The 72,089-nt window shown below is 36.2% G+C and overlaps 5 protein-coding genes and 1 long non-coding RNA gene across 8 annotated transcripts in view; 5 read left to right on the forward strand and 1 right to left on the reverse strand.

Moving 5' to 3' along the window:
* The window catches only part of LOC127148919 (uncharacterized), a 7,752-nt gene extending 820 nt beyond the window's left edge, over positions 1 to 6,932 (reverse strand). The window contains exon 1 of the mRNA XM_051083348.1: positions 6,573 to 6,932. Within this exon, the coding sequence (XP_050939305.1) occupies positions 6,573 to 6,932 (360 nt within the window). The remainder of the gene's footprint in view (positions 1 to 6,572) is intronic.
* Positions 6,933 to 27,380: 20,448 nt separating this feature from the next.
* LOC127149002 (uncharacterized) lies at positions 27,381 to 28,287 on the forward strand. 2 transcript variants are annotated; one of them, XR_007820173.1, is made up of 3 exons: positions 27,381 to 27,477; positions 28,061 to 28,127; positions 28,225 to 28,287. It is a non-coding gene; the product is annotated as an uncharacterized LOC127149002 (long non-coding RNA). The 2 variants fall into 2 exon arrangements; XR_007820172.1 differs by lacking the exon at positions 27,381 to 27,477 and having other exon boundaries at positions 28,041 to 28,127.
* Positions 28,288 to 31,260: 2,973 nt separating this feature from the next.
* LOC127148876 (uncharacterized) lies at positions 31,261 to 32,603 on the forward strand. Its single transcript, XM_051083267.1, has 2 exons — positions 31,261 to 31,734; positions 31,822 to 32,603. Exons 1-2 carry the CDS (start codon positions 31,480 to 31,482, stop codon positions 32,350 to 32,352), a joined length of 786 nt encoding a protein of 261 aa, XP_050939224.1. The 5' UTR covers positions 31,261 to 31,479; the 3' UTR covers positions 32,353 to 32,603.
* A 6,653-nt stretch (positions 32,604 to 39,256) lies between these two features.
* Positions 39,257 to 48,811, forward strand: LOC103494988 (tRNA (guanine(37)-N1)-methyltransferase 1). Of its 2 annotated transcripts, none has more exons than XR_538753.3 (9): positions 39,257 to 40,501; positions 40,682 to 40,780; positions 41,690 to 41,809; positions 41,889 to 42,055; positions 42,471 to 42,541; positions 42,656 to 42,798; positions 43,142 to 43,501; positions 48,064 to 48,175; positions 48,379 to 48,416. XR_538753.3 is itself a non-coding variant. In XM_008456399.3 (9 exons), the coding sequence occupies exons 1-9, from the start codon at positions 39,596 to 39,598 to the stop codon at positions 48,756 to 48,758; spliced, it is 1,875 nt and encodes a 624-aa protein (XP_008454621.2). In that variant the 5' UTR covers positions 39,258 to 39,595; the 3' UTR covers positions 48,759 to 48,811. The 2 variants fall into 2 exon arrangements, 1 of the variants encoding a protein (XP_008454621.2); XM_008456399.3 differs by lacking the exon at positions 43,142 to 43,501 and adding an exon at positions 48,612 to 48,811 and having other exon boundaries at positions 39,258 to 40,501; positions 48,379 to 48,488.
* A 10,257-nt stretch (positions 48,812 to 59,068) lies between these two features.
* Positions 59,069 to 60,258, forward strand: LOC103494987 (uncharacterized). The gene is made up of 3 exons (XM_008456397.3): positions 59,069 to 59,592; positions 59,695 to 59,886; positions 59,983 to 60,258. The coding sequence occupies exons 1-3, from the start codon at positions 59,128 to 59,130 to the stop codon at positions 60,256 to 60,258; spliced, it is 933 nt and encodes a 310-aa protein (XP_008454619.2). The 5' UTR covers positions 59,069 to 59,127.
* A 4,952-nt stretch (positions 60,259 to 65,210) lies between these two features.
* On the forward strand, positions 65,211 to 66,299 carry LOC103494986 (universal stress protein PHOS32-like). The gene is given in 2 exon segments (XM_008456396.3): positions 65,211 to 65,329; positions 65,331 to 66,299. Coding segments are annotated over 2 exon segments (774 nt in total). The 3' UTR covers positions 65,986 to 66,299.
* Positions 66,300 to 72,089: the final 5,790 nt, after the last annotated feature.

Consider the following 72,089-nt stretch of genomic DNA (forward strand, 5'->3'; position numbering starts at 1 on the left):
CCTTTCCAGAACTTCGATGTGAAACGGGCGTCTCTGTCTGAAATGATGGATACGGGTACTCCATGTAGTCTCACAATCTCTGTCATATATAGCTGCCCCCACTTACTGGCAGTGTAAGTGGATTTCCCTGGCACGAAATGGGCCGACTTCGTGAGTCTGTCGACCACGACCCAGATCACCGTGTAGCCCCTTAGGGTCTTGGGCAGTCCCGTAATAAAATCCATCGACACACTCTCCCACTTCCACCCTGGCACACTCAAGGGTTGCAACAACCCTGCTGGATGCTGCCTAGGTGCCTTCACCTGCTGGCACACCAAGCATCTACTGACAAAGTCTGCCACATCCCTCTTCATGCCCCTCCACCAATAGACACTCCTTAAGTCCTGGTACATCTTCGTACTCCCAGGGTGCATGGTAAACGGGGAACTGTGAGCCTCAGTCAAAAGCTCCGTCTTAACTGCGCTGTCTTCCGGCACACAGAGGCGTCCTTCAAACATAAGGCCATCGTCAGAGGATATGGAGAAGCCTTCACCTTGCTCTGTCTCTACCACGCGACGCTTCTCTGCCAGATAAGGATCATTCAGCTGAGCCGCAATGATCTTTTGCCTCAAGGTTGGCTGGACTGTCAACTGAGCCAACTGTGCGGTAACCTCACCTACTGAGACTGCAATCTCTGCCCTCTCAAGGTCCCTGAGTAAGGGGGTCTGCTTGGTGATTAGCGCTGCTGAATGTGCAACTTTCCTACTTAGCGCATCAGCCACTACATTCGCTTTACCTGGGTGGTATAGGATCTCGCAGTCGTAGTCTTTCACCAACTCAAGCCACCTCCTCTGCCTCATGTTCAACTCCTTCTGGGTGAAGAAGTATTTCAGGCTCTTATGATCGGTGTAAATCTGAATCTTCTCACCGTACAGATAGTGCCTCCATATCTTCAGTGCAAAGACTACAGCTGCCAACTCCAAGTCATGGGTAGGGTAGTTCTGCTCATGGATCTTCAACTGGCGGGAGGCATAAGCAACTACCTTACCCTGCTGCATCAGGACACAACCTAGTCCCTTCTTGGAGGCGTCACTATAGATTACAAAGTTTCCCGAACCATCGGGCACTGTCAGGACCGGTGCAGTCACTAGCTTCTGTTTGAGCTCCTGAAAGCTCCTCTCGCAAGCTGGGCTCCAGACAAAAGGGGTTCCCTTCTTGGTCAACTGGGTCAACGGGCTGGCTATACGTGAGAAGTCTTCCACGAACCTCCTGTAGTAACCTGCCAAGCCCAGAAAACTTCGAATTTCACTAACCGTGGACGGTCGGGTCCAGTTGGTCACCGCTTCAATCTTTGCGGGATCTACTGAAACTCCCTCACTGGAAACCACGTGGCCAAGAAACGTCACCTTCCTTAACCAGAATTCACACTTGGAGAACTTGGCATACAACTTGTTGGCTCGAAGGGTCTCCAAAATCTGGTGTAGGTGCTCCTCGTGCTCAGCCTCAGTTTTTGAGTAAATGAGGATGTCGTCAATGAAGACTATGACGAACGAGTCTAGAAACTCCTTAAACACCCTGTTCATCAGATCCATGAATACTGCAGGAGCGTTAGTCAAGCCGAAAGACATCACAACGAATTCGTAATGTCCGTACCTCGATCGAAAGGCCGTCTTGGGGATGTCACCGTCCCTAATCCTCAACTGGTGATAGCCTGATCGCAGGTCGATCTTGGAGAAGACGGTGGCTCCCTGCAACTGATCGAACAGGTCATCAATCCTGGGCAAGGGGTAGCGGTTTTTGACTGTCACCTTGTTCAGCTCTCGGTAGTCAATACAAAGGCGCATTGACCCATCCTTCTTCTTCACGAACAATACTGGGGCTCCCCAAGGCGACACACTGGGCCGGATGAAGCCTTTGTCCAGCAACTCCTGTAACTGGACCTTCAACTCCTTTAGTTCGGCTGGAGCCATTCTGTAAGGGGCCCTCGAGATTGGGGCAGTGCCCGGCTCTAACTCGATAGCGAAGTCTACTTCTCTGGGAGGCGGAAGTCCTGGAAGTTCGTCTGGAAAAACGTCGGGGTACTCTCTTACCACTGGTTCGGAAGATAGGGAAACTTCCGGCTCTCTCACATCCACTACGCTTGCCAAAATACCCCAAGTACCCTGGCTGAGTAGTTTACTAGCCTTCATGGCTGAGATGACCTTGGGTATACATACCATGCCTGCCCCCCTGAATTTGAAACTAGCCTCGGAGGGAGGGTTGAAGACAACTTCCTTGCCATAACAGTCTATATTTGCATGGTTGGCTGATAGCCAGTCCATGCCTAGTATCACATCAAAATCCTGCATGTCTAACACTAGCAAGGTCACGTCTAACATACGATTCGCTATCTCTACCCGACATGCCTTTATTTGTTCTTTGGATAACAGGACCTCCCCAGATGGAGTAGAAACCGACAAAACACTACCCAAAGGCTCTACCTCTAAACCCACATGCTGAACGAAAACGGAGGATATAAACGAGTGGGATGACCCAGAGTCAAATAGCACAAAAGCATAGTGCCCCAAAATTGGGAGCGTACCTGTCACCACAGTGCCAGCTCGCTCGGCCTCCTGCCGGGTAGTGGCGAAAACTCTCCCCTGCTGGGCCGCAGAAGGCTGGGGCGGTGTCGTCTCAAAGGGTTTCCGAGGACACATATCAGCAGTGTGCCCCGGCTGTCTGCACCTAAAGCAGACTCCACTTCCAGCCAAGCAACGACCTCCGTGGACTCTCCCGCAGGTAGTACAAGCGGGTAGCTCTCTCAGAGTCCTCCCGGCTGCTGCAAGCTCCCGTCGGTGTCTCTGGAAGACACCTCCTGACCTCAGTGTTCGCTGCGGTGCTACGTCAGGCTGCGTCTCAACCTTTCTCTTCTGTCCCAAGGCTGACCCTCTGCCGGCAGCCTTAGACGCATCGGCTCTCTCAGGCAGGCTCAAATCCAGTGCTATACGTAGTGCATCAGCATGCGTGGCTGGGCGGAGGGCTCTGACAATGCCCTGAAGGTCTAGCCTGAGTCCTCTAACAAATTTCTCCGTCCTGGCAGCCTCATCTCTTACCATATCGGGAGCAAAGCGGGACAGCATATCGAACTCGGCGTCGTACTGCTCCACCGTCATGTCGCCTTGCTCCAAGTTTAGGAACTCTTGCAGCTTGGCGTGCTTCACATTGGCGGAGAAAAACTTAGCATAGAAGTTCTCCTTGAACTGCTCCCATGTTATTTTGCTTACATCGCCCCCTAGCATTCTCTCCGCGGTCTCCCACCAGGCGGTGCCCCTGTCCTCCAAGAAGAAGACTGCACACTGCACCTTCTGGTCTTCTGGGCACTTCATGTACCGGAAAATAGTCTCTATGGACGTCAACCACATTTGGGCCTTTGTGGGGTTGTCCATGGATCCGTCAAAGGTCTTGGGATTATACTTCCTGAAATCCCGTAAGTGTTTCGCCTCGGCCGACAGTTGAACTGGTACTGGTTGAGCTTCCTCAGGGGCTGGAGGAGCGACGGCCTGAGCCTGAACAGGGGCGGCCTGGTTCTGCTGGGCGGCAAGGAAAGGCGCCAAAGCAGCTTGCAGCATGTCCTGATAACGCTGCTCCATTGCGGCGAGATCCGCCTGGGTGACCGGTGCGTTTGGGTCGACTGCCGGTGCAACAGGTGGCGCCTCCGGCTGGCCACGACCGGCTCCTCTGCCTCCCCTACCACCTCCTCGGCGTGTACCTCTACGTGGCGGCATTCTCCCTAAAATTCACCAACAAACTTCTCACCACAAGAACTTAACACCCTATATCTAGGTCTTAGACTATTCAGGCAAAATTGTAATCTTAACATTAGCAAGGCTTTAGACATACCTGGCGAGTGCCGAAGGACCGTATAGCCATAGGGTGAAGTAAAACCAAAACAAAAAAAATGACTTACATCGTAGGTCAGTCTACAGAACCTAAAACACTGTGCTCTGATACCAACTGTAACGACCCAACTCCTTATGCTGAATCGAAGTCATTACTAAATATAGAACAAGTGGTTTAAGTCTAAAAATTTTATTAAAAGCATACGGTTCAAGAAATTCATTTATAAAAACATAAACAAGGTAGTCATGCAAAAATGTGTAAACGTTCTGAAATCCTACTCGGGCCCTATCTACATAAAAGATAGTGAAAAATAAAAAGTACTCAAACTCAAATGCTAAAATCTGAAATAAGAAATAAGCGGAAGCGGTAGTCCCTATGGCCCTCCTCGGTCTCACTTCGGGTCGCTCGCCAGCTTGCCCTTGCCCTTGCCCCGTCCTCTACCTGAAAACATGAAATGGAGAGAATGAGTATAAAAATACTCAGTAAGGGACCCACTACTAGTCCCACTAGGTGCCTGTTAACTTCCTGTTAGAGTCCTGATAACTGGTACCCAATCTCTGGCACGTTCCCGAACACGTGCAATCATGCGCTCCCGTAGGAACGTAACTCTGGTCTTCGGTGCCCGGGGACACCTAGGACAGTCGGGATGCGAGGACCCCGTCGAGTCACTCGAGTCATGTCTATATCATGCTAGACTGGCGTCCCGTCGGACCACACAGTCCTCAATAGGTGGTGATCCCGAAGGACACCCATGCAGGTACGACTCTAACAAAATCAAGCTAACAGGTACCCTAATTGCAGTAAACATACACATGGCATCAGCATATAACATGTCACATAAATCATTTCTACACTCTCCGTCCCGACATTCGTCGTAACCATAATAGATCTTGCCACGCATAACAGGCTATAGCTCAATTATATCGTCATTTGCATCATACTAACATTTATTTCAGGCATCATACTGTCAAATTCTCAATATGCAACATAGGGCATACACAGTCTCATACTTCAAACATGAAACTAGTAGTAGAATCTCTTACCTGGAGATTCACCCGACGAGTCCTAACCGCAAGACACGTGTGCTTTCCAAGCAACGGGATCCTAAATATTTAATAACGCCAAAGTCCGCAATTAGGTCACCAACGATTAACGGTTAAGGCTACGTTGAAATAACTTACCCCAGAGAAGGTTGCAGTGGATGAGTCCCTACTGAAGAGAGTCTCTCGTCGCACCGGTCACTCGGTCCAAGACGCCCTTAGGAAAAATAACTTAACTTAGTCCTAAAATAATTTAATTTACGTCCGGACCAGGGAGTTTTACTGGGAAAATGCCACAATAATTAATTAAGTTACCAAAATGTAGGTGGATGGAGCCAAATTGGTCTTGGCGGCTCGGCTGGAAGAGGACAGGGACTGGCTCGGCTTGGCGCAGGCGCGGCTCGGCTTTGACACAGGGGTTCACGCGTGCGGCTCGGCTTGCAACAGGGGGAGACGCGGCTCGGCTACGCAGAAGCGCGCGGCGCGGCTTCACACGCGAACGCGGCTCGCACGCGGACGCGGCTCGCACGCGGAATCGGCTTCGGGTTAGGGCGCGCGGATGCGGAGCGGCTCCGGGTTCGGGTTCGACGGCTGGCGGCGCGCGAGGCTTAGCTGCTGGATTCCCGTCGGCGCGGCGGCTGGCTGACGAACGATCCGGCTGCGCTGCGTCGGATCTCAGCGGTGCGGCGTGGCTGAGCTATCCTCCTCCGATCGAAGCGGCGCGGCGAGTTCCGGCTTCGGCTTTCAGAAGCGGCGCGGTACTACGGCTGGCTGAGGGAGACGGCTTCGGCTTTTCCGCTTCCCGGCAGACGAGCGGCACGGCTGCGGCTTCGACTCCCGACTGAGACGTCGCGGCTCGGGGCTTCGATTCGGCGAGGGCGTCGGCTTACGGCTGCGTGGCTTCGGTTTGCTCGGCGTGCGGCGGCTTGGCGTGACCCGACCCTCGACGGCTGGGAGACTGGCGCGGCGGCCTGGGGCGGACGACAGGCGGCGGCGGCGGCGTGGTTGGGAGTTAGGGTTTCCTCTCCTTCTCTTTTCTTCTCTCTTTTTTTTGAATTAAATTAGCACGGGTTCCAAGGCTCTTTAAATAAGAGAGAAACTAATTTCCTTTCTATTATTTTATTATTTATTTCCAAAAGTATCTCTCTTCTCTCTCTCTTCAATGAAACACCCTTGACCCTTTCCAAGCTTATAAATTAGTTGCTACTAATTAATTGATTAAATCCTCCTTTAATAAATAAAAAAAAATAGAATAAATTCCAACCTTAGTTTAATAAGGGTTTCCCCCTATTAATTCCAGCAAGACAAAAGAAATAAAAAAAATAAATAAAATAAAAGAAAAACGAAAAGAAAAGCTGGGCGTTACATAGTACTTTCAATATAGCAAAAGAAAGACATAATAATGTTCAAAGTTGTAATAAAAACTCTTGAAAATGAAATATTATCGCTTAATAACAGTAGTTTTTGAAATAGTCGTATTTGAAAATGACATTGTTCTGCAAAGAAACGACAATGGCAATAATGAACATTAAAAAAAACCAAAGAAAGACATAATAGGACTTTTACTTTACATACTTATGAATGTCAAGTGGTAACCCATGTGCCTTCACAGTCAGGTCTAGTGTATGTATCCCCACTTTCATCAATGTCACCTGTTGTAGTTCATTTTGAGACTGGAGGATAGTGCAACAACATATCTCCAAGGTCATCATTAGCATATTTGTAGGGAAAGTCTTTCTGTGGTGGCATTACAACAACAGACCCTCTTGCATCAACAGGATTTGAGACATAAAAAACTTGTTTCCCATGTGTGGTATTAATGAAGGAATTTGAAGAATCTCCGATTCGACTTAGGTCAACTAACGTGAAATGAAGATCGTCTTTTTGAACACCAGTCTTATTTTCAACCCAATTGCATTTGTAAATAACAATATTAAACATATTGTAACTGACTTCCCAAATCTCCTTAATCATCCCATAGAAAGACATGTCACCAATGACTGGATTTTTGTTCTTCGCACTAGAAACTTGCATTGTCGTTGCCACTAATATAATCCTACTGTTTTGAACAGTTCGATGGTCATCATGAGACTTTGTGTGGCACCAAGATCCATTAATTATATACCCCTCATACATCATTACACCAGGGAGGGGCCCATATGCAAGTTATCGTATTGTGTTCGAGACGACCTTTCCTTCATGTAATTCGCTCATCACTTATTAAAAACAACAGTCAGTCGTTAAGACTGGTAACCAATAAGAAGAAAATAGCAAGCAATTTGAAGTACTGATTGACCTGATTTTTTATCCATGCACCAAATGATTGATTATGTTCAACTTGTAGCCATTGTTCATTTTTTGCTCTTCTTGGATTTTCCATTTTCATATGGTTCATATGTCGTATATAAAAGAGGTCACAAATAAAAATTATGTGTTGTGAGGGGTAACTTAATGGTGGTGGTGTATGATCATAGGAATACTTACTCTATATAGGGATGTACTTCTTTAGTGTTCTGTAAAATGTGAAGATGTGCTTGCTTCAATTATTGTATATCGGGCCGGACATATATTTTCACTGATAGTGGTCTATCGCTTTGTCTGTCTTCCTTTGAATTGAGTGATCCAAGACCAATTGGATCTAATCCAGAAAGGAACTCCGAACAAAATTCAACAACCTTCTCACATATTTGTGCTTCTAATATTTGATGAATATCCTTTTGGAACTTTAATTTCAGACAAAGTCTTACAAAACCGATACTTCTCTTCTCTTGACAATGTATAGAATGCTACAGGTATGTAAGTTTTGTTACTTGTAACCATTGATGCCAATTCTGGTATAATATTCATCTCCACTTAGATCAAGTCTAGTATTCATCCCATCTTTACTTTTTCTTGGTATATCAAGCAATGTTCCTACTATATTCATGCATACATTCTTTTCAATATGCATTACGTCTAGACAATGTCGTACATGCAAGTTCTTTCAATATGGTAGTTTAAAGAAGTCTGATCTTCTTTTCCAATAGTCATTGCCACCTTCATTATTCAATGTCTTGCCACACTTCTTCCTACATGAAAATATCATTTCTTTGAGTTTCAAGTAGTTGACCTCCCTTGACTAGGGTAGAGGAGGATTTCTATGCTCTTGCTTACCATCAAAATTCTTTTTATGTATTCTTTATTGATGATGTCTCGAAAAATATTTCCTTTATCCCATGTATGCATTTTTTCCCACGTTTATAGCCTGATTCATGAAGTAGTCTCTTCTCCACATATTGGAAAAATCTTAAAACCTTTGACATTACATCCACATAAATTACCGTATGTACGAACATAATTGATAGTCCATAATAAGACAGCTCGCAAAGTGAAATATTCTTCTTTATAGACATCCCTATCTTTCCATAAAATTTTTAGGTCATCAATTAAGGGTGCTAAATAGGTGTTGATATCGTATCTCGGTTGCTTCGGACCTGATATTAACTTTGTCAACATCAAATGTTTCCTTCTCATACACAACCATGGTGGAAGGTTGTATATTGTAGTAATAACTGACCAACAACTATAGTTCGTTGATAAATCTCCAAATGGATTAATTTTATTAGTGGACAAACCCAAACGAAGGTTTCTTGATTTTGACCCAAATGTTGGCCAAATGTGATCTATCGACCTCCATGATAGAGTGTCAGTCTGGTGTCTCATAATACTATCGACTTTTCTATCGATCGCATGCCAATGCATGTTCTTATCATTCTCAAAGCTCTTCAACATTCTCATAAATCTTGGAACTATTGGAAAATACCACAAGCAGCCACTCCATTTTTTTCACTTGTTGAGTTTTTAGTGATCTTCCACCTTGACAAACCACACTTAGGACACTTTGTCATGTTTGCATATTTCTTTCTATACAAACAACAATCATTAGGCCATACATCAATTTTTTGTTAACTCAATCCTAAGGCACTTAGTGTTTTCTTCGCTTCATATAAGGAACTTGGTATTTCGTTGTTTTCAAGTAGGAGATCACTTATTATGGACAACAGTTCAGAGTAGCTAGTGGTACTCCGACTATATTTAACCTTTAAGTTGTACAATCTCATGAGAGCTGACAACTTCGTGAAATTCTTACATCCTAGGTATAAGGGTTTCTTTACATCATCAAACATAGTATCAAAGGTATTGGATGTATTAGAATATTGGTCATAAGCGGATTGAACCATATTCACAGTATTAAACAAATCACCGTGTTCATAGTTTTCATCCTGTATTTTCCATTCTACTGGTAACATTCTCTGAGTTTAAATTTTCACCATGCCAGAACCATACCTTGTAACTTTGATCAATTCCATTGGCGTACAAATGATACCAAACTATTGAGTCATCCTTAAGTAAATGATTTTCGCATTTCAAACATGGACATCTTATTGAATTAGAACCTTTAGCATGATACAAATCAATTTGTATAAACCTTTCGGCTCTTAAATCATATTCTCTAGACATCTTGTTTCCCATCGTTGATGATTTGTCCATTTTGTAGTTGTCACAAACTTGAATCTTCTATAATTGCCCTCCAAACAAACATGGTTACAAAAGAGAGGGATGACAACTAAAGGAAATTAATTAGTAACTACATCCTCTGATACACATATTTCATATAGAATCCACTAAACACTAGAAAAACACGCAAAAGATAAAGTACTTAAGTTCATATAGATTAGTAGGTAAACAATTTGGTATACCTTCACTAGGTTGGTTCATCTTTACCACCTATTCTCACAATACCCTGATACTTGTAAGTTGCGGTAATATTTAAAAGAAAGTTTAATATGTACAAAGAGAGCTACATATCAAATTCTAATTTTGAAAATTATAAGAAATTTCAAGTTCTCTTTGTTTAAACCCAACCTAACACATTGCCTGAAAATGAAGTTCATTAAAAATATAATATTATTTTTAAATCATCACAACAATAAGAAAGAAAGTTATAAATCAATAATAACAATAACAACTCTCTTTTTGGGTAGGAGGTACAATACAATATCAAAAGAATTAGAGAAAAAACAAAAAGATATAATAGCCACAACCAAAGCAAACCCTCTAAGAAGAAAATTCATGCTAAGTACCGTTAAACTAAACTCGCCAACTTAACTCGTACGACTAAAGCATTATACATCGATCGTAGGATCAAATGTACAAATCTCCTCCCTTAATATTATGTGATGCTTATAACACTCACATCTCCCCAAAAATTAGAATCTAAATATAATAGTTAATTCTTCCACCCACATTTTAACTTAAATTTTATCATTTTGTGTGATTTTTTTTAGAAATTTAAAAATTTTGGTGTAAATTCTCAGTTTCCTTCGATGAGGGTAGAAAAAGAAATTTAGGGTTATGAATTTCTTAAATTAATATTTGGTAAATTGATATCTTGATGATATGATATTAATTATATTATTATTATTATTATTTACTTTTATTATTATAATTTAATATTAATAATAATAATATTATTTAATATTATATTTATTATTTAATATTAATATTATTAATATTATTAATATTATATTTATTATTTAATATTAATATTATTAATATTATTAATATTATATTTATTATTTAATATTAATATTTATTATTATTATTATTAATATTATTTAGTATTAACATTATTATTATAAATTAATATTATTATTATTATTATTATTTTATATTATTACTATTTAAATATATATATATATAATAATAATTTTTTTAAAAAACCCTAAGAACGCGCGCGCGCCCCCCTTCCCCATCCGATTCTTTTTCTTCCTCTTCGCCTTCTTCTTCCTTCATCGTCCGCCGCCGCCTCGCACCCATTTTCTCTGTCGTTCAAGCACGCCTCTACCTCTATCCGCATCTCCTCGTTTTCTTTCCGTCGAGCCACGCCTCACGTTGAAACCTCACCTGCAGTCGGCGCCGTCGGTTGATCGTTGTCGTTGAGCCCTCGCGACAGCCAAACTTTTTTACAGCTCCTCTGTTCGACGCCAGATCTGCCTCTAACTCCAATCGCCGCCTCCGGCGCTTCCTTCTCCTCATCCCGTGTACTCGACGCAGCCCAAAACAATCAAGGTGAGCAACTCCGTTTCGTCGTCGTTCGTCCCTCATTCAGTCGTTGTCGGGTGGAACAAAGAGCCGTACCCGAGCCGCCGATCTAAACCAAGCCGAGTCGCGTGTTGAGCCGCAAGCCGCGAGCTACGCCAAGTCGAGCCGAGCTGAGGATCGAGTCGAGCCGCGAGCCATGATCTAAACCGAGCCGCGAGCCGAGTCAAGCCGAAGATCGAGCCAAGCTGCGAGCCGAGCCGCCAGCCGAGTCAAGCCGCGAGCCGAGCCGCCAGCCGAGTCAAGCTGAGTTGAGTCGTGAGCCGTAAGCCGCGAGCCGAGGGTGAGCCGAGCCGAGCCGAGGGTGAGCCAAGCCGAGCCGAGCCACCTAAGCCATATTTTTCTCCCTCCACTTCTGGTCACGGTGAGTCTTCGGTAAGGATCATTTTGGTAATTTACCCAATGTTGACATGACCGTTTCGAGTTTGAATATTGGAGTAAGACTGGGTCCTATCTTTCGTTCCTTGAAGGTAATAGGGGTTTGACGCTCAAGTTCTTGGGTCCCACGGCAAGTTCATTTGGGAATAGCTCCCTTTACTCGGGTAAGCCGATGTTGTTGTTTCGAATGATTTAAAAAGGTGACTTTTGCTGGTGTCATCGTTTAAACCCTTGTGTTTTCGTTTAGGTGGATCTGTTGAGCGTGGACTCGATCGAGGGGCATAACCAAGTATCAGGTAAGGGATTTTCTACTGCTGGACCTCAGATCGAGGCTGGAAATGTAGTAATCCACAGGGGTTTATACGTTAGTAACTGTACTAAATGAATTGATGCATGTTTGACTATTAAGTATCGTTGTTATGCTCTTGTCTGATGTAAAGGTAACGTGACCGCTAGTTGTAGCTTGTGTGCCATCGGGTGTAAGGAGTTGTTTACGGATAGACACCGATGCCCGGATGTTCTGTATATTGTAGTTATGTTAATGGGCTACGTTGTGGACTGGAATTGTATGCTGATGGACTTTACAATCTTAAGGTTAGGTGTGTGGTAGTCTATTGTCTGGATGTTGATCATGGAGTGTTATCGTGGAAGGACTATGAGTCCGATTCTGATTTGACTAGTTGACTGGATCTAAGGAATATCACAATGGTGTGTAAATTGGAAACGCATATAGCAACTGAGGATGTAGTTGTTTAAACCTATACTATCTGGCTAGCAAAGCCTATGGCGAATTTGTAATATGAATGTTATCGGAGTGTGACTGTTGTAGATGGTGTAGTATGGACTGAGGGGTAACGGTTAGCTTCATCTATGGGGTACTGTACCTTACGGATAGGTGTATCCTTCGGGATCACTGGACTGATACGTGCATCCTTTGGGATCATTAGACTGATACGTGCATCCTTCGGGATCACTAGACTGATACGTGCATCCTTCGGGATCACTAGACCGATATGTGCATCCTTCGGGATCACTAGACTGATATGTGTATCCCTCGGGATCACTAGACTGAAAGGTGTATCCTCCGGGATCACTAGACTGATACGTGCATCCTTCGGAATCACGGGACTGATGTATGCGTTCTATGGAACCACTAGACTGTTTACGTAGGGTACCCCTGCATAAGAAGTTAACTGTTGTTCCCTAACGGGCCCAGTAGTGGGTCCCTTACTGGGTATATTTTATACTCACCCTTTCTCTTCTTTAACTTTTCAGGTAAGGGTACAGCGAGGGGCAGACCGACGAGAGGCAGGAAGGATGCGTGAAGGCCATATGAACGCGTCTGGTTTTCTTTATGCTTCCGCTGATGTATTTTGTTAGAATATTTGGTTTTGTGATTTTAAGTTTGATGACTTGAGTATCGTATTTGAAACTCTCGTGACTGTGATTTAAAACAGGGCCCGGAACTGCTTTAGTAATATTTCTAACGTTTTTAATGAATCGTAACCAGTCTTTTATGAGTTTTTGTGTTTTGTGGTCGAGTCTTAGTACTGAGTAGTGACCTCAGCTTAGTCCGGAAAGTTGGGTCGTTACAAAATATGTCCCTTAATGAATCTATAAGCTCTTTAACCGTGGCTAAGGATTCATGTTTTTTTTTTTTGCCAAAACATCAGACGTGCTGGCAAGAATATAAACACGAGCCTTTCCATTGGCCTTAACCCATCGATCATATGTTTTTTAAACATTGCGGTTAGCATTTGAGGCTGGGGCTTGAGGACGTTCCTCAGTTAAGACAAATCATCTGCAACTAGTATTGTATTTAGGTTTGATTTCCAAATTGTATAGTTGTCGCCAATAAGTTTCTCAGAAGCTAAGAGTTGTACTATTGAGCTATTCATGCTGAAAAATAAAACATACTAATTTAGTGAAAAACTATAATCTTTTAAGACCAATTATTTTAGCAAGTATTAATAATCGATATAATGTACCCATTATTATTATATTTTACAACGATATTTCAAAGGTTCACAATAACCTCTACCAAAGGGTAGCCGATTACTCCTCCTTTGAACTAAGACAATCTTGACCAAATGCTAACTCCTGAATATCTCATATTCGCTTAGCACTTAGTTACCGCTAGTTTGGTCGAGAATATACTAACAACTTAGTAATTCTTGTAAGTGTAATCATCCATTTCCAGATCTCAGAGATAAGAATCATTATGCTCTCGAAAGTGGAAAGACAATATAAAAACTGATCTAAGAGACCCTATCCATGTATAGAGTTCGCGGTGTTCCAAGTCCTATAATATAGCCCTCCGAAGGGAACGTCGCTCTAGGACAGACAAGCAGGCGTATTATAGGAATCTCACAGTGCGAACCAATGGAAGAGACCGTAGGATGTGTTGTCACATATCCCTCACCCACTTACTATGAACTACTTTTGCTATTCACCTTGATATTGATCCATGAAAACACTCTCTGAAGGGAGTCCGCTCCTATACACGGCCCAAAGCCCTACATGGACCTCACGGTGTGAACTCATAGGGATGCTGGAGCTAAAAATATGCTACTTTTCTCTAGCTGAAGTGTTCTAAGACGGTTTTAAAGGGTACTAAAAAAATAGGGTCATATTTAGGCTAACTTAAACAAATCCTATGTCTAGATGAAACATCTAGCATAACCATTATACTAGATTTTAACCTACAATGTCTAGGTGATAAACCAATTTTATTACCTCATATCTCTCATGCATGCTCACAAAACTAGATTAACTAGGCTCAAGAACTAATTACGATCTCCAAGTAACAGGTGTTCCGTAAACCGTCAACTTAAGAACCTCTAACCTTAGTCATCTTATATTGACTTGTGAACAAGATCAAATCAGGTGAGCCTCTTGTAACTAGTTTTACAAGATATCGACCTAATCCTAAGAAATTTAGAAGCTATGTTTAACCTAGGTGAGCATGCATCTTATCTTTATTATAGATTTTAAACGTCTAATTCATTTTATAACACTTATAAAAAAAACTTAGACAAACCTATAACATTCATCTAATAATATATAACCATTATATAAACAAACTAATTAATATGGATTTTGGATTTATTTAACTTTTAATTAAATCATATTTAATTAAAATAAATAAATAAATTATTAATTATTTATTTAATTTAATTAAATCATATTTAATCAAAATTAACTTAATTAATTAAACAATTAATTAATCATATTAATTAATTAACATGCATACTATACATTATAACCATTATAACATACTTTCAGTGCATGAACATGTTAACCTATGGTGAGATTTTAAATCTATATGACATACTATATACACATACAACTTAAACATTAATTAAAACATACATCAAATGCATATTAATTAAAACACCTTAAAATGGACTGGTTTTGGCTCCTAAATTAAGCTAAAAACTAAATTATTACAGTAACAATTTGGTGGAGTATATAAACCGCTCCCGAACAACTCGAATCGGCTAGAAGTCCACTGAAAACTACTTGAACCGGCCCAAAAACCCCTTGAAGTTTATTATAGATAGTGCTATGATAATATGTGTTTGGGGAAAGTTTATTATAGATAGTGTTATGATAGTATGTATGCATTTGAGGGAAGGATTATGATAGGTAGTGTTATGATAATATTTGTTTGAGGGAATACTTATGATAGTAGTGTTATGATTTTTTTTTAAAATGTATATCCAATAAAAAATTTTAATATATTTATTTTAATAAATCATATGAGGAAGTAATTTCAGCCATAAAAAATCATTTAAAAAAATTTCTTCTAGGCCTGTAAGTTTTCTTGTGCTTAAAAAAATTAGCCTTCACTTGTAGCTTTATTTTTTCTAATTTTTTATAAAAATTATTTTTTATAATTTTTATAGTATTTATTAAATTTAATGCTTATTTTCACCCAATCTTTCAATGTTAAATAAAATTGAAATTTCTAGTTAAATTCTAATTCTAAAAATGAAAACAATCCTTTGATTTTTTTTTTTTTTTGGTAGTTTCTCAAACCTTGATTGAGTAAAACAATAGTAAAAAAGTAATAACAATATAAAAGCTTGTGTATGCAAATAATGTTTATCAACTTAATTTTAATTTTATCCATATAGGTTAAAACACGTATCAACAATAATTTACAAAAGAAGAAAGACAAAAGGGTGGGCGACAAGGTAGGACCCCCTGTCTGGCATCTTATCTCTTTAGAATCTTTCTTTTTGAAAAGAAAAGATTACGATAAGATTTGGGTGGGACAAGACCCCTACTTATTCTTATTACTAAAATACAAACCGAAAAAGCAAAAATTACAAACGGACAAAATACTATCATACCAAATAAACAAAAGTTGAAATGATATGTCTGTCAATGTCTTCAAGCCTCTTTTGGTAATTTCTTCTTTGAGAAAGATTACATCACCCAACTTTGTTTGAATGGCCGGGATTTGGTCTCACCGTGCGACAACTGTAGATCGTCCGGGATAGAATACATCTATGGACTTACTCTCGGCTTCTCTCCATCAATTGCCTAAGTATCCTTGTCTTGTTGAATCTGCTGGTCGCGATAAGAATTCCTGACCAAAAACAATCTTCGCTAAGTGCGCTGGCCTGCGATTGGTCATGCCACTTCGGTCACCTGTCATCTCCATCTCCTCCCCTTTTATCAGAGATTACTCAAATCGACGATTACACTTGCAGACTGGAAAAGTACAAGACAAAATTTTATTATTATTTTTTACAAAACTAATAACCTATTCTTCATCCCGATTGGGAATCCAAATAGGGATCGAAAATATCAAAATTGTAATAAGGACAATTTTCACATTCGATATCACTGACAGATGAATCTGAGAGATTTGTGATATCTTCAAGGTCATCTTGTTTGTTGTCGTCCAAAATATTGTTGACGACTGTTTCTATGACTGCCTGGAGGTTTGCTTCTGATTTTGCTCAAAAAATGGAGGTCATAATTGAGTTCTTTGCGAGAAGGAACTGAACTTCTTCTTCTTGAGAGAGATAAACATTTGTTTTAAACCATTTCGCTATTTGTTCTTCGTTCAGGTGCGAATAGTCATACTTATCCCACCATTTAACACGCAAAATCTTACCTAAGATTTTGAACTTCGCTCTGGATGAAAGCTGGTGACTCCAGTAGAAAATCCAGGCACTTGAAAATAAAGGAAGAATTTATACGTCGGCAAAAGTGCAGACAAATAGATGCTTATTAAGAAACGGTGGTAGACTCTTTGGACCTCAACGAGGAAAATTTATGGAGTTAGGCCAAAATAGCTCTACCATTTTTTAAACCAATTTGGAAAATTAGTTTTGTAAGATTTCTTACAAAATGTAATAAACCAAGAGTGGTTGTAGGGCTCATGCCAAAGTACTTTGTACCAAGCTTCCATGTAGTCTCGATATGTGTACGATTGAGGATTAAACGGCTTTAAAAATTTTCTTGGAACGAACATCCCTTGAGGCAAGTGGGATGGTGTCAAAACCCTAAAAATTAGTTTTAGCTAGGAATAAACAATTTTCTCCGGATTATTCTGGTTCGAAATGTGAGTGATTTCAGCAGAGACAATGTCCACCAAAATGAACTCGTAAAATTGTCTTGTTTTCTTGATGTCTTTCGAGAAGAAATTGAACCCATGTGGGTATACCTGGGAACAAATTTCTAAAACGAAAGATCTGTTGAATTCTGGCTCAATGACTACTTCATCCAGAATAGTTTTTGTTTGATACCCTGTTACCGGTGGCCTTGCCATAAACATCGCTGGTTTGACCATTCGGGCGTAGGATTGAGGCTTAGAGACTGGCTTGTTTTATGTTGCGGCGCTAGTTTGATGCAACAAAGTTGTTGAAGGATCTAGAGTTGATCCAATTGTTTAATTCCTTTATGAGAAACCTTGACGACGTTGGGATATCGTTTGAAAGCTCAGATCCATGGTGTAATTGTCTGCACACATTGGAGTGAGTGCAAATGCTTGAGATATAGGGCGTTTGCTCTTGGAAGAGCTTGCTCTAGAGGAGCTAGCTGGTTGAGGATTAGTCGGATTAGGCTAATTGGGAGGAAGAGGAGGCGGAGGGAGCTGTTTATACCTTTTATAGGCTCAATTGTGAAATCAAAGTAAGATAATATTGCTTGCCATCTTGCAAGAATTTTTTTTGACACAAGATTTTTTACATATTTTTCAAAGATGAATTTACTTGCTTTTGAATCTGTTATGACAAGAAAATCTTTGTTGATAAGATCTCATGGAATTTTTGAACGGAGAGTACTATTACTAGAACTTTTTTTTTACGGTGGAATAGTTTTGTGGGCACTATTCCAAACACCAGAATGGAAACAGACTAATGATTCTTTTTCGTTAATTTTCTGTTTGAGAATTCTGCTGTAACCTTTCTCAGATGCATCGGTTTCAACGATCATTTTGGCTTTTTCATCCACAAGCGATAAGCATGGAATGCCTTTAGCCAAGGATTTGATTGACTGGACTTCTCGAGAATGTCCAGCCGTCCACGGTTTTGGGTTCTTCTTTAGCCTGTCATAAAGTGGCAGACAGATTGTCCCAAGATATTTAATAAAGTCTCTAATATAATTGACACACCCAAGAAATCTCTGTAGTTGAGTTTTATCTTGGATTTCATTAGGAAACCTATCCACAAAGTCTAATGATCTTTAGATAAGTTTAATGATTCTTTGATCAATATCGAAACCAAGAAACCTTACCTTTGTTTGAAACAACTTAACCTTAGGTAAAGATACCACAAGGTCATTCGTTTTAATGAGATTGATGAACATATTTAAATGCTTAAAATGTTGATTAATAGTTTTAGAGAATATCAAAACATCATCAATGTAAACTATTGTGAAGTCTTGATGCTTATTGAAAATGTCATTCATGATCTTATGAAACTCCGATATAGCATTCTTAAGATCGAATGGCAAAACATTCCATTTGTATTGACCGAAAGGAACATCAAAAGCAGTTTTATATCTGTCTTTTGGGTTTATTTGAATTTTCCAAAATCCAGATTTCATATCAAACTTTGAGAAGATTTTTGCTTTTGGGATACGCTTAAGCAAGTCTTAGCGATTAGGTATTGGGTACCTAATCCATTTGAGCATTTTATTTAGAGGTTTGTAGTTAATAATCAGGCGAGGGACTCCTCGTTCTTTCTCTGTCTAATTATTAACATAAAAGACCCCACAAGACCATGGGCTTTTTTATGGGCTTATTAATCCCTTCTTTTGGAGATCAGATATCTCTTTGAAGCAAGTATCAACTAGGTCTTTGCTCATTTGAATGGGCCTAGCCTTTGTAGGAATTTTGGTCTCATTAAAATTATCTACGTAAGGAAGGTCTATTATATGCCTTTTTCTATCCCAAAAGGCATTGGGAAGATTGTAACAAATCTTAGAATCGATCCTTTCTAGGATGGGTTGGATTTTTATTTGAATCGAAGTTTTATTGATTTCTTCATTGATTTTTTGTCCTTTTCTATCGTGAAGAAATTTAATTTGCTCCTCTCTCTTTGAGATGAGATTAAGACTTTGCACAATCTCATTTTCGATTGAAGAAAGATACCTTTGAATAACTAGTTTACAAAATTCAAAGATAATAACTTTTCCAAATTTCTGAGAAGTTAAATCTTTGTCATAAACTGTAAATGGATAAATTTGGGTAAGAACTGGAGTACCCAAAATTACTTCCTTGGTAAGGCCCTTAACGAGGAGAAATGAATTCACTGGACACACTTCGTCGTTATAAACATATACCTTGGGTAGCTTGTAATTGATTTTTAAAGAATTATTACCAGCTCCTTTGAGACTTTCTCTGGTTATCTCAAAGTATTTAGATGGAATAATTCCTTCTTGAATCACATTTTGATCAGCACCTAAATCAATTAGTGTTGTTGCCTCAAACTTATAATCTTTAATCTTTAATGTAACCTTAGTTAGCCACTTTTGATTAAAGATTTTACTAATAACGTCGATCTCATTACTTGGTGTTTCAATGCTTTCTTTTGAAATTATCTGTTCTTGAATTCCAACGATTTCATTTTCAAGATAAGGTATTTGTTGTCTGTTTTCGTTGATTTCCATTTTTAGGACCTTGATTTCATGCTAGAGGTCTATGACTTTGACTAGCGTAGCATGTTCTTTTGACAACTGATTCATCACAGCTTGAAAGCTGAAATTCATCGGATCTTTGAACTTTTGATCGGAGTCTCTAGGTCCTCTCAAAGCCTCAAAAGTATCTTTTTTATAATTGCATCATCATCGACTTCTTCGATGATGTCCAAGAGACCTTTCTGGGTGCTTGTGAGAACATTAATGCAGCCAGAACAAGGAATTGCATCTTCGTTGCCTGTCTCATTTTCGAACGACGAAGGTTCCTCTGAAGATTCTTTAAGGAGTGCATTGAGTAGATCCTCCTCTTTCTCAGAGGAGAATTCCTCTTCCTCCGAAGATAATTCTTCAGCTTTGATAACCTTCCACAAAGATTTCTTTTCATTTTCATCAATCTCCATTTGGTTAATGTTTTTAAAAACGATGCATCAATTGAAATAATAACCATTTTTATTGCATTTGAAACAAGTGGTATTTTTTTTAGAAAATTTTTGCTTGTTCTTACTTTTGCCATGGTACTTTCTCTTGCGATTGGAGTACCCATATGATTCACTCGAGTTACTCATTCTAAGGACCTTCTTGGATCAAATCTTCTTCCTGGAAGGAGGAGTTATCAATTCCATATTGCTTGCAGAAGGATCTCAGTTCTCTTCGATAGTTTAAGTCTTTTGCAATCTTGGTAGCGTGCTTCTATTGTTAATAGATTTTCAGGCACACCTTTTGAATTGTGGAATTGATATCTCCGCCAGAGATGTCTTCCCAATCTATATTTGTTCCTCCATTATTAGTAACCATAGTGGAATAGAATCTTTCTCTAACATACTTATGTAGTCCTTCTACATATTCATGTTTCCAGACTACGTCTCTACATGTTGTAAGGTTATAAAGATATGACATAAAAGTGTCTTTATACCACTTGAAATTGCACATCTTGGGGCATTTCATTCCCAGAAGAGCTTCCATTGATTGATCACTGTATAGGGTGGTTCTTCCTACAAAGTGCTTGAAGGCCGCATAAACGAGGGTGTTTACTGAGTTTGGCTAGATGGTAACAACATCGGCATTAGGTCCTTGTTCTGTTTTCTCCAAAATAACTTCTTTTATGGCTTCTTTGTTTACATCAGTAAGATGATTGTGTCACCAACTTCTGAGGTTTTCTATAAACCCTGCAGTTAAAGCGTCAACAATCTCTCTTTGACTCATTCTCCTAAGATAGCTTGTTGCAACACAAATATTCCTTGAAAAATGATCATCATCTGTCCTTCAGAACATCCATCAATGTTCCAAGTTTCGATATTATTTCCATCAAATGATCGAAAATCTGGGAGCAAGTCATCCCATCCTAGATCTGGTAGTGATGGCCTTTTGTAATGATTCTTCATATCAATGTTGTAAACCTTGATAGGAAGAATTTTTGGAGAATCGTAGCTGATTGTATTGAAGCTTCCCATTCAAAAATTACTGATTTCTTTTTTGGAAGAGGTTCCTACGTGTTCCTTAGAAATGGATGTTACTGAAAGCTTCTGTTCTTCAAGAAGCCCATCAGTATTTGATCCCTTTAATTTGATATTTAGGGAGTTTGGTTGCACTATTGGTTGGTTGGGGTTAACCCTAGGTAATCATGGCCGCTTCAGAGGTGCTAGAGTTTTTCTCTGTTTGTCTGGTTTCATTCCTTCAATAGATCTTGATAAAGTACTCAAGACTTTATTAGAGTAATTAAGTTGCTGTTGGATGTTTTTTATTTTCCTAACATCAACTGTTTTGGTTTTCTCTTTATCGATAGTTTTATAAGGTGAAGAGACAATTGCGGCACTTGGCATTTTTGGGTGAGGAAAAGAAGCTTCCTCATCTGAAGGATATTCTAAGAGAATTTCTTTTCTAGTTATAGTTCTACAGGTGAGAGGTTTGTTGATAACACGAAAGTTAGCTTCTTTAGCCTTTTGATTGACCCTAGATATGAATTCGTTTTTTGATAGAAATTTGGGCTTGTCGTCCCAATCTTTCTAATTGATATACTAATCAACATATTTTTCATAATCTTGATCGTATAGAGCTTTGTCTTCGAGGGTTATTGTATTTATCTCTAGTTGTAAATATTTTTAGATTTTCTCTCCATGTCAGTTTGAGTGGGCAACAAAGACGCCTCAGATTTCTCATATTGAACATTTGGAATGGACTGTTCAAAATCCACTGACATTCTCATTAAATTAGACCTAGCAATAGATCTTTCCCTAGTAGTTGGACGACACTCAGAAACACTCGACCGTCCACTATAGATTTCTCTAATTGTGGGATGATGGGGTTATTCTTGAAATTGAACTTCAACGTGTCCATCATTGTATTTAGTTATCTGAGTCGTGTTGTTCTACCTAGTTCTAGGGGCAGTCGCGTGCTTGATAGACCAGATTGGATTGCAGGTTAGCTCGCTTCAGTGTAAAAGTTTGGAAACCGTCATGGAAGACCGTTCTAAATTGACTTCCATCAGCATGGTATAATTTTTTGGAGATACACCCAAAGCTTTAGGAGAAGCATTGGTATACATCATTTTGTAATATAAGACATACATGACTGAGAATGGGTATGTCCATTCTTCAGAGGTAGTCCTTTGGCTCAAATATCTAGGGATAAAACATCATAGATATTCTTATCTTGAAGCGCAACCGTGAATCTCCAAGCTTACAAGTGAAATAGATTGAACCATTGTCGAGGTTTGATTTAATGATTCGTAATAAAGAATTAGAAAAGTTTAGATGCCTTTTATCTCTCAGGCAATATAGATTGACACATCCAATTCTATCATAAAGAGTTGTTTTATGGCTACTTGGATGCATCCTATGTGCAGATATCTATAACTATGTATACGACATAGTTCAATGTTTTCATTTGCAAGAAGACGATATTCTCAAAAATCTTCACTTACCATAGTGTTGTCTCTGAAATTCTTAATACATCCTTTTCTTTAAAATTGAAGAAATGATGAGCATAAATTTCTTTGGGTTCAAGCCTTGCAATAGACCAATTTTGAAGTCTATTCTCAATGCGAGACAATTGATTTTCTACCCTACTATATTTTGATAGAGTTTCTTCCAAATTCTCAGAATTAAATTTGAAATTGTTTGAGCAGGAGGAAGAAGAAGTTTCGATTACGGGCAGATTAGGGGATAATTTCTTTTTTAGTTTAGACAACATAGGAAGAGAGGAAGAATCCAAGAATTCTAATAGTCTCCTTCTAATATAATTCCAAAAATTCTTTGACTAGGATAATCTTTTTCTTTTATCATGGCTCTGAATCATTTATACCAATCGATCTAATTTAACAAATCATAATCAAAATTACTTCCTTACATCCATGTTCATCTCATTCAAAATACGCAGGTTGACCAAGCCATACTTGTATCAAAAGAATGATATGAATATAAACATTAAGAAATCATAATGAAAATATTTCACAAATTAGAGAGATAACCATGATAAAGAATTTTGATATAGAAAGAGGTTAGAACTAGAGAAAGAACTAAAAGAATATTAATATAAATTAACTATCATCCTTTTCGGATTCAAAAGAGGAGTTTACTCCCTAGAGATAGAAAGGAAAAATAAAATTGCACATCTTTTTTAATCTTTACAAAATCTCACTAATTAAAAAATAATAGATTTGTGAAAATTTAAAAATAAAGACAAAAAAGGGTGTTATGGAAGGGGGTTATGGGAGGTTATAGGGGTTGAAATGGGATAAGGGGAATTAGAATAAACTCTAATCCGCCATAAACCCTCCCCCAAACTGGCCCGGAGTCATTAAACCAAAAGTGAACATTTTGACATTTTACCATTTTTATCCATTTTGACTAATTTTAACCTCCCGAGCATGAATCTGCTTTCATTTTCTCAAAATTCAAATCACATTTGAATATGAATATATAGCTAGTCAAAGTTTGACTTTTCATAGTCAAAAGTCAACCATTTGACCATTTTCATCAATTTCGAGCTTTTGAATATAATCTGTATTCATATTCTTGATATTTGAGTCAAATTTAAACATAAAGTTCTATCTTTAAACTTATAATCAACCACTATATCACATATGTTTGTCGGTTTCTCTCTCATTTCTTAAATTCGAACAATTTGAATCATTTCATCGTACTATTGTGAGTTTATTCCATATGAGTTAGCAGGGGAACCTAATAAACCTATAGATCATGGACTCCAACGATCTAAGATTAACTGGCTAAACTCTTTTAAACCGAGCTAATCAACATTTGTTAACTATTAGGTTATTCCATAAAAGTCTCGTAGTTGAACTTCCCTCACTATAGATATATTTGTGTCAATTTGATATAACCTTAGTTAGTAAATTAATCCTTCAAAGGTTGTTCGTAATCTCAGTTGGGTTAAAATTATTGTTTTACTCTAGAGATTACATCTTGTTTCTTAAATCCCACTAATCCTATAATAAACAGTTGGTTTAAGGTTCAATCTATAAATTGAATCCTTCTCGGTCTAATGAGAGAGTGAGGTCTCTTGTTCAAGACTTGTGGATTCAGTGCTTAAGAGGAGAATAACCTTTCTACTAACCCTATAATGGATAGGAGCAAATTCCATCTTGCACCCTGTGTCTCCAACTATCCACCTGGTCTTACCTTTGAAATGAGAGGTTTATTGGGCCAACTCGCTTATTAAGCCATCGCTAATGAGCTACTCTCACTTATGCAGATATAAGGATAATCCCGTATGATTAGAAGTTCATAGTTAGCTCAAGATTAAGATTAAATTACTTAGGTCATCAGTAAACGAAATAAACGTAAAGTGAAAATTTCATGGTTCTTGGTTCAGTCTTATGTAAACGTTTTATATAAGATGTCCCACTTTCATGTCTCCATATGAACTATTCAGAACCATATCATTTATACTAACTTCAAAGAAGACTGCATCCTTAGTATCCTTAGAATAAGATGCATGGGCACCCAACCTTATTCATATACTATAGACCGTTTAGGTTGTATACTCAAACTTATCCACGTTTATATCTCTACACAAAGTTATTCAAGATTATAGTATTCAACTTCACTAATAATTCCTCAATAATAACTTTATTTGAATAGAATAATATGATTTTAAGTTACAAAATTACGAATTATATGACATAAATTACAACAAAATTTTACACTTGGAATCACAGACTTTCTAACCATATTAACTTTTAGACTTTAAAACAACTTAGGGAGTAGTTGGACTTTTCAAGTTTATTAGTTATATCAACTAGTATCAAAATTTTCAATAAAGAAATATTTTAAAGTACCATGTATGCATTCCAAAATCAATTTAATTAGGTATAACAAGTGAACTATTACAAATTTGATCTTTCTTGATGCACGTAAAATTTGATTTCTTGATGGTCATGGCAAAGGACCATCAAGAAAAATATTTTTCTTGATACAATGTTTATCTTGACGGTCATGTACGTCAAGAAAAGTTCTCATATTTTGTTAAAGAAATACGAAAATTCGTAAAAAAATGTGGATTATTAATTTTCTTGATGGGCAAAGTTCCCTTAGTTTCGTTGATGGTCCGCAAACGTCAAGAAAACTATTTCTCGATAAACAATAAACATCATGGATAATATATTATAGGTTTTCTTGATGAATAAGATCCATCAAGGGATGAATTTTCTTGATTTGCAATGGCCATCATCGAAAAAGATTAATATATTTGTTTTGGATTTCTTCATAGGTTTAGAATTTTCTTGATGGGTCAGGTTTCTTGATGGACATAAAAGAAAACAATGGTCAAGGTCCATCAAGAAACATGATATATTGATGGGCAATGCCCATCAAGAAAAAGAATTATAATTTTGGGTTTGCGATAAGATCATGGGCAAGGCCCATCAAGAAAACGATAGCTTGATTGACAATGCCTATGAACAAAAAATATTTCCCACTAACCACAAAATTTGGGCCCTCATTAACGGACTAAAACACGATATTCATCATTTTTATCTCATTCACTCTATTCCCAAATTAAATTAACACTACTCTAATTTTATCATTTTTCTTATTAATTTCTAATTTTTTTTAAAGTAAAGTCAAATGGTTAGGTACATAACGAACAAATTTTTTTCTAATATTAAATTAATAAATCCATTTACATTTAAAATTTATTTAAGAAAATCCATTAAATACAAAAGACCAAATGGTGTAGTCATTAATTAAATTTAAAATTATTTAATTTATTGTTATATTTATGAGTTATTTAATCAATTAAAATAAAAATAAAAAGTGAAGGCATTGGTAGTAATAATTAATTTATTAAAATTCATTTGTTAAAAATTATTTTAATAAAACAATTTATTAAAATAAATTAATTTATAAAATTTCCCTCCTAACCCTAATTTTCATTTTCCCCCTTTCTCTTCCCTCCTTTCTCTTCCAAATCCATCTCAAGCCTCCTTCTCAATATCTCAAACCTCCATCTCAATATCTCAAGCCTCCATCCAATCTCACCACTGTTGCTGGACGCCGACCACCGTAACCCGCCGCCGTCATTGAAGCCGCAGCAGATAAAGAAAAGTTGTTTCACTTGTAGATCCTCGGAGCAAGAAAGATTGGTGAGTTAATTTGAATGATCTCTCACAGGTTATTTGATCTCTTTAATCTCTAGTAGTAAATTGGACAATGCTTTGATGGTTTAATATTTCCTGATAAGCGGGATGGGAAAACCGAGTTACAGTTTCAAAATTTCATTACCAACTGTTGAACCAATGAACAATTCCCCTCACTGGCATTCTGAGGAACTTATGTGTGTTGGAGTAGTGGCAGGAATCTTACTGATAATTTCTTTTCTTCTTTCTTCCTTCCTTCCTTCCTTTCTTTTTTCTTTAAACTTAGAACAGATAAGATTTTCATTTTTCTTTTTACTATTTATGTCATAATTATTTTCAGAATGATCATGTTTCTCTAATTTCACATATTGAATTTGAAAATTTCAGATGATAGAGTTTTCACGTGAAGCTGAGATTCTTTCAAAGGTTCACCATCCAAATGTGGTGGCCTTTTATGGTGTGATGCAGGATGGACCGGGTGGGACATTGGCTAAGGTGACTGAATTCATGGTCAATGGCTCTTTGCGGAATGTTTTACTTATGTTTCTTTTCCAGTGTTCATTTGAAGGTGGTATTACGGGAGAAACTGGATCCAAGGCTCATGGTGGGTATGTTTCTCTGCCTTTATTCATTTTATCTTGTTGGATGTTGTGTTCTCCAGCTTTCATTGGTGGGATGATGAAAGATATGATTGTCCAATCTCTATATAATTTGAAGGTTCACAATATCATGGAAGTAATAGATACCAATTTTTGAATGCTCAACACTACGAATATCTTTCACATTCCTAGTGGAACTTTTTTCTTTTTGTACCTAATTAATATATCGACCTCATCAGGTATACCTTTTGTGGTTTAGCTACTTTGATTCTGATCAATGAGGTTTACCGGTTAGACTTGCGGAGTTTACTTGTAAGACTTTGCTGAGGAAAATTAATCACCATTGCTAATCTTGCTCTTCATTTGTATTAAGACCATGTTGTTTGGCTTCAATGCTACATGTTATTTTGACATGTTATGGATAATATTGGAATCTATTTCAATACATTAGGACTGGGTGGTGTTTCGTCAAGCTGGTTTAGAGTGTGGATTTCAGGGAAGAACAAATAAGTTGGTTGATGGATGTTATTCATTTTGGCAGGTTAGTTTCGGTATTGTTTGATTCAGCATTTCTTTGGTTTTCATTTGATTGATTTATGACAACAGGGAGGTGTTTGCTCACTATTAAAATGATTAAGTTTGGATATTGATGAACAATCAGTTCAACCTTATGCTCGAGAAGGCTCTTCTTTTGATGATCTATCAACTAGTATGCCATCAATTTTCTTCTTTTGTTTTCAACCTATCCTTAGAGCATGTTATCTTCATCAATATTTCTTGGTATAAATTGTCATATGGTTTTAATTCTCTTTTGTCCAATTGGAGATGTCTTTTGTAACTCATTTGGCCCTGTAATTTCATACATCAATGAAGTTGTTATAAAAATAATAGTAGCAAGACAACAGTTATGTGAATGTAATGGATTAATTTTTTCAGACCAATTACAAGTTAGAATTTTGAGCCTATTCTGAACGTCTGCAACATACATCACCTTTTTCTTGAAAAAATTAGCTTTGTTCTCTTCCAGTCAAATAGCAAAGCACAAATTTGGAACTATACAATTCCAAAAATACTTTTTTGCTCCAAGCATAAATTGCCCTAATAAACAAAGATTAGACATCTCATTACGGGCAAATACGGTGTATGCATTCGATTCGTTAAGACATGGTAGTATTCGAGACGAATTGAAATCTATGGTCAACACGTAAGTATTTAACCGTAAGTTCACATTAAGTATATATTTATTATGTAAATTGCAGTTTGTTATTTTTTTTTTATTCTTTTTAATTCAGAGGCTTAAGAATGTTTTATACTGAAATAAACACAAGAGCTCGACCTCTTACTTGGGTTTCTGTTAAGGTATGAGTACTTATATTATAAATAAATGATAATGTGCGTTCAGTTTAAATATTTATTTTTATTTTAACATGTGTTTTAAATATATGTGTGCGTATAGTGTGCTCAACAGTCGGGCAGTACAGAATGTGGGTATTACGTGATGAAGTTCATGCAAGACATAGTAAGGCAAAAGAGCATTACAATTACAGACATGGTATGCATTTTATTGCACCATATCTCTTATAGCTATTATTATTACGCTTAGTACAATCTAGTAATTAAATTACATTTATTTCATTTATAGGTGACGAGACAAGCACCTTATACTCAATCTGAATTGGATATGGTGAGAGTGGAATACTGTGACTTTCTAGGACGCTACATATGATACATGTTTTTATTGTAATGAACGGGTAGTTTTTATATTTATAGTTTAGGTATATCTTGATACGATGTCAACTTCTGTAGGATTATGTCTTGATAATATTTGTTAGATATTGTTTTTTGTAGAACAACATTGGTTTACAGTTGATTAATGAAAATTAATTAGTTCATTTGATGAATGTCTAGCAATTTTATGAAATATATGTTACTTGTTTGTTTCAATTATATGGTATGATGGTATGAATTTCATATTTGTGATTGTTGATATTTTTCATTAGTTGTTTGAAGTTGGGAAGTTAGAAGTTTCAAATTTATGGAGTTTTGGATTTGTGTGAGTTCTGAGTTCTGCAGGTTATGTAGTTGACACGCAGATTTGAAGGAGTTGTTTGAACTAGGTTTGTAGTTGTATGTAATGGATTTTACATAAGTTGTGACGTTAGAAGTTTCAAGTTGTTGGAGTTCTGGAGTTGTGTGGGTTATGTAGTTTTGGAGTTGTGGTGGAGGGTTATGTAGTTTACACGAATTTGCAGGAGTTGTTTGAATTAGTTTGTAGTTGTATGTAATGAATTTTGCATATTTTCAGTTTTTGGTTTTTCAATTTTTTATATTGTTTGAGGTCGATCAGGTCACATATATGGGCGGGTCGTAATGACCCTTTTTTTTTCTAAAGTTTTTATAGTTGACGGGCTAAAAACGTCAATAATAAAGTTTTGTTGACGAGTAAAATCCGTCAATAGAAGGGTTATCTTGATGGACTGATCCACTTTCTTGATGGGCAAAAGACGTCAACATCACCTTTCTTAATGGCCAATCCCATCAAGAATAGGTTTTTTATGACATGTTTTGACCATCAAGTAAACTGGTTTTCTTGATGGACTTTTTAGTTTCCTTGATGGGCAAAACACATCAAAGTCTTCTTTCTTTATGGTCAATACCATAAAGAAATAGTTTTTTATGGCATGTTTTGGCCATCAAGAAATGATTTTCTTGATAGGTTTTTCAATTTCCTTGATAGGCAAAAAACATCGAAGTTTCCTTTCTTGATGGCCAATACCATCAAGAAAGAACTTTTGATGACATGTTTTAACCATCAAGAAGTTTTCTCGATGGTCGGGCTTTCTTGATGTCTGCCTACATGATGGGCAAAGACCATTAAGGTAGATATTTTTTGACGTGCTTTGCACATCGAAGAAGGCCAAATATGTAGTAGTGGTAGGACATAAATTCCAACAAAACTTTACACTTGGAATCACAGACTTTCTAACCATATTAACTTTTAGACTTTAAAACAACTTAGGGAGTAGTTGGACTTTTCAAGTTTATTAGTTATATCAACTAGTATCAAAATTTTCGATAAAGAAATATTTTAAAGTACCATGTATGCATTCCAAAATCAATTTAATTAGGTATAACAAGTGAACTATTATAGCATGAAAACAATGGATACATAGTTTAATAATTATGAAGTTTTAAACAATAAATAAACTATTAATTATCCATTTAACAAAGGGGTGTTTTCAAAAATATAAAAAAGCGGCAAAATATTTACATTATATAGAACAATTCCAAAAACGAAAAAAGCCCAGAGGCCCATCGTGTAAAATACCAAAAATGTCTCGTCAACCACACCATCAATAACGCGCGCGTAATATATTTGTGATTTATACGCGATCATTTAGATATGGTTCAATATATACTCGATCGTTTAGATATGGCTATAATTTATACGCGATCGTTTAAATATGGCTATAATTTATACGCGATCATTTAGATATGGTTATAATTTATACGCGATCGTTTAGATATGACTACAATTTATACGTATCGTTTAGATATGGCTACAATTTATACGCAATCGTTTAGATATGGCTATCATTTATCTTTTCAATTCCATCATTTAATTTTGTTACACGATTGTTTAGATTTGGGGACCCAAATCTAAATGATTTTTTTTTTAAAATTTGGTACCCGATTTCGTTTAGATTTATTTACACGATCGTTTACCTTTTTTTTTTTTTACATTTGTCTACTTCAATCCAAATAATTTTTTTTCAAGATTTTTTATACACAATTTTTTTACACGATCTTTGTTTTTTACACGATCGTTTAGTTTTTTAAACGATCGTTTACATTTGGCTACTTCAATTTAAATGATTTTTTTTAAGATTCTTTATACACGATCTTTTAGATTTTGCTATTTTGTTGTACATAGAATACACAGTCTTTTAGATATGGTTACCAAATGTAAACGCGTAAAAAAAAAGAAGAAAGACGATAGAAAGAAATCGCAACGAAAAAAAGAAGAGGAAAAGTAGAAAGACGATGGAAAGAAATCAAAGCAAAAAAAAAACGAGGAGGAAAAGAAGAAAAACGATGAAAAGATTAAACGACATAAATAAAAATTTGAAAAATAAGAAAGATGATGGAAAGAAATTGCAGAAAAGAAAAAAAGAAAAAAAGAAAGACCAAATAGCAGGGGAAGACAAATCGCGAAGAAGAATAAATAGATAGAAGTGCAAACTGTAATATTTAAAAAATGGCTAATCTTATCGCCTATATTACATGAACCGTAAATAGTTTACCGTTTACAGTTTTATTATATTTATGTAAGTTTATCTTTGACAAAATTATAGGTAAAAGATATATATAATTAGTTATCCATTAAAAAATATATACTATTTATCCAAAATCCAAAATGCGAAAAAAAAGAAAAAAAAAAAGGACTTGCATTATTAATTGAAGAGCTTTTAACGGTGAAACCAAACGAAGTTCTCCCTATATCATCGCCAACCCTCAGCCCTTCAAATATCAAACGCCGCCCATTCATCTCCTCCATCAACACAAATCAAATGTTCTCTTCAACTTCAGATTCTCCATTTTTGTTTCTCATCAGATTCTCATTCTCCAATTCTCCCAACTTTTAACACGCCTTGCTAAATCCGTGCAAACCCCGATCCACATAGTTTCCATTTTCAAATTCTAAGGTCCAATGGACTCCATTGCTACACCCAAATCCAAGAAGAAAAACAAATTGTTTCCCTGTTTTCGTGCGGCAGCTTCCGGCAGTGGCCATGTCAAAGTTCGATCTAAGGACGATTCAGAGGACGTTTTTCCGTTTATAACGGTCGATGAGAACGTGCGGCCGTTGTGTGATTGCGATGGAGATTCCGGTCACCGTAAAAAGAAAGGCAGTGCCGGTGCTTTGTCACGGGCGTTTAAGGCTGTCTTATTCGGAACTTCATTGGTTTGTTGGCCGATCTAAAATTTTCCTTCTCTGTTTTTCTTCTTCTACGATTGATTATTTTCTTAGACTTTGCTGGATGGATTGCAGGCGAAGAAGATCAGAAAAAGAAAAGCAAAAGAAAAGGAAAATTCGAAGAACGAGATCAATCAAAGGCATCAAGCTCTGTCTTCAATTGGCAATAGATCAGGAACTGCTTCGGATAATCTAAATTTATATCACAACTCTTCTACTCGCTCTTCACGTACTTCGGCGCCATTTTCATCCTCCTCCTTCTGCAGCTCGTCTCCTGCCTCATCGGAAATGAGCGAAATATCATTCCGATTTTATCCAAATGGATCGAATCGACTGTTGAGACAAATAAATTTGAGAAAAATCTTGAGCGGTTGGTTTGTGCTACTGGTATGCCTATTAAACTTGATATTATGGGGGAAATTGGGAGCTATTATGTGCACTTCGGTTTGGATCCTGTGTTTGTACCGACGGAGGATGGGATTGAAGAAAGGGAGTGCGGTGGCGATGAGTTCGGGGGAATATTATAAGAGAAGAATCGGGATGGAAGGATTTTTGAAGAGAGAGCGTTCTTCAAGTGCTCAAAATTCAATCTTGCGCATTGATTGATCCAACTGTGCCAAAAGGCGCCAAACATAATTTTCGGAAAATAAAATGGTTATCACAAACTTCTAAATTTGTACATTCATTACATTATTTTATTTGTTGTTGTTATTATTTCTCCATCACAATGTAAATGTACATGTAAATGTGTATGATTTATGATATTTGAACCATGATTATAGTTGAGATGGTTCGGTTTAACTATTTTGATACAATTTGTAGTATCATAATGTGAATATATTTTCTTTTATGATCAACATACTCCTCTTTTTGTACCCAAAGAAATGGGAAGGTCTCTTTTTGTTTGGATTGGGTTTGAGGGTCAAACACTCAAAAGTCACTATGAAAAAGTCTTTACTTTACTTTTTCTTATTTTCATTTTTCAAACAAATCGTGATTATTAAATTCATTAAATCATTTTTGAAACGCAAATTCATTTTGATGTTTTTAAAATCAATTCCTTACTAACTTCTAATAAATTTACAAAATTTTAAAACTTTAATTTTCTTTTAGCTAGAACAACAACGGTATAGTTGGGATGGAAGTTTGGATCTCCAATCTTTAGGGTTGAAAGTCGTATTGACATTGCTGAACTAAGCTTCAAAATTTCAACTTTATCCTTTATATTTGATTTTTTTATAAAAAATTTCTTTATCACGTAACCATATTGAGAAAATGAATGCTTAGTTTCGAGTGTATAAGTTGTTGAACTAGGAGATAAAACCGATGGTTTAACTACTGATACTTAGTATGTAAAAAGAGACAACACAATCAGGTTTGGTAACCCAGTTCGATGAAACTCCATCTACGTTTGGGGGTATTGAACCCATGAGAAGAGATTCTATTACTTTAATAAAACGTAATAATTACAATGTTATGACTCAAGTTGTGACACTCTACAAATTGTTCTATGTCTAACTTGAACTAATACAAGACATCAAATAATGATTAGGCATCACATGAGAGGAAATAATCCCCCTGAATCACTAGTTTTCGACTACTGCTATATTCTTCAGGTCTGAGAGATCTTCTTCTGATTTCAAACTGAGAGTGAAAAATTATTGAATATCATTAAACACTTCTTACCTCTCTTTCAAATAGGTTGAATTCATTTTTACGATTGGCGTGTTTTTCCATACACGTCATTTCCTTAAATACTACATAATTTGTTGTATCCAAATTGTCCTCAATTTAAGGAGATTCTAACTGATTTTCCCAACTTATCAAAGGCTGAATAAACGATAACAAACTAAAGGAAGTAGGGCCACAAATAACTTTCTTTACAAGCTTCCCCTTGGAACTATCTTCCTTTATTTGTGCAGACCAGCAGTTCCATATATCCAACACCAAATTTGTTATAAACATTGTTTATTCCTATACATGAACATACAATAAGCTAAACATACTGCAAGCGAGAAATATCCATCACACCCCAAACGCAGATGATCACAAAACAACCTTAATTAATTTTATAAGCAGAATAAAACATCAAAAGAACATATAAAACATCAAAAGAACATACACACACAAATCCATACCAAATGTACCATTATTCAAAATAGAAAACCAACCAACCTTATCAGTAGAGCAGATTGTGCTTAAATAAAAGAAACATACCCAAATAACAGTTAAAAAACCTTTTAATCAGAAAGAAAATTCAGTCCTCATAGATCAACGAAAAACCTAACCATAAAACTCCAATTTCCTCCCCCTTGTTATTTTCCAAATAAACCTAGGAAGAGGAACCCGCAATTGAGGAAAAGGGCAGCAAGCATTGGAATTCGTGCAACACAGAGTCAATAGCATTCTTCCGAGCAGAAAGATCCCAAAGTGTACTTGTAATAGCTTGCGATTCCTCAGTTAAAGCTTGAAGCACTTGGACGATGGTAGCATGTGGAAGAGGCAATCCATTTGAAGGAATCGAGGTTGTCTAAAAAGGAGGTTGCATATCCACTACCAGGAGTAGGATAGAACTCATACGGCAAATTAGGTACATGACCACCTTGGAAGAGTCAAGGACTTAAGGTCAAGGTCTTCGCGATGTGGCCAAGAGCATTCAGAGGGGTGAGAAGAGAGGCATGTTGTGATAAGAGAAACGCAAACAACAACCATGGAAAGCATATGGGGATATTTATCCCAAAAGTGTCAACATGGCGTAATAAATGACGAAAGATGAACTCACCAACATTCAACCGAGCCCCAGTACCAACCAAATAGATAAAGTGACCTAGTGCTGCAGAGGCTATAGAGGCACGTGTAGAGGGAATCCAGTTGGTAATCCCAATCTTGTGCAAAATGGCATACTTCATGCTGAGAGAGGCAATCGGTAATTGACCCTCAGTTAGCCATGACTTCACTGTGCCACCAGACAGCTCAAGAGCCAGCTGCTCATTGGACGGATAATGAATAACTAAGTCATTAGGGACAGACAACCCCAAGAACTGATTCAGTATAGCATGAGATATTAAAATACAGATACCTCGAACATGAACTTCTGAAAGTCAGCAGATGTGGGATCATTGAAGTTGGTAGGCAAGTTAACAATTAATTCCTACATAAGCCTAGGATAGAATGGTCCAACATTGATAAAACGTAACTACCTCAATCACGTTTGAGAACTCCCTTTTATCCTAGGTGAACCCCTACAACAGTAATAAGAATAACCTCGATTATACAATTAGTTAACAACCCCAAGAAAGTTAAACAGATTTGTCTTGGAAAGATTGATCAACGATCAAGAAGAAATGAGAACTTGTTCCTACCTTCAAGATTTCAAACTCTCCACAATCTAATTGATCGAACTAGATTGAAATTCCTAAGCATGCATTCTAACACAAGAACACAAAGGAAATCATAAAGCTTGAGAGAAAACACTCTATGAGAAAATGTCATTCAAATTCAAGTTGTGTTTCAAATGTGGAAACTACAACCTATTTATACTAGTTTCAAATGTGATATGAAAGGACACAATATTTAATTTTATGTCATTTTAACTACTCTAATAAATGAAAGTACATTCCATTAAATAGGTACATATTAAAGATGTGAATGAACCTAAAATGCATTAAAAATGTGAATGAATCTAGAAATGTATTAAAGATGTGAATGAATCTTAATTTCTAGATTCACTATGAGCCTTGAGTGTCCAAGTAACTCTTGAAGTTTCAACTCTTTATTGAAGACCGAAAATCTAGCTTGTAAACAAACATTTAATCCATCTTGAAGTCTTTTAGCTCTAGCTTTTGTCATTGAGTCTTGAGTCATAATGATTGCCTCTTGATTGGTTTGACTTTGAATGTTCTCCCATGAATTTCCAGCATGTGTTTCATTTTCCTCTTCACTGTTCAACATGTTATCTTTCTCCCCCTCTTTGAAAGGATTCGTCCTCGAATCAAAGTTACCTACATCAAACAAGGATAAGTCAGCAACATTAAATGTAGCACTCACATGATACTTACCCCGGAGATCAACTTTGTATGCATTATCGTTAATCTTTTCTAAAACTTGAAATGGTTCATCTCCCCTTGGATGTAACTTGAACTTCCTTTGGTTTGGAAAACGCTCCTTTCGAAAATGAACCCAAACTTAATCTCCTGGTTTTAAAATGAGCAGTATCCTTCCTTGATTCACTCGTTTGACCACCTTGTCATTGTGCTTTTCAATTCTCTCTTTGACTTTCTTATGAAGCTTCTTGACAAATTCAGCTTTTAATTTAGCATCAAGATGTACAAACTTGTTAGTTGGTAATGGTAATAAATTAAGAGGTGTCTTAGGGTTAAAACCATAGACTATTTCAAAAGGAGAACATTTAGTTGTACTATGGATAGCCCTATTATAAGCAAACTCAACAAAAGACAAAAATTTTTCCCACATGCGAAGATTCTTTTCAAGGATTGCCCTAAGCAGAGTCATTAATGTTCAATTGACAACCTCAGTGTGACCATTAGTTTGTGGGTGACATGTGGTAGAAAACAACAACTTAGTTCCCAACTTTCCCCACAAAACTTTCCAAAAATGACTTAAGAACTTGACATCTCGATCACTAACTATTGAACTTGGAATGCCATGCAACCTTACAACTTCCTTAAAGAATAAATCAGCAACATTCTTGGCATCATCAGTTTTATGATAGGCAATGAAATGTGACATTTTGCTAAAACGATCAACAACAACAAAGATGCTATCATGTCCTTTCCTAGACCTAGGAAGACCAAGAATAAAATCCATAGACAAATCAGCCCAAGGTGCATTGGGGACAGGCAAAGGTGTGTACAATCCATGTGGCCTACATTTAGATTTAGCTTCTCGACATGTAATGCATGCACGACAAACTTTGTGAACATCATGTTGCATATATGGCCAATAAAAATGACTTTTGAGTGTTTCATATGTTTTAAATTTAGAAAAATGACCCATTAAACCACCCCCATGTGCTTCCTTGACAAAAAATTCTCTATATGACCCCTTTGGAATGCAAAGTTTATCTTTCTTAAACAAAAATCCATAAAAAACATAAAAATTATTTATTGTTGTTCCATTCACACATTTGAAAAATAAATTACCAAAATCATCATCATTTTCATACATTTCTTTCAAAAACTCAAATACCATTAATTTAGAAGATAAAGTAGATAGCAAACTATATCTCTTAGATAATGCATCAACAACAACATTTTCCTTACCACTTTTATACCTTATCACACAGGGAAATGATTCAAGAAATTCCCGATTTAACTTATCTTGTCCTTTGAGATGCTTCAAACTCTCATGATCAGTATGGATGACAAATTCCTTTGGCCATAAATAATGTTGCCAAGTTTGTAATGCTCTTACCAAAGCATACAACTCCTTGTCATAAGTTGGATAGTTCAAAGCAGCACCATTCAACTTCTCGCTAAAGTACATAATAGGTTTTTGTTCTTGCATTAAAACAGCTCCAATCCATATTCCACTAGCATCACACTCAATTTCAAATGTATTTTCAAAGTTAGGTAATGCCAACAAAGGTGCAGAACTTAATTTTTCTTTCAAAACATTAAATGCCTTTTTTTTAGGTTCTCCCCATTGGAAAACAACATGTTTTTTAACCATCTCAGTTAGTGGTGTAGCAATGGTGCTAAAGTCCTTGATGAACCTCCTATAAAAACTAGTTAAACCATGAAAAGATCTAACTTCGCTAGAATTTCTACGTTGTGGCCATTCTTGGATAGCTTTAACTTTCTCATTATCAACTTCAATGCCATTTGTAGAAATAACAAAACCAAGAAAGTTAATCTTATCCAGACAAAATGCACACTTTTTCATATTAGCAAACAACTGAGCTTTTCTCAAAGCACACAAAACTTGTTTAACATGTTCCACATGCATTTCTAAAGATTGTGAATAAATCAAAATATCATCAAAGTAAACGACCACAAATTTTCCTACGTACTCACGCAAAACATGATTCATGAGACGCATAAATGTACCAGGTGCATTGGTAAGACCAAAAGGCATAACTAACCACTCATATAATCCATGCTTAGTCTTAAATGCAGTTTTCCATTCTTCTCCAACTTTCATCCTAATCTGATGATATCCAGACTTAAGATCAATTTTAGTAAACAAAATAGATCCATGCAATTCATCTAACATATCATTAAGTCTAGGTAGGGGTAACAATATTTTACTGTAATCTTGTTGATGGTTCTACAATCCACGCACATTCTCCAAGCCCCATCCTTCTTTGGAACCAAGATGACGGGAACGGAACAAGGGCTTAGACTTTCCCTCACATATCCTTTGGCAAGCAATTCATCCACTCGTTTTTTAATTTCTTTTGTCTCGATAGGATTAGCTCGATAAGCTGGCCTATTTGGAATGACAGCTCCCGGAAGGAAATCAATTTGATGTTCAATTTCCCTAAGTGGTGGAAACCCACTTGGTATGTCTTCAGGAAAAATGTCCTTAAATTCCTACAACAAACTAAGAAAAACACTAGACAAAAAAGTATTTGAGTCATTAGTTAAAAAACAAGGGCCTTTGCACAAAAGTACAAAAGACTGTTTTTGTGGAAAACAAAACTTTTCTAACCTCTCTATTTCTAGCTATTAGATTCTCTGTTCTTTCTATTCTCTCTTGGATGTTTTTCTTTTTTTCCACTGATTTCTTTTTCTGCACACTTATTTTTCACATTCTCATCAAGAAAACTATTTTCTCTCTTACTTTTTCCACTCAAAGTATTTTTTTTTCTCTTTATCATTTTTTTCAAACTCCACTCTCATTTTCTCTAACTTGCATTGCTCATCATACACATCATTAATGGACAAAGGAAAAAGAATGGTTTTTCTACCATCTTTAATGAATTTGTATCAATTAAGATAGCCATCATGAATAGCTTTTCTATCAAATTGCCATGGCCTTCCCAACAAAATTTCTCCAGCGTGCATAGGTGCAACATCACATAAGATACTATCATTGTATCTTCCAATCGAAAAAGTCACAAGACATTGTCTATTCACTCGCACTTCCCCACTATTGTTCAGCCATTGAAGTCTGTAAGGTCTAGGATGTGGTGTTGTTGACAAACCCAATCTTTTGACAAGTAATGTACTAACAACATTAGTACAACTCCCTCCATCAATGATTACACAACATGCCTTTCCATTCACATGGCATCGAGTATGAAACAATGTTTCCCTTTGCTCCTCAACTAGATCTTCTTTAACTTGAGCACTTAAAGCTCTTCTAGTTACCAACACATCTCCAACTATCGGTTCTTCGAAACTTCTATCACTAGCCTCTCCTACTTCAACAATTTCTTCCTTACCCTCTCTATTTTCACTCTCCTCTCCCTCAATTACTACCTCACCATCTTGAATTGTCATTGTCCTTTTATTTAGACAATCTCTAGCAACATGACCTAACCCTTGACATTTCCAACACTTAATATCTCTATTTCTCTCCTGACTCTTCGAATTTAGACTTTCCTTTCATAGAAGACTCACCTTCTTCTTTAAGACTTCCACTCACAAACTGATCTCTACTTTCCATTCCAATATCTCCAACCCATTACAATGATCCAATATCTCTCCTCAACTGTTGGATGCTTTTGATTTGGGCTGCCAAACTGAAAGAACGGGAAGAAAAGAAACAAAACCTTTAAACCCTTTTGAACGGTTAGTTTATCACTTTACCTTCAGCCGTTCAACTTCCCGGCAGCCGCCACCAAAACTGATTTTCGGCGTTCGAGTTGTTCTCCAATGAGATTATGGTTACAAAGCTCTTCCTGACGCCACAATCGCTTCCTCTCACTGCCTTTACCCCGAAATTCATCTTCCCCCGTAAGAATTTTCTCCCGATATGCTTCACCTCACCGTTTTACTCCACCACAGTCCACTCCCAATCTCAATTCTCTCACCAAAGCCTCCCCTATGGACCTTCTCTTTGCAAGGGTATCCATCCATTTCCCTCAGTTTCCAGACAGTCTCCAATCGATCATTCTCCACTTCTCAAGACCCTAACCGGAAACCTGGAGAGAGAGCAGTTGCAAAACGAGGAAAGTGAAGGAGCTATATTGGACGAAGATGCCTTCACCCGGACTTTCGACGTTGCTGCACTTCGAGTTCCTTCCAAAGGCTGTTTCGAGCTTGAGAATCGACTGCGTGGCCATCTCTTGAACTGGCCGAGGATTCACAACATTGCTAGAGTTCCGGGGGATGAGGTTGAAGCCGAATTGGTGGAGCTTGTGGGAGAGCAGAATTGGAGCAGTTCCGATGATGGAGATGGAACTAGTATTGATTTGTTGCACCGAAGAATTTATGGGAAAGCTGAGGGTGATGGGGAGCCTCTGAGTCCCGTGTTGTACAGGGAAAAGCTAGTGAAAACGTTCGATTCAAAAGGATATGTGAACTTCAGACATTTGGCGAAAATGTCAAGGTTGAAGAGAAGGAAGGAGAAGAAGGAAGAAGGGAGAGATGAAGAGATGAGAAGAATGGGAAAAAGTGAATTTGCCATTGTAGAGGTTGTGGAGAGTGAGGAACTGGAAGTGGATGATATGAAGGGATTGTTGGGAGATGAGTTTAAGGGTGGAAAATGGAGGGGTTCGACTAGGTTGTTGCTTTTGGATGAACAATATGCAGCCAAAGGCGTAGTAGAGCTTCCAGAGGCGATTAAGGTAGCTGTTATAGTACTTGTTCAACAATTTGATAGAAGAATCTGTACTTCATTCATGTTTCTTTCTTTGGGTTTAATGTTTCTGTACATCTCTCTCATTAGCCTGAAGTTGAGGAGAGCCTTGTCTTGTGTCTCACTTGTATTTTTGGAACCAATTTTCTCTTGGTTTCTTCTACTGCAGGCTCTGCTGAAAGGAGATACCCAGGAAAGGATGAAACCGACAATTGAGCTTGTGAGGTGCAGACTTACTTTATTTTATGATTATTGGCAGATGAATGAGGTATTCACAAAATGGGAGAATTTAGGTGTGTTTGTTATTTATTTATTTTTAATCTAATTCATTCCATCATTTTAATTTTCAATTTTGATCAATTGCTTTTATCATTGAGGAGATACTACGATAGTCTCTAATTGATCTTCGAAGGGAACCAAATTAATTGATTTTGTTAAGGTCTCACTCGGTTATGAGATTTAGTAATGCCTTTTTCAGTTTTCCATGTTGTATCAATTCATTTTGATAAAAGAATTATAGGTTTCAGAAAAATTTAGTGTTCAATCATTTCTTTGATTAGTTAAGAAGTCCCAACGTACATAAATTTGGGCATCTGATTTTTTCTGAAGCTAAGAAGTGGAAATGCTACATCTACTTGACCATATATTATCTTCTAAAAGATCGGATAGGGCATGCTATTGCACATGCACGCGATTCACTGCATAATTGATATATTACTAATGATGATGATGTCAAATTGAGCATAGCTCATTTCATTTTAGCATAACCAAGAGTTTAGATATTCGAATGTTTCCAACTCTTTATATTGTTGAACTGAAAAAATATCAATAATTTTGGTCGATTTCAACACAAAACTTGGAAGCATCTCATTTACTGAAACAAAAGAACCTTTAGAATTGCATATTCCCTGTCAGCCCCTAAAGACGACTTCACCCTTGCGCATATATATATATATATATCTTTTGTTCTCTAAGTTGTTTTGTTTACACATTGTATTGGTTATTATGTTAAAAAGGTTATGTTTTAGTTCTCCCAACTAAACTATTATACACCTTGCAAAACCTTACTATTCTGGCCAAATGATATCAGTATATTGTTCGTCTGTGTGATGAATGTAAGAATGCACAATCTGGCTGGTGAAATTCACTATTGAATGTCCCTTTGCACTACTTTCAGGTTTTGGAGGCTTTGCTTCCAAAGGATATGATTATTCCTTCAGCATTTGAAACCGTTGGACACATTGCACACCTAAACCTTAGAGATGAACATCTCCCATACAAAAAGCTTATAGCGAAGGTAAATTAGAGCATATGTCTTCTATCAAATATAATGGAATTCAATTGTGTTCTCATAAGAAAGCAGGCTTTCCATTCAGGTTGTTTTGGATAAAAATAAGCCAAAGATACAAACAGTAGTGAATAAGAGTGATGCCATCAGCAATGATTACAGGACAATGCAACTTGAGGTTTTAGCTGGGAACCACTCCCTTGTGACCACAGTAGTTGAGAATGGTTTACGATTTCATTTGGACTTGGCAACAGTGTAAATTTTCCTCCCCTCAAAACTAGTACAAAACTAATTGATATTTCTTCCCGTTTATTCAACTGTCGTGATTGTATCGTGGATGATAATATAACATATTGTAGGGCATATGGAGAGCGATGTTGAAATGGTTAGTCATGTTCAAAACTCACAACCAAACTTACCTTAAATTATTCAAAATCAATTTTGATGATATGAAGTCACATTTAAAAGTATATAAGTTAAATGTTAAATTGATTTTGAAGGATGAAAGGGGTGTGTGGAAGTAGTTTTGAATTTTGTACTTGACAAAATTGATCTTAACCATTTCAAAATTACTCCCGCACTATCCCTTCAAAATGACTAACTTGATAATCTCTCTCCCTTGCAAGTAAGGGAATTTTCTTAGAAGGATTTTTAATCTCTCCCCTTTCAGGTATTGGAATTCAAGGCTCGCAACTGAGAGACAGAGGCTACTAAGTGTCTTTACCTGCAATGATGTCGTTTGTATGTTTGTCTTAGATTCTAAAGTTAACTTTCTGCTTCCCGTAGTTACAGGGGCAAAAATAATAATTTGACCATTTCCTTTTCCTTTCTTCTTCTAAAAATGGGAATGAACAGGTGATGTCTTTGCTGGAGTTGGTCCAATATCAATATCTGCTGCAAGAATAGTAAAGAAAGTATATGCTAATGATTTGAATCCCTATGCGGTTGAGTATCTGGAAAGAAATAGTGTTGCCAATAAACTCGAGAGGAAGATTGAGGTATGAGATCTTTAAAATTTGCAACTTCGATCATGCTTTCTTGTTTGAAGATAAAGGGTAGAATGATACTCTCTTTATTGGTGTTAGTAGTGGGCTTAGGCCAAAGGAGAGATTAACCCTAATATTCTTTCCTTTTTTACATTAAGCTTGTTGTCTATTTATTTTTCCCTATTGTACCTTTGTTAATATAAGAAAATAATAAGAAAGTTAGATCATGATTTTTCTCCCGATTCTCGGGTTTCCATGTAACTCGATGTCATATTTTCTTTTACCGCTTTCAATATGGTATTAGAGCAGGGTAAAGGCAAAACCCTAGACACTAACATTCATGGAACCCAAACAGAGACTAACCACGAGAGAGCTGCCACTATCGCCGTCGTTGCCGCCATGGAAAAACTACTCCACCAGCTTCAAACATTGCTAGTGAGCAGTTTGGGCCCACCCTTGGAGCCAACGACACTGCCTAGTGAAGGAATCCAGCTGCACGCGCTGCTATCCACCTTCTCTACTATTCAACCGACCTACTCCTAACCATTTTTCTCTATCCAGTCACGAAACACTTTTGGTCAGCTACTGATCCACGCGCCACTGTTGCTAGGGTCATACATCCACATGCCGTCGTTGCCCTCTTTTCACGCGCTGCTGACTCACTCTTCAGCCCAATCTAAACTAACCGACTTGCTGATGTATTCCAAGAATCGAGGTAAACTTTGTTTCCTACTTTGTCCTCCAATTATATAACTAGTTTTCTGGTACCATCTACGGGTGTCTTTTCAGGGGAAAAGCTTAATGGTCAAAACTATTTTTCTTGGTCACAATCGGTCAAAATGATTCTTGAGGGACACAACCAATTTGGTTTTTTGACAGGAGAGACTCTTCGTCCCCCATTTGGTGATTCCAGGAACGATTCTAGAGAGGGGAGAATTCTCTTATACGGTCCATGTTGATTAATAGTATGGAACCACAGGTTGGTAAGCTGTTGTTATATGCAACAACTACTAAGGACCTATGGGATACTACTTAAAAGCTCTATTCTAAGCGTCAGAACACCTATTGTCTATATATGCTGAGGAAACAAATCCATGAATGCAAGCAGGGAATTCTGGATGCAACCCCTTACTTTAACTAACTTTCCCTAATTTGGCAAGAGATGAATCTAAGCAGTGATTGTCTGGGACACTCATAAGGATGGCATACAGTATGCTAAAATTGAAGAAGAAGATCTGGTTTATGATTTCCTTGTAGGTCTCAACCCCAAGTTTGACATAGTTTGTGGTTGTATACCGGTGTAGAGATCTCTTCCCTCCTTAATGGTAGTGTGTTATGAAGTCCATCTCGAAGAAAATTATATGAGTGTCACGAGTGTTCTGACTACTCCTACTGCTGATTTCGCTGTCTTCAGCGCGAGATCCTATACTCAGTGAGATGAACAACAGAAAATTGATTCCTATATGTGAGCATCGTAAGAACTAATGTCACACTAAGAATCAGTGTTGGAAATTACATGTCGTCCTCCAGGAGGTAAGAAACGTTTCTCAAATGATAAACAAAATTCAGTGCGTGCTTATTATATGAATGAGTCTGCTAGAACCTTTCAACCACCTGACCCTACTGTAAACTAGAACGGTCCCTCCACCTCGTAGCCATTGCTCAATCAGGTATGTCAGTCCTTTAGTCTTATCAGTGTCGATGGGAAGAATCCCTAGATCCTAGACTCGGGTGCTACAGATTGCTTGACAAATTCCTCTGAGAATTTTGTGTCTTATATTTCGTGTGTTGGTAATGTGAAGATTAGAATAGTCGATGGTTCCTTGGCTCCAATTGTTGGAAAGGGGCAAAGGATACCCCTCCAGAATGTGTTGCATGTGTTTAATATTTCATGTAGTTTAAGTTAGATTACCCATGAGCTGAACTGCAAAGCTACTTTCTTCCCTGATTATGTTTCTTTTCAAGATCTAAGTTCGAGGAGGATGATTGGCACTGCCCAGTATAGCAAGGGACTCTACCTCATTGACGATGATACCTCCACTGGTAGTAACTCTAGGACCAATTTATTATCTCTATACTTGACTACTTCTGAATAAGTTTGTATGTTGTGGCATTCTCGGTTTGGCCACCCAAATTGTCAATATTTGAAGTATTTATTTCCTCATTTCATCTCTAAAGTTGATGTCTCCTCTTTATCTTGTGATGTGTGTATTCAGGCTGGACAACATCGAGTATCCTTTCACTCACAACCATATGAACCAACCCGATTGTTCGTCCTTATCCACAATGACGTTTGGGGTCCATCTAAGGTCACTACCTCTTTTGGGAAACGATAGTTTGTGACCTTTATTGATGATCATACTCGTCTTACCTAGGTCTTCCATATCAATGATAAATTTGAGGTTTCCTCTATATTCCAAAATGTCTATCATACCATAGAAACACAATTCAATGCAAAAGTTACAATTCTTCAAAGTGATAATGGTCGTGAGTTTCAAAATCATACTATTAGTGAGTTTCTGTCCTCCAAAGGGATTTTCACCAAAGTTCATGTGCTTACACCCTTCAACAAAATGGGGTTGCTACGGAAAAATTGTCACCTTTTGGAAGTAGCCTGTTCCCTTATATTGTCTACTTTCCTTTCCTCCTATCTGTGGGGATATGTTGTTCTTACTGCAGCTTATCTCATCAATAGGCTGCCCTCTCGTGTCCACCTCCAGACTCCCTTAGAATGTCTCAAGGAGTCGTATCCCTCTACCCGCCTCACTTTTGAGGTTCCCTTTCGAGTGTTTGGGTGTATCGCCTATGTTTATAGCTGATTGAATTTACCTCTCGGGCTCAGGTGTGTGTGTTTGTTGGGTATCCTCTTCATCAACAGGGTTATAAATGTTTCCATCCTCCTCGTAAATACTGTCACTATGGATGTCACCTTTCTTGAGAATTAGCCTTTCTTTTCTGTAGGAATCTTCAGGGGAGAGTGTGAGTGAAGTGTCTGTTCCGTAGAGTCTACTAGTCCTACCCTTGTTACTTTACCTGATCTCAATCCTCATCAAATGGTCCTGCTTACTAACCAAGTTCCTGGAAAACCTACTATAGGAGAAATCTCATAAGGGAAATTGGGTCCCCTATTGATCAATCGGTTTCGATCCAAGACTCTGAACCACCGCGAGATCAAGCTATGACTAATTCTATTGACTCATGTGTTGACAGTAAAATGAGTGAGAATAACAGGTCTGATGTAGCTATTCCTGAAGATATGGGAGAAAATGAAAGTGTTGATGAGATTGAGGTTAGAGTAGAAACTGCTGGTAATGAGGTTGAACAGGATCATCAAGGTAATCTAGATAAGTATGATCCTTCTCTTGACATTTCTATCACACTGAGGAAAGGTACTGGGTTCTGCACGAAACACCCTATCTGTAACTATATTCTTATAAGAGCCTATCACCACAGTTCATAGCCTTTATAACCAGCCTTGACTCTACCATGATCCTTGAAAATATCCACATTACTTTAGAGTGCCTTGAGTGGAAAAGTGCAGTTATGGAAGTGAATTAAGCTCTTGAAAAGATCAAGACTTGGGAGATATGTACTCTCCCTAAGGGACATAAAACCGTGGGATGTAAATGGGTGTTTACACTCAACCACAAGGCAGGTTAGTTGTAAAAGGGTTTACTCAGACCTACGGAGCCGATTACTATGGAACTTTTACCCAGTTGCAAAATTGAATACCGTTAGAGTCCTAGTTATCTGTTGTTGTGAATGAAGAATGACCCCTATACCAGCTAGATGTTAAGAATGTGTTCTTGAACAGAGACTTGGAAGAGGAAGTCTATATGAGCCCCCTCCAAGGTTTGAACCCAATTTGATCATCGGGATTGCAAACTTCAGAAATCCTTGTATAGTCTAAAGAAGTCGTCGAGAGCATAGTTTGATAGGTTTACTACCTTTATCAAGTCCCAAGGGTACAATCAGGGACACTATGATCCATTTTGTTTATGAAAGTCTCCAAAGTTGGGAAGATCGTTGTGTTGATTTTCTATGTTGATGACATTGTATTATCTAGGGACGACACCATCGAGATCATCCAACTGAAGAAGATGGGTGATGAGTTTGAAATTAAAGACTTGAAAAATCTGAAGTATTTCCTTGGGATTGAGGTAGCTAGATCAAAATAAGGTATCTTTGTATCTCAAAGGAAGTAGACCCTTGATTTGCTGACTGAGACATGTATGTTGGGATGTCGTCCTGCTGATACTCTTATTGAATTTAACTATAAATTGGAAAATTCAGGTGATAAAGTTCCTGTTGATAAAAAAAAATATCAGCAACGGGAAAGTTGATCTACTTGTTACAAACTAGACCATATCTCTTATGCTGCAATTGTCCTTAGTCATTTCATGCAGGCCCCTATGAGGAACACATGGAGGCAGTTAACAGAATTATGAGGTACTTAAAAACAACTCCTGATAAGGAGTTGATGTTTAGGAAGACCGACAAGAGAGTCATTGAGACATATACTGATTCTGACTGGGCAAGGTCCGTTGTTGACAGGAAATCCACCTCTGGCTATTGTACATTTGTATGGGGCAATCTCGTAACTTCGAGAAGTAAGAAACAAGGGGTTGTGGCCAAAAGCAGTGCTGAAGTTGAGTACAAGGTGATGAGTTTGGGATATGTGAGGAAATTTGGCTACAGAAGGTTTTATCTAACCTTCATCAGGACTATGAGGTGCCGATGAAACTATTCTGTGATAATAAGACAGCTATTAGCATCATTAACAATCCAGTTCAACACGATAGAACTAAACATGTAGAGATTGATAGACACTATTAAAGAAAAACTGGATAAGGGTAGCATATGCATTTCGTACATCCTCTCGAGTCAACAGGTTGTTGATACTCTCACCAAGGGTCTTTTAGACAAATTTTTGATTCATGTGTTAGCAAGTTGGACCTTATTGATATTTACGTCTCAACTTTAGGGGAGTGTTTGAATTAGTGGGCTTAGGCCCAAGGAAAGATTAACTCTAATATTCCTTCCTTTTTTATATTAAGCTTGTTGTCTATTTGTTGTAGCTTTGTTAATATGAGAAAATATTAAGAAAGTCAAATCGTGGTTTTTCTCTCGGTTCTCGGGTTTTCACATAACTCAGTGTCATATTTTCTTTTGCCGCTTTCAATAATGGGAAGTCATCATCTCTGCAGTGTCATACTTGATTATGAGGTAGCTAGCAGCATGTTTTCTCATTCGTTACTATGTCTTTCCACTATCAAGGTTTTTAACATGGAAGGAAGGAGATTCATCAGCGCTATGTTTGCAAGTGAGAAAGCTCCTAAAATAACACAAGTCGTCATGAATTTGCCAAATGATGCTGCTGAATATCTAGGTTTGATTCAAAGCCCTTTTCCCTCACATCAGCATCATACTACACCCATCACGCATGCCATACCATAAAATATATTAGGATTCAGACAGTATCTCTTTTTGGATCATGAATTTGGTTTATTCTGAATTTAATAGTATCTCACTTCAGAACTGCTTATGCTTACCCTGCCTCGCCCCATTACTGTCTTTCTTCCTATACTGCAGATGCTTTCAAAGGAATACTGAGAGACCGATCGGATAAAGAGTTTACATTGCCGATAATCCATGTTTATGGATTCTCTAAAGCTCGAGATCCAGAATTCGACTTTCATGAGGTTTGAAGCTAATAGTAGAGTTCAATTTTATTTTATTTTTTCACATTTTCTGCTAATATGCTTCTCTTCATCCTTTTCCTACATGATGACTCTCTATGGTTGTAATTGATGTGAATATTGCAGAGGATAAGAATTGCAATAACTGAGGTTGCAGTTGATGTGAATGTGCGAAGGGTCCGACATGTCGCACCAGGAAAATGGATGCTATGTGCTTCATTTAGACTTCCTAGAAGTGTAGCTTTATCAAAGCCTACACTTAATGACATATGAATTACATTAACCTTTTTTCCCCTGATATGATATGTTCTATTGTTCACCATAAATTTACACGCTCTTTTCATTTTTGTAAAAAATTTAGGCTAAGTTATAGAAAAAGAAAAAAGAAAAACCTAAACTTTGAGGTTTGTTTCAAAAATACCCTTCAAAATTTAACAAATTTGATAAATATCATTGTGTTTAAAAGATGGAAAAAATGCCTCTATAGTTATCCTAATAGATGGATTATCTTGCACTTTAAAAAGTTTCGTAAGTATCATTAAGTTATAAAAGATTCAAAAAAATGTCTGTTCGATTATTTTAATAGATGGAATATGATAGTACCGTTTACCTCCATTAGCACCGTTTATCTCCATTGCGATTTTCTCTTCATATCTTCACACTTGGATTTTTTATTTTCTTTCTTTTCACTAATCGTGACCCATCCCCCTCCTCCACAAAATCTCCAAAGTTTCCTTTTGTTAAAATGGTTTACTCATCGTATTATACTGGATTGGATATATATCTTGTAAAGCAGTGGGCAAATTTTGTCAAATTACAATAATGTTGTCAGTTGAATTTAATTTTTTCATTTGTGAGTTTGGTTTGCTGGATAGTTTCAAGGTAAGGAAGGAGATTCTGTATTTTCCTTTCTTTTAAATCAAATTGAATGAAGAATGGAAGAAGAAGAAGAAGAAGATGGGATTGAGAAACGAAGTGGAAAACACAATTGGTGAATGGCAAAATAGAAAATAGAAACGAGACTTCTTCTTCATTAAAATAGAAAATATATTCTGCAATAGTAAGGAAAAAGAAGAGGAGGGCATGAATAGGGTTTGGAGATTCAAATCAATTCAATCAAGAAAGTTTGTTTTAATTGGGTAAGGTTACTCGGGTTATTTAGTCTTTTGCTTAAAAAACAATGAAATGTTAATTTATATCTATATCTAGCAATCTATACTACAGCGATAAAAGAAGAAATTTCACATTTCCTTTTTTATTTTTCATAGGTATTATACCCTCCTAATGGTTTATACTATTTGTAAAACAAATTAGAAATTACGTACAGTATGTATACAAATTGGTGGGCAATGCATACCTTCCATTGTGTTGTATGTGTGATTTACCTATAAAAAATAATAATAATAATAATAATAATAAAAAAAATTTGATAATCTCATTTCGAAGTTTTATGTGGATCCTTATTATCAAAAAAAACCTTTACAAATAATGAGGGGTTGCAAATATTGATGGAGCAGTGATTGGTATGTATGTTATGGCTAAATTAATAGTTCTTTTTTTTTTTTATGTAAGAGGTTCGCTTTGAAGATGTTCTTTCTCATTAGAAAAGGAAAAAGAAATAGAAGAACTTAAGATGAGACTTTAAGTCGGAGTTGAAGGTAGGAAAATAGATTAGATAGGTAATGTTTGAGTATTTCATGAGACATTCTTGCTTTCCTCCGATCACCGTTTCTCCCATCCCTACCAGAATGACTTGTGATTTATATGCAAATTTTTTAGGCAAATTTTGTTTGAAATCATAATCCAAATCCATTTTGACTAAGACTTCAAAGTTTAATCGTGTTCTAATCAGAAATCACTTCAAAATTTAATAGTTGTTATGTTTATTTTAATGATTTAATCCTATTTTCATTCCTAAACTTTGTATTGTTCTACTCTGGTTAGCCCCTAAATTTTAAAGAAAAACTTACCTTGGTCAATGGTCTATGGTTAAGGGTATGTTTGATAAAGTTCTTGTATGTTGTTTTTTGTTTCTCGTTTCTTGTTCTTTTTTTTTACAATAAGAAATTGGACTATGTTTGGTAACTATTCTCGTTTTTTGTTTCTAAAAAAATTGAAACAGAAACATAAATTCGTTGATAATTATTTCTTGTGTTATTTTTCATAACATTTTTGCTTATTTTTCAATTTAAATATATTTAGTTATATAAATATATATATATATAATTCATTAAATATTAAAAAATAATTATAAAACAGTAACATTATCAAATACATATAAATTCCATAGCAAAACTAATAATTATAATGCAATAGATTTTATTAATCATTCGTCGATAAAATTTGATTTAATATATTATTTTCCATTCTATTCATTTGTCTTAAATATTGTTGGTTCAAATTCAACCTAGTTATATTATTATTGAATGTCGTGGTTGTAAAAGATTAAAGATAACTAAAATGAATATTTTAGTAAAAAAGTAGGAAATTTTCATAAATATAACAAACTACTAAAATTTTTATAGTCCGAATAACAAAACCCTTAACCATTTTTTAAATATTTCAAGTTTGTTCTTCCATCTTTTTTCTTCTCTTCGCTGGCATTTTTTTTATCTTCTTTCTTCCTTTCCTCTTCTTTTTTTCCGCTGTGATTTCTTTCTGTCGTCTTTATTCCTTTTCCTCTTCTTTTTCTTACGTCATTTAGATTTGGGTAACTAAATCTAATTTCTTTCTATCGTCTTTCTTCTTTTTCTCTTTTTTTTTTCACTCTGATATTTTTCCATCATCCTTCTTCTTTTCCTCCTTTTTTTAGGATCATTAGATTAGAGTAACCAAATCTAAAAGATCGTGTATAAAAGAATCTTAAAAAAATCGTTTAGATTGAAAAAATCTAAACGATCGTGTAAACAAATTTAAACAATCGAGTACTAAAAAAATCTTGAAAAAATTCTTTTAGTCAAATTTAAACACCAATGAAGAGGGCTAAAGATAAGCCCCCAGACCAAAATAAAAGACAAGCAAAGTAGCTAGACAAAAGCATGTAAGTTCAGGGCTATGAAGGAAGCTTGATAACCGGAAAACAAATTTGATCTACTGGACCAAAACCCAGATATTGCTTTTATGTTTTTCCTGGTTTCTATTGCAGTCTTTTCATTGCCATTGAAGATTCTCTCATTTCTTTCCAGCCAAATATTTCAAAGAGCATATGCAACGGTTATTAAACACATCTACTTTTATAAAAAATGAGAAACATACGAATCAAAATAACCACTCAGCTAACTATAAATATTAAAAATTGAATAGTTTTCTTTATATATATTATATAAAGACGATAAAGTTGAGAGGAGTTCGAGTCCCCCTATCCTATACTAAATCTGCTAGGGCTTCATTCCAAAATTTTCTTTTTTTACTTTTAAAATTTAATGTCAAGTATCTACAAAGTAATGTTAAAAGAAATAATGTATATTCATTCTTCTGATCTATATAATTTAGGTTAAAAGAGATCGTTGATTTTACAAATTTGAGGTGGGAAAATTGACCAGAAAAAAAAATGGTATAATGATGTTAAATATGTAGAGTATTTAAATAAAATAAATGACAAATAGTCCAAACAATACAATATTATTTGAAATTTTGCTGTTTAATTATTTTTCGAGCAAAATTGAGTACACATACTTTTTAACCACCTTGTTTCTAAAATATCTCTATATTTATTCATTTACACATTCAATGAAATAACTTAATAATGTGTTTTAGTTAATTCCATTCAACCCACACTCATTTTAGCCTTTTAGGTGAACCATACAAATATTGGTTTCACATCATTATAAAACTATTTAGAAAATATAACAAAATTTCATATTCTATTAATAATAATAGACATTGATAATTATTGATACGCTTCTATAAGTGACATCGGTAGAAGTTTATTAATTTGTATCATTGATATAATGCAAAATTTTGATATATGTTATAAATATTATAATTTATTTTTTTATATTTAAAAATGTCCCTAAAACAAATAAATGTATAAAAACATATAAATAATATAGGTATAACTCTATTATTGAAAAAATAAGGAGGAAATGAAACGTGTAAAGGGGAAAACCCTAGAATTTAAAAACGTAACCTTAAAAAGTTCGGAGGAAGATAACACAATAGTTATATTTATTGGAGAAAATAGTTATCCTTAACTCTTGTACTCGTTCTTGTTGTCATTACTTCTTAGATTAATTAGGTGGAGAAAACAATCAAAAAACTTTGAATATGAGAAGAAATCCAACAAAATGTGCCTTACATTACAAGGCAAGGTAATATTAAAGTCGTCACCATTCGTTGGAGTCGTAACGACTGAATGGAAACTTACTCGAAAATCTTGTGCATCCATTGAATCCTTAAACTATAGTATAGTAGACCAGTTGGGTTAGTCATTGTTTGGTTTTGGGGACATTATTTTTTCAACTTCCCTATTCACATTTATCCTATGTTTTATTTGATTGATCTTATGGTTTTATAATTAAAATTATGAATATTACTTCTATTCATGAACTTTTTTTGTTTTTGTTTTCTACTTTTCCTCCTAATGTTATCAAATTTCAAGAAAATTTCGATGTTGGAACGAGCCATTTAAGGAATTAACGATACTTTTTTTTCTTTTTATCTTCTAATTTCTTTTCTCCAAATAAATTAAAAAAAAAAAAAAAACTTTCAATTTTTTCTCAATTTTTCTTTAGAATTATCAAACATTTCCCATAAAGATTAAGATAGTTAGTAAAAGAAAAGAAACCTAAGTTTTAAAAATAAAATGATTATTAAACAAAACTTAAATGTTTTAAAATGAATATGGTACATTTTCTTTGAGTTTAGATTACTTAATGAAAGTAAAAGAAAAAAATATATATATATATATATATATGTAATATGCAGTTAAATTTTTGATTTTGTATCTTAAACATTTCTAAGGTTTCACATATTTTATTAAAATTATCTGACTTAATCTTTTGATTGAAAGTCCAGGGTCTTAAATTGATCAATTCATCGTTATCATTTTAAAAAAATGAAACATCTCAAATACCCTACAGAATACAAAATATAATTAAAAACATTTTCAAAAACAACATTGATTAAGTTTTGAATGAATTAATTTGCCCCTGCATGCAGTTTTGAATCAAAATCTTAATAAAGAAAGAGAGAGAAATGGTATACGAAGAGTTTGTTGTGATGATATGAGAGAAGAGAATTCAGAATTTAGAAGGATATTTGCAAAAATGTGATGATGATTCTGTTTATTATTTGAATTTAATTTTGTTCTCAATGGGTTTTGGTAGACATCTCCCAGACACATATGGCTTTTAGGTCTGACCATTTTGTTTTCTACTCAATTTTGGTCCTCACCAACTAACAGTAAACAGTTGATAGAGACCCTCTTTTAGCTACATTATAATTTAATAAATGAGGCCACTGTCAAATTCAATATTCAACGCCTCAGATTGATCCTCCTTTTATTTTATATCAACATCTGAGCCCTTCATCAGTAGAAGAGGATCTGTTCATGAGTTTTCTTCAGATTCAGATATCTAAATTTATATTATTATATATATATATATATATATATGTGATCATTATATGTTTATGTTTATGTGTAGGGCTTTTAGTTTTATGTGGTCCTCTCTAGTACAAAAATATATGCTTATGGAAATCTCCTTCCTTAGTTGTATAAAGCCACAAGCAACAGTTACTCTAACTTCTTTTTTCCCTCTTTTTTTTTTTTTTTTTTTTTTTTTTTTTTTAATTTTAATTTTAAGTTTTGTACCAACCCCATACATACTCTCATTCTTCCCACATCCATATATACTCCATATCTTTTATTATTTATTTATTATTATTATTATTATTATTATTATTGAAATTGACTAATTAAGAGTTAATATAATTAAAATAGTAAAATAATTGTAGCTAATTAAGACCGACTGAAAACAGAAAATGATTATTCCACATTCTACTGCACACAACAATAATGGATGCATCATGTTTGAGTTAGTATCTAAAAATTTGTAATTACAATTGTGTAGAAGAGATGGGATAGATAGATAGATGAAAGGGTTTATGGAAAGAATTTGTAAATGAATAATGATATATGGGAATATATGAGAAAGTTGATGAATTAGAAAGGAAAGGGGAGGGGGAGGGGGAGGGGGAAGGCGAGAGAGAATCTGCGCCCCAGAAACCAAGAATCCACGATGTCCGCCCAAACTCAGCAAACCCTTTTTAATGCAATTTTCATTTCTTGTAAACTCTCCTTTTACTCACACGAGTGTAGGTTCCCAAATTCCTCAAATTCTCCTTCGCACGTGCCGGGACAAGGACTTGTCATTCCTTTCTCCCTTCTAAACCCCCAGCCGCCTATTTGCTTTGCTTTTGCTTTTGCTTTAGCCCACTCTCAAATTTTGAGGTAGGGACCACCACCTCCCTCCCTTGTGGACCCAAACACAAACACACAATCTCTTTCTCCAATCACCATCATCCCATTCCTTTCTTTTCTTTTTCTAAAATTACCCTCTAAATTCATTTTTATTTTCTTTCAATTCCTTTTCTTTTCTATCTTCCATACATTTCAACATAAATACCTTTGGTCAATCCTCTTTCACCTTACCTACTTTCACATCTATTCTTCTTTACTCTTATTATTCTTATTCATTCAATCAATAACATAAAACCCTTTTAATAATACTTGCACTCCCTACTAAAATTCCAACAACTTACATTAAAATAATTGTTCAATTAAAAGTTTAGATCAGTTTATATTAGTATATACAACCCAATAATTTGGGTTCAAAATATATATATATATATATATATATATATATTTATATGTATCTATTTAAAAAAGAGAATATCAACTAAAATCTTCTACATTTTCAAAAGAGATGGGAAATAAAAGTAAAAAAGAGGAAGAAAAGGGAAAAAGAACAAAGGAAAAAAAGGGGAGAAAGACTTTCTAAAACATCGGAAGAAAATGTGGTGTGGGGCCTCCTTGAATTATTTAATTAGGGAAATTCGTTTGATTCTTTACCAATCTAAAAAATGTTTTTACAATTTCTGAATCAAAATCAAAGGAAGAACTGTTCATACCTTATTCAATAGAAATAAAGAATGACAATCTTTCATAATTTTGTTATAACCATCAAACACTTTGCCTATGGATTTATTTAGTAATCTAAAAGATTATGATGTCATAAAAGAGAATCAAAGTAAAAAGGATCCTTTAATTTCAATTAGAATTTCGTTAGGGTCTTCGGGACAACCCCTCAAATTGTAAATTTTATTCATTTTATGACTTAAATAACTCATAATATTCAATCTCTCTAATTAAATATTCGCAACTTAACAATTTAAAATAGACTTTTCATAAGAATGAGATTTTTAATTTTGATCAATGCAGTATAATTAGCATTTCTCCAGTCTTGGACAATTTTTTTTTCTTGAAAATATATGTATAACAAAGAAAAAAAAGACCCCACCTCAAATCGAGTTAAATTATAATTGTTCAAATTGATTTTGGAGTAATAAAATCACCTAAACCTTGATGGGCCACTTTAGGAGCAATTGTTGTTGCCATTATGGCGAAATCTTTAACAAAGGAGATACCTTGGTTACATTTAATTTATATATGAAAAGTATGATCAGAAGTCACACCATAACAATTTCAAAAACTCACTATAGGTACATTTTTAGTCTCAAATTTTTTTAAAAATATTCAAAATGTTTCTCAAATAATGTATTTAAAATAATCATATGACATTTTGAATAATTTTTAAAATTCATAACATGTCTAACAACTAGGTTTTTTTAATTTTAAATAGTATATAATTATTTTTTAAAAATCAAACAAAAAATACTTCAACATCCCTTTTAAACTTATTTTTTAAAAACTAAAAACTTAGAGAAATATATATTTTGAAAACTTAGGAACAAAATAGATCTAATTTTATAAATTTGGAGATCAAGCACACATATTCATTAAAAACTTGAGAATTACGAAAGTAAAGTTTCCTTTAATTAACTTTTATTCGACAACCAGTTTTTTATAGAACAACTCAACTAAAATAGTTAACTTTTTCCGTATCAACTTTTAAATCCAACGTTGTCAAAGTAATTCAATTGAAAGTAACTAGTAGTAGTACTTAACCTTTGAGGCTTAGTCCCCACTCCACACATTGTATGATTTCTTATACTGAACCTTTAATTTCACTTAATTGAAAAATATAAGTTGTTAAACCTTCAAAATTAATATTTTTCTTCCAAATTAATATTTGACTTTAGTGAAAGAGATAAGGATATATTATTAGGTAAGTTGGTAACCCATTTGTTTTATGTTTTATGTTTCTGAAAACTCATTTTTAAGAAGCAGTGTGTTTTGGTAATTAATTCATTTCTTGATTGTTAAGGAAGAAAAAACTTGTTTTTAAAATTATAAAGGAAAATTAAAAATGAACAAAAAAAAAAAAAAGAAGAATTTTTCATAAAATACAATTTGTTTTTAAAAAAAAAAACAGTAAACAAAATCAGTTATTAATTGTAAATAGCTTTCGTTTTTAATAAACAAAAATTAAAAACCAGAATTTAAAAAGAAAAAAAAAAAAGAATTTGTAATGATTAGGAAGGCTGACCTAAATTAAATTAAATCGTTGTTGAGCACATTAAAATTAGTTAAAATTCACCAAAGGAATTATTAAAGTTGTAGGGTTTTATATATGTTCTTATTAATGAGTTGGTAGTAGACCCTGGATACAATGGGTAACCCCAGGAATATGATACGCTTTGGAATCTCACCCTCCTCTAATAGTATTTTCTATTTTGTTAAAAAGAATAGATAAGGTATAATAATAACTTTAGTGAATTTGGATTTCCATATGATTTCCATCATTATATTCAATAACCAAAAACCATGCCTTTGTCTTCCAACATTTGTAACTTTCTATTTTTACTTGTACCTCCAAAAAGTTTCTCCTGCGTTATTCCTCTGCTGATTCGAATCATTGATACATAAATAAATGGAATGTGGGAACAAACTGAGCTCTTCCTACTTGTTTATAATATACTTTCTTTGTTTAAATAATTTCTAAAGATTCTTATATAATATAAATATATATATATATATATATACACATACATTTTTTGTTTTAGAGAATATAATTATGGGAAAAGTAATGTTAATTAAAGCATAATAAAGAAGAAGAAGAAGAAGAAGGAAGGAAGAATAATGTAGATGATAAGGATGGGTAAAATATATAGTAAAATTAAAGATGGATGGGAGCAATGAAAGCAGAGAAATAGGTTGTAGGGGTTAGAGGTATATATAAAATGACACATTAGAGGGTTCAACTTTTTGGAATTTAAGAGCACATATGAAGAAAGTACATCATTGCATTCCCTACCCTAATACTAGCTGCATCTCCATATATATATATATATAATATATATATATATATATTCTTTCTTATTTTTCATATAATACCCAAATCTTCCCAATCTCCCACTTTTTTCTTATTCCCATCTCCCAATTTACATATACTTTTTTTTTTTTCTCTCAAACTTTTATTTAATGTATTAAGTGTTTGTTAAATCTCAATTTCAAGTTTAATTAGATTCAAATTCCAATGCATACTAATTATCTAAACATGCATACTCATAATTCATCTTTATATAGGATTGGGAGACCCAAACTTCTTAGACCATCTCACCCAACACATTAATACTCTTTTAATTCAACATTATATATAAGAAAAGTGTAAATTCAAGCATCTCACTTATCCAAACCCACAACATACCAAAGTGTGTGAGTACATATGTATTTTTGGCTACATTGATTTTTAAATTTGTTTTTTTTTTAAAAAATAATTTCACGAACTTGAATAAACTACACAATATTGGATACACCAAAGTTTAATTTTTAGATTTTACAATACTACATTTTTAAGTCCTATTTATATTATGTTTTATTTCAATTAAGTCCATAGTTTTCAAAATTTTACTACTCTTGACATCATGAAACGTAAAACTTGTCGAACCTCTGGCTTTTCTTTTTCATTTAACATAGTTAAAATGATCAAAATTAATTTAATTTTAATGTTAGAAACTTAAGCAATTATATTTTTCTTATAAAATTCATCCATAAACATGAATGAAGAGAAGAAAAAAAAGTATGTCTTAAATAAAAAAATTAAGATAAAAATGGTGAGATGTATAGACTAAATTGAAACAAACATGAAAATTTAATAGAAAAATGGAACCCTGAATAATAAAAATCCAGCCCAAACTTTTATGAACTAAAAGTCTTAAACTTTTGGAACATATACTTAAAAACAAGAAAGAAAAACTAGATTCCAAAAGAAAAAAAAAAAAGAAATGTATTCTTCCCCATTGTCAAATATAATGCACATAGAAGAATAATAATAAAAAGAAAAAGAAAAATGATGAGTATAAAGACATAACAATATGTCCCCATTTGTTCTATTCAGACAAGCAGTTCTGCATGTCTTTCTCTTCTCTCTCTAAAATACAAAACTCCCATTCTCCAACCTTAAAACCCCAATCTCTCACATTCTTCCAACGACTCAAAAACCTCTAAATACCATCTTCAATGGCCACTCCACTCCAACAACAAACCTCCAACACCTCCCATCCCCCCAAACCCAGAGCCGGCAGAAAACCCGGCCCCAAAAACCCCAACCAAAAGAAACCACCCCAGAGAGGCCTCGGCGTCGCTCAGCTCGAGCGCTTAAGGCTTCAAGAAAACTGGAAGACTGTTACTGAAATCTCCCCTCCCACCTTCCTCCTCCACAACACTTTACCCAATTTCCCCCTCCACTTTCCCCCCGCCCCTCCGCCTATCCTTCATACTGACTGCATAGCCGCTGGCGCCGGCGCTGTTTTGGGCTTTGACCATCACGGTTTCGTCGTTCAGAGGATCGGAAACAATGGTGGGTTTCTCCCAGCCGGTGGAGTTTTGATTGGGAATACCAGCGTTGAGGCCTCCCGAGAGCTCTCTTCAATCCCAAAATTGCCGCTGGCGTGCGATTCCGATCGTTGCGATCATTGCTTCAAGGTATGTATAATAATCTGAATCTCAATAATCCGTTGTACCGTTTTCTTTAACATCGCCATTTTTGAGTTTTCTATTTCTACTTGTTAAATTTTTATTTTAAAGAAGAAACGAGTCAACTTCAGCAACAGAAGGAAAGAAAAGAATATAATCGCCGCCGCTGCAGAAACGCCTAGTTTCGATTTTCTCGGACTGGGTACCAATTCGACCGCAGAATTAAACACCCACAGCGTTATGAATCATCACACAGATTCCGGTTGGGATTTGGATTATGATTTCAGTTTAAATTTGAAGCAGGTATGATTATTCGAAAACAAAAACCTAGAAGAAAAACTTAAACAGGATATGTGAGTTTAATATAATTGGGATGTGGAAAAATGAACTTAATTACAGGTTCGGGGCGGCGGAGGAGATGGTGGTGAAGGGAGTAAATTAATGGAGTATGAATTTTTTCCAAGGAAAAATGGCAGAGGCACAGAGATCGAGGAACTGAAAATGCCAAAGGAAGAATTGAGTTTATTTAGAGAAGAAAATGAAGAAGAAGAAGAAGAAGTACTGGCAATGGATCATGGAGAAGGTTCTTGTATTACAACAAGCTGCAATGATATCATTAATGGGGGTACCAGAAATTCCACTGCTCTTGATTTGTCTCTCAAGCTTTCATTTTAGATGCAAAAATGGCGGAATCCTTTTTTTCTTCATCATATCCATGTGAATCAGACCCCTATTTATATATATACATATACTCACCATATTTTTATTTTGCATCTCCCTCTCCCTAATTTACTCACTTTAAATGTGATTTCTTTCTTTCTTTCTTTCTTTCTTTCTTTCTTTCTTTCTTTCTTAGTTTATAATTATTTTCCTCTCATTTAAAATATCTCCAATATTTATTTATTTACTTATTTATGTTTTTAATTAATGGATGCATTATTTTGAGAGATTTTATAACTGTATTCATGATAATATTGTTCAAAAGATTCTTGTGTTGTAACTAACTGCCCTCCAATATAATTATATTATTGAATATTTGATATGTGTGTAGTTCATTATTATTAATCTACTCTTTTTTTCCTTTTGTGAAGAAATTGGAAAATATAACTCCTCTTTTTTCTTCTGTAATTATAATTATTTTTTTATTTTTTATTTTTTAACATGATAACATATTGGTGGACTGCTTAATTTCTTCTTCTTTCTTTTTTTCTTATATATCTTCTCAAATATTAGGGTTTTTTTTTCTTTTTCTTTACCTACCAATCAAATTTTAGGGTTTATATATGTATATATATATATAACTTCATGGAACAAAAACTTCTTCAAATCTATATATTATAATATATTCTTTAACTAAAACCCCCAATAGTCAACCAAATTTTAATATTCTTTTTTTAAATGTATCAAAATAAATCCAAATATTTACGAGATATAACATAATTTTATATTTATTTTATTAATGCCTAACAATGATTGAAATTAAAATTTTAGTAGACTTTGTAAATACATATAACAATTTTTTCATTTATAATAATTTCACTGTTAAAAAACTACAAATCTTATAAACTAAATATTTCAATAATAATAATAAAAAAAAAAAAAATCAAAGAAGACCGTGTAAGTTAGTAAGTTATAATTTTCAATAACTATTCCTCCAAGACCAAATGTATGGTTATCTCGAGGCTTTTAACTTCTGGTTTTGTTTTGAAAAACAATGTAAACATATATTAATAAATTCATGCAACTAGTTATCTACTCTCAAACAATCCATTCAAGTTAATCTACGTTCAAAACTTATACATTCACAATCATTAATTATCTTAAACCTTTCCATTTAATATTTATATGTATGTACTTCATGAAAATTAAAATTTGCGTTATTTAATATTTAGTTAATTTTTTGTTTCAAATTTGTATACAAGTTGTGAAACTTTTCTAAACCGAACTAAAAAGAGTTTTGCTAAAATTACAACTATGGTACGTTCAAAATCCAACTAAAAAATTTATGTATAGTTATTTACTCTCTCAATTAATGCATTCAAAACCCAACTCAAAAAATTACAATAAATACCCATGTTCATTAATTACTAACAAAAATTCACAAACATTGATTAACTATCCACAAACCTTTAAATTTCATACATTTAATAAATATGTATACCCAAGATTTGGAATCCAAACATATGTATGTTTAAGAAGTAGTTAATTTTTGTTTACAAGTTGAAACATCCTAAGTAAAAAGGTAAAGAGTTAAGAGGATAAAAAATTGCTATCATAAAGAGAAGGACGTAAAGGGTTTATAAGTTAACAAACATATTGGAGAGGTAGAAAAGGGGTTTGAGTGGGGGGGGGGGGGGGGGAGGGCAGAGAAGAATGTGAGGGCGCGCAGGTAAACGGAAGGAGAGAGATGAGAAGGGGGAAGCCCCTTAGAATAAGGAAAAGGGAAAGAAAACAGAAATGCATTATATATAAAACCCAGAGTGTTATCTGAAAGTGATCAGTGTTAAATATGGAGAAAGAGAAGATCAAAAAAGCACATACCAGAAAGAAGCAGAAGCAGAAGGGAGAGAGTATTAGTGAAAAAGCAGTGTCTTCCCCAATCCTCTGTTGTTTTCAGAAATCACAACTACCACCAATAATGAAATTCAAATCCCCGTTTTCGTTTTTCTTCTCTTTTTCTTTTTCTCTATTGCCTCTCTTCAACCCCAACAACCATCTTTTCTATTTTGCTTCATATAATTAAACTTCAATTTTCCATTCCTTTTTTCCAACTCCATTTGGATTTAACGTTAATCATGCTTTTACATAAGTTGTTCTTCCTTCATCTTGATCCTTGTTTTGCTTCCTATAGTATGTTTGGAGACATATACATTTAATCTATACAATAATTATATATATATATATATATATATATAAGTTCGGATGCAAAAGTCTTTTTAATTTTAATACATAAACAATTATAAGTGGTTTTTATTATTTGAAAAAATTATGTCTATTGGGTTTTATCAAACAATAAGGACTAAATTCTAATTATAAACTATAAGGATCACATCGGATTATTTTCAAATCATGATAGGGGTCAAATTGTAATTTAATTTTTATAACTTAAGGGTTTGTTTGATCACTTTCATATTTTCTATCCTCTGTTCCTATTTCTTGTTTCATGTTTCATCTTTATTAAAAATAATGAAACAAGAAATATGAATATTTTTTAAAAATTGTTTCTATTTTCGATTTCTTGAAAAAAAAAACAAGAACAAGAATGCGTGTTTGATAATAGTTTTTTTTTTTTTTTGTTTTTTTTTTTATATTTTTCGTTACATTTTCCCATATTTTATAGTTTAAATATAGTCTATTTAATATAAATTAAAATAAATAGCATGCATTATAATATAAAAAATAGTTATCAAATACACGTAAGTTTCTAACAATAATACAATTGTTTCTATCATTTATATATATACATACATGATTTACAATATTATTTCTAACTCAAATAATTTGTTTTAAATTTTAAACGACCCAGATCTAAGACAATTATATTATTATGTAAATGACATGAATTGTAAAAATATTAAAATGAACTTAAATAACAAATTTCGTAGGTGTTGAATAGAAAATTTTAGAATCAATCACAAATTGCCACTAATTTACTAAAATAATTGTATTTTGGATGAACTAAAAATTGACATGTGTACCAAATTAAATGACAATTCTAATGATGTATCGAGTCTTGGATCTGTCCAATTGGATTAAATTAATTATTTTGGTTCAATTAAATAGGCTAAAATTCAATTGAGCAAAAAAAAATAAGCTTAATTTAGCCCAAAATTAAATATGACCCAAATAGATTGAGCATGTGGTCTGGTCCACCATACCCAAATCTATAAAAGTCTCTATAAATAGAAGAATAATTTTGAAACTTCATAAGGTCTAGAAAGAATTAAAGACTCCAACTTCAAGTTCAAGAACACCCTCAAAAGATTGAAACTCTTTTTAAAACTCCTCCAAAACTCCAACTTTTCGCTTCCTCAACAAGCATACAGACTCCAACTCCAAAAATATGAGTTGTTGGGAGATTCTATCCTACTGGAGGTCAAGGATTTTTTTTCTTCAAATTATCTTTTATATTGTTTTTATTCATCCTTGTTTCTCATTCTTGATTTGAGATTTTATTTCTCAATCTTGTCAACTTTTTCTTTTTTTTTTTTTTTAATTTTAATTACATGTCAAATTTCTTACACTATTATCTTCATTTACCTGGTTTTGATTGATTTTTCTCTTAACGTAACACACATACAACATAGATGTTACTATCAAATTTATATATGTTTTTAACTTCTAAAAATTAAGCCTATAAACATCTCCTACACCTATTAAACTTTTGTTTGTTACCCTAGATATAAATGTTACATTACGAGGAAATCAAATGTAGAATATTAGTTGTTTTTTAATTTAGTTTCTCTAGTTACTAAGGTTTCGTTTTATAACCACTTTTTTTTTTTTTATTTTAAAATAAACTTATTTCTCTCTACTTTTAAAAATGAGTTACATTTTTTTCAAGTAAAAGAGTTGAGTTTTCAGCCAAACTCCAAAAATAAAACACGAGGTTCTGAAAACTTTTTTTTGTTTCATTATCAAAATTCAAAAGTAGGTGACTTGAAAATATAAGAAATTATCTGTAGGCTTAATTTTAAAAACAAACCAAAATACATATAATTACGGAATGGAAATTAAAGTTTTTAAGTACTGCTCAAGTTTGAAGTTATATATATATATGTATGTATGTATAATCAACTCTTCTTGAAAATATATTTTTAGCTAAGTCTAGCCAGTATCTCATTTTTTCCAACTACTAGTTAACTCTATCTTATGGTTCACTAAAAAAAACTGATTTCAAACTTTGAGGATACGAACTAAAAAAAAAGAACTAAATTCTTCTCTGTTTTTGTTTTATCTTCTTTTAGCAATCGCAGCACAAGAATCCAAAACTAAGTTAAGGGGCACAGGATGACAACTATATGACTTAGATTCAGCAACATATATAGCCTGTTACTATAGGAGAGCAACCTGATTGACATAAAGATAAAAAAAAAAAAAAAAAAAAAAAAAGAGGAGGAAGGCATTTCCTAACCTCCTCACAAGTACAACAATCTCATCACAATTGCATTATAATTTACTTGAGTGAGGTAAGAAAAATAAGTTGTTAATGAACAAGTTTATGATGTCCCCATAAGTGAGATTGAAGCATGACAGGGGAGAGGAGAGATGACCAAACCAACTTTCAATAATAGCTTGAGCCCCCAACAGGTCATAATATAAAGGGAATCATCTACTTTTGGGTTTATAAATTGGGCCGTAGTTCCAAAAAGGGCCCAATACTATGGAGTTTTCCTTGCCTGTATTTCTTCCCGACCACGACCAAGCCCATTTAACTAAAGCCCACAAAAATCCATCTCCTCTAAAACATTCCGCCACCTTCTGAGTTCCTTCTCTTCTCCTGCACTCCTTACCCCTACTCCTCGTAGTTTCAATTTCATTTTCCATTCCCAACTAGAGTTCCCCGGAAATCTCCGAGTTTCCATTTCCCTCAATTTTCTCTTACAAAACAACCTCCCGTTTCCTTCATGGATCCTCAACACCACCTTCGAAATCACTCCTTAGACCCTGATCCCCAACTTCCCTCCATTAAAATTCACCATCCAGCCTCCCCTCGCCACCCCTCCGCTACCACCCCCGTCGCCACCCCCCACTCCCACTGCTGGCGCCCGCCGCAAGGTTGGCGTCGCCGTCGACCTCTCCGAAGAGAGTGCTTTTGCTGTCCGCTGGGCTGTCCAACACTACCTTCGTCCTGGCGATGCTGTTATTCTTCTCCATGTCAGCCCTACTTCCGTGCTCTTCGGCGCCGATTGGGGCTCCATCGATATTTCTCTCAACACTGTTGATGATAATCCCGACGATGAGGATGCAGCTGATGGTGAAAACAATCAAAATCAGAACCGGGCCGAGCGGTCGAAGCGTAAATTGGAGGACGATTTTGATGCCTTTACTGCCTCGAAAGCTGCCGATCTAGCCAAACCTATTAAAGATGCTCAAATTCCTTACAAGATTCACATAGTGAAGGATCATGACATGAGAGAGAGGCTGTGTTTGGAAGTTGAGAGATTAGGGCTCAATGCCCTAATCATGGGAAGTCGCGGCTTTGGTGCAGCGAAGCGCGGTACCGACGGCGGCCTTGGGAGCGTTAGCGACTATTGCGTTCATCATTGTGTTTGTCCTGTGGTGGTGGTTCGGTTTCCGGATGAGAAGGACGGCGGTTTTAGCGGCAGTGCTGCGGTGGCTCTGAAGGATGAAGGCGACTCTGAGATGAAGTCTGAAACTTCGGAAGCGGCAGAGTCTTAAGGTTAGACATCTCTGTTTGTCGTGATTGCTTCTTGTATTTTAATGGGTTTTCTTGGTTTGTTTTCTGAAGCTTGAAGCGATTATCAGCTGTAGTTTAGTTTTCCATTTGGAACAAAGTTGATGTATATCAGAATGCTATGAAATTTGCTGGATACGTACCACTTTCATGTTTGTTTTGAGAGGTTTGTCTATGGCGGACTTGTTTCTGTTCTCCATTTCAATAACTTAATGTAATATGTTATATGTAGTTGAACACGGAACATATTGTGTGTTGATTGTATATATTTTCATTTGGATTGGGGAAATTTTTGGAATTACTGTTTCTTGTTGGTATAGAGGAATTGTGATTTTCTGAATTGTATGGATGATGAAACTCTGAAAATGATTGTATTGAATGGTCAATATTTACGCGGGACTTGTCATCCTTGCTTAATAGGGGCATGGATTGGAGGTAGTCTTTAGTAAACGTTGTTAGGATTGTTAACCCAATCCAATACTAATCTCATTTAGAACATGGTGGATTTGTTGATTGGAGATGGTGCGAATTTAAGGATAGGACTAGTGGGGAATTGTAAGAAAGAGAGTTTTGGTGAAGTCTTTTGATATGAAGTGGTACAGTTTAATGCCTTGGCGTCCTTAATCATGAATCTATTTTATATTGTGTAGTTGGATGTCTAATAATTATTTGAGATTAGAGAATATTCATAAAGAAGGACGTCTGCCCTCTGGACTCTGGATTTACTGATATAATAGGGATGTTTTTGTTTTTCTTCCTGAAGCATTTTCCTTTTAGAATGTATGTATATTTTCACTCTCTACATCAAATTTGGAGATTCTACTTTCATACTTCTTGGTGGAATGTAACTATTAGGTTATTTATTATATACGCAATGAATTAGTAGATCCTGCTAGTCATATTTTGGAAGTGACCAGGCGTTATAGATAGTAACTGCTGTTCTGTCAAGTTCTGTCGTATGTCGTATGATTGCAAGTTTTCTCTATGCCGATGCATATGGGTTGGAAACCTTCCTCCCTTGCCATTGTTAGTACATTGAATCCAATAAGTAGAAATATAGAAATGAATTTTTACATTTTCATTATCTGATTTTCATGTCCACTAGGTATGTTGGAGACCTTGTTAGATTCTATGTTTTTCTTTGGGTCTCTGTCTTCTTCTATCCGTAATTACCCATTGAGTCACATTTTAGTTGATTCGAGGCCCTTTTTAGTTGGCTTGTTTTGTGGGGTTTTTTTTTTAAATGTCCGTGTTTCTTTTCCATTGTTTTTCTCGATGAAATGGCAGTTAGAAAATGTGTGTCCATGACTGCATCTTTCGATCTTGGAGGGGGAAGACTTTTCTGCTAATCTTGATTTGATTCTTTTACACCTTCGAGTTCTCATTTTCTACGGAAATGAATTGGGAGAAATTCTCTTTGATTGGTATCGATGTCGACTTGGCTAGTAGGTTAAGGTTGGCCTAACCTTGTGGGTTACATCGGTACTTGTACTTTGTTGCTTATTTTCTGTAACACCCCAATGATCTCATGTCGTTCATTTTTTTAAATTCAATTATTTATTTTTATTTTATTCATCTATTTGTTTATAATTAAATAATGAAACTTATGTCATCAAGATGTGAATTTTTCCCCTTTTAAAATATTAAGCAAATTTCAACTTTAATTATACTTGGTAATTAAAGATTTAATTGGTATTTGGAAGTTGAGGGAAAGGAGGAATTTGGGGGAAATATTGGTAAATTAGAGAGAGAAGAGTGAAATTTGGAATTTATTAAAGAAGAGAAAAAGAGGGGAATTTATTTTATAAAAGGAAAAGGAAAGGAAAAGAAAAGGAAAAGAAAAGGAAAAGAAAAAGGAAAAAGAAAAAGAGAAAGAAGAAGAAGAAGCCGAGAAACCCTAGCCACGCCGCCGCCGCCGAGTCGACGCACATCGTCCCAGCCGCGTCGGAGATCAGGTCAAGTCGAGCCGTCGCACGCCAGCCGTCGCCCGAAGCCGCGTTACACCCGTGCCTGCGCCGCGCCGCATCGATCCGAGGGAGAGCAGCTGAAGCCGCGTCGCCGAGCCGCCCAGTCCCATCGTGCGCAACCGCCAACCACTGCGTGAAGCCGCGCACTGCCAAGTCACCGACCCGCAGCAGTCGACGGCGTCAGCCGCGCGCCTCCAGCCGTGAAGCAGAACCCGCGTTTCGGCTGATCTGCGCCCGCCCGTCGGCCCGAGTCCAAAACCGACCCGCGCCGCCCGCCGAACCCGAACTCCGCGCGCGCGCCTACTCCAAGCCGAGCCGCGCCTCCCTGCTGACGTGAGCCGAGCCGCTCGCGCAAGCCCCTTTCGCCAGGACTGAGCCGAGCCGATTCTGTCCTTCTTCCAGCCGAGCCGCCAAGACAATTTTGGCTCCTTCCACCTAGTTTTTGGTAAATTTCCAAATTCCCTAGCCTGCCCAGTAATTAAATGAGTTAATTTGGAAATTTAATTAATTTAATTACTTTCCTCAAGAAGCAACTTGGACCAAATAGCTGCTGCAGCTTAGGACTTCCTCAGTAGGAACTCATCTAGCAACATCTCGAGGTAAGAGATTTCTACTACTAGACCCATGAACAAATTGTAAGATTTCGCATACTGTGAGATATGCATACTGATGATTGACCGTATGGTGTATTGAACTGTTGACTGTATGACGATGTTATGATATTAATGCTCAGTAGTATGTGGCCGTATGTTGTGTTGAACTGCTGACTGTAGGAGGACGTTGTGATACGAATGCTCGGTAGCATATGACCGAAATGTTTGGAATTGTTCTGACGATGTAGAGACTGTTGAGGAAGGGAAGGGAGCTAGTGTTCACTATTTCGTCATAGTTGTATGATGATGAGATGTATATGTATGTTAAGACTAGGGTCCCTGTTAGCAACCCAGTAGAGTCGTACCTGCATGGGTGTCCTTCGGGATCACCACCTATTTAGGACTGTGTGGTCCGACGGGACGCCAGTCTAGCATGGATATAGATATGACCGAGTGACTCGACGGGGTCCTCGCATCCCGGTTGTCTTAGTGTTACCCCCGGGTTCACTACAGACCAGCATGTCCTAGGTGCTCCCTCGGAACACCGAAGACCAGATTTTCGTTCCTACGGGAGCGCATGTTGCACGTGTTCGGGAACGTGCCAGAGATTGGGTACCAGTTTTCAGGACTCGATAGGGAAGCCAACAGGCACCTAGTGGGACTAGTAGTGGGTCCCTTACTGAGTATTTTTATACTCATTCTCTTCATTTTATGTTTTCAGGTAGAGGACGAGGTAAGGGCAAAGGCAAGCTGGCGAGCGACGTGAAGTGACCGTGGCGAGCCATAGGGGTTTTCCTGCTTCCGCACATGTTTTACTTTACAGTTAAATTCATGTTTCGGCTTTCTGCATGTTTACTTTGGTTATTTTTGTAGATAGGGCCCGCTTAGGGATTTTAAACTTAACTCGTATTTCTACATGTTACCTTAACTATCTTTCATAAATACATTTGCTAGATTTCTTTGCATTTATTTACACCAGATTTTATGACTTAAACACTGATCCTAGATTCAGTAACCACTTCGATTCAGCATAAAGAGTCGGGTCGTTACAGTTGGTATCAGAGCGCAGTGTTTTAGGTCCTGTAGACTGACTTATGATGTAAGTCATTTTGTTTTGATTTTTACCTCACCCTATGGCTATACGGTCCTTCGTCACTCGCCAGGTATGCCTAAAGCTTTACAAATATTAAGATTATAATGTTGCCTGATTAGATTAGACTTAGAGTGAGAATATTGAGCTCTAGTGGTGAAAAATTTGTTGGTGAATTTTAGGAAGAATGCCGCCACGTAGAGGTGCACGCCGAGGAGGTGGCAGGGGAGGCAGAGGAGCCGGTCGTGGCCAACCGGCGGAGCAACCTGCCGCGCCGCCAGTCAACCCCGACGTACCAGTCAACCCTAATGCACCGGTCACTCAGGCGGATCTCGCCGCAATGGAGCAGCGTTACCAGGCCATGCTGCAAGCTGCTCTAGCGCCGTTCCTCGCTGCTCAGCAGAACCAGGCCGCCCCTGTTCAGGACCAGCCTGTAGTCCCTCCAGCCCCTGTTCAGGACCAGCCCGTCATCCCTCCAGCCCCGGTGGAAGCTCAGCCGGTGCCAGTACAACTGTCAGCTGAGGCCAAGCACTTGAGGGATTTTAGGAAGTACAACCCGAAGACTTTCGACGGATCCTTGGACAACCCCTTTAGAGCCCAGCTGTGGTTGACATCCATAGAGACGATCTTCAGGTACATGAAGTGCCCAGAAGACCAGAAGGTGCAGTGTGCAGCTTTCTGTTTGGAGGATAGGGGGACTGCCTGGTGGGAGACTGCTGAGAGGGCGCTGGGAGGAGATGCCAGCAAGATCACATGGGAGCAATTCAGGGAGAGCTTTTATGCTAAGTTCTTCTCTGCCAACGTGAAGCACGCCAAGCTCCAAGAATTCCTAAACTTGGAGCAAGGCAAACTGAGCGTGGAACAGTATGATGCCGAGTTCGACCTGTTGTCCCGTTTTGCCCCTGATGTGGTAAGGGATGAGGCCGCCAGGACTGAGAGATTTGTTAATGGCCTCAGGTTAGACCTCCAGGGTTTTGTACGAGCTCTTCGACCAACCACTCATGCGGATGCTCTACGCATAGCACTGGATCTGAGCCTGCATGAGAGAGCTGGTCAATCTAAGGTTGTCGGCACAGGGTCAGCCTCGGGACAGAAGAGGAAGGCGGAGGCGCAGCCCGACGTAATACCACAGCGGACTCCGAGGTCAGGAGGTGTCTTCCAGAGACACCGTCGGGAGCTGGCAGCAGCTGGGAGAACTTTGAGAGAGCTACCCACTTGTACTACCTGTGGGAAGGTCCATGGAGGACAATGTTTAGCTGGGAGTGGAGTCTGCTTCAGGTGCAGGCAGCCGGGGCACACTGCTGATGCGTGTCCTCGGAAACCCTTAGAGACGACGCCACGTCAGCCTTCTGCTCCCCAGCAGGGGAGAGTCTTTGCCACGAACCGGCAGGAGGCCGAGCGAGCTAGTACGGTGGTGACAGGTACGCTCCCAATCTTGGGGCATTATGCTTTGGTACTATTTGACTCGGGGTCATCGCATTCATTTATATCCTCTATTTTTGTCAAGCATGCGGGTTTAGAAGTAGAACCGTTGGGTAGTGCCTTGTCTGTCTCTACTCCTTCTGGAGAGGCCCTTTTGTCTAAGGAAAAAATAAGGGCATGTTGGGTAGAAATAGCAAACCATACCTTGGATGTAACCTTACTGGTGCTAGATATGCAAGATTTCGATGTAATTTTAGGCATGGATTGGTTGTCCACTAACCATGCAACCATAGACTGTTTCAATAAGGAAGTAGTCTTTAACCCTCCTTCAGGGGATAAGTTTAAATTTAGAGGAGCAGGCATGGTAGGTATACCCAAGGTCATCTCAGCAATGAAGGCGAGTAAGCTACTTAGCCAGGGTACTTGGGGTATCTTGGCAAGCGTAGTAGATGTGGCAGAACCAGAAGTTTCCCTATCTTCCGAACCAGTAGTAAGGGAGTACCCTGACGTTTTCCCCGACGAACTCCCAGGACTTCCGCCTCCTAGGGAGGTAGACTTCGCCATCGAGTTAGAGCCCGGCACCGCCCCTATCTCTAGAGCTCCTTACAGAATGGCCCCAGCCGAATTAAAGGAGTTGAAAGTCCAGTTACAGGAGCTGTTGGACAAGGGCTTTATCCGGCCCAGTGTATCACCGTGGGGAGCCCCAGTGTTGTTCGTGAAGAAGAAGGATGGGTCGATGCGCCTTTGCATTGACTACCGAGAGTTGAACAAGGTGACAGTTAAAAACCGCTACCCCTTACCCAGGATTGAGGACTTGTTTGACCAGTTACAGGGGGCCACCGTCTTTTCCAAGATCGACCTGCGATCAGGCTATCACCAGTTGAGGATTAGGGACGGTGATATTCCCAAGACGGCCTTTCGTTCGAGGTACGGACACTACGAATTCATAGTGATGTCCTTTGGTTTAACTAATGCCCCTGCAGTGTTCATGGACTTGATGAACAGGGTGTTTAAGG

This window comes from Cucumis melo, chromosome 4, assembly GCF_025177605.1.
Source record: "Cucumis melo cultivar AY chromosome 4, USDA_Cmelo_AY_1.0, whole genome shotgun sequence".
Lineage (NCBI taxonomy): Eukaryota > Viridiplantae > Streptophyta > Magnoliopsida > Cucurbitales > Cucurbitaceae > Cucumis > Cucumis melo.

Excerpts from the sequence above, each read along its gene's own strand:
- LOC127148876 (XM_051083267.1), top strand. The coding sequence starts at position 31,480 with ATGGACTCCATTGCTACACCCAAATCCAAGAAGAAAAACAAATTGTTT. Across the intron at positions 31,735-31,821 it reads TCTTATTCGGAACTTCATTG|GCGAAGAAGATCAGAAAAAG; the intron begins GTTTGTTGGCCG and ends GATGGATTGCAG.
- LOC103494988 (XM_008456399.3), top strand. The coding sequence starts at position 39,596 with ATGGTTACAAAGCTCTTCCTGACGCCACAATCGCTTCCTCTCACTGCC. Across the intron at positions 41,810-41,888 it reads ACAAAAAGCTTATAGCGAAG|GTTGTTTTGGATAAAAATAA; the intron begins GTAAATTAGAGC and ends CTTTCCATTCAG. Across the intron at positions 48,489-48,611 it reads CAGAATTCGACTTTCATGAG|AGGATAAGAATTGCAATAAC; the intron begins GTTTGAAGCTAA and ends TGAATATTGCAG.
- LOC103494987 (XM_008456397.3), top strand. The coding sequence starts at position 59,128 with ATGGCCACTCCACTCCAACAACAAACCTCCAACACCTCCCATCCCCCC. Across the intron at positions 59,593-59,694 it reads GTTGCGATCATTGCTTCAAG|AAGAAACGAGTCAACTTCAG; the intron begins GTATGTATAATA and ends TTTATTTTAAAG. Across the intron at positions 59,887-59,982 it reads TCAGTTTAAATTTGAAGCAG|GTTCGGGGCGGCGGAGGAGA; the intron begins GTATGATTATTC and ends ACTTAATTACAG.